The 72089-nt window shown below is 44.8% G+C and overlaps 1 protein-coding gene, 2 non-coding genes and 1 pseudogene across 4 annotated transcripts; 3 read left to right on the forward strand and 1 right to left on the reverse strand.

Annotated features, from left to right (window-relative positions):
• Positions 1–3863: 3863 nt before the first annotated feature.
• On the forward strand, positions 3864–4060 carry LOC111590002 (U2 spliceosomal RNA). The gene has a single exon (XR_004852297.1). It is a non-coding gene; the product is annotated as a U2 spliceosomal RNA (small nuclear RNA).
• Positions 4061–29353: 25293 nt separating this feature from the next.
• LOC103637485 (selenium-binding protein 2-like) lies at positions 29354–34719 on the reverse strand (annotated as a pseudogene).
• On the forward strand, positions 30219–30415 carry LOC111590013 (U2 spliceosomal RNA). The gene has a single exon (XR_004852305.1). It is a non-coding gene; the product is annotated as a U2 spliceosomal RNA (small nuclear RNA).
• A 12904-nt stretch (positions 34720–47623) lies between the features above and the next one.
• Positions 47624–53313, forward strand: LOC100280668 (protein binding protein). Of its 2 annotated transcripts, none has more exons than NR_176458.1 (14): positions 47624–47821; positions 48110–48375; positions 48440–48491; positions 48568–48646; positions 48756–48834; positions 49146–49226; positions 49307–49437; positions 49966–50019; positions 50552–50711; positions 50982–51201; positions 51681–51788; positions 51914–52039; positions 52210–52261; positions 52609–53313. NR_176458.1 is itself a non-coding variant. In NM_001153587.2 (14 exons), the coding sequence occupies exons 2-14, from the start codon at positions 48172–48174 to the stop codon at positions 52756–52758; spliced, it is 1479 nt and encodes a 492-aa protein (NP_001147059.2). In that variant the 5' UTR covers positions 47624–47821; positions 48110–48171; the 3' UTR covers positions 52759–53313. The 2 variants fall into 2 exon arrangements, 1 of the variants encoding a protein (NP_001147059.2); NM_001153587.2 differs by having other exon boundaries at positions 48457–48491.
• Positions 53314–72089: the final 18776 nt, after the last annotated feature.

A 72089-nucleotide genomic window follows, 5' to 3' on the forward strand; every position in this document is an offset into this window, starting at 1 on the left:
TATTCGGATGCCGATTGGGCGGGTGTAAAATCAATAGAAAGAGCACATCGGGGACTTGCCAGTTCTTGAGAAGATCCTTGGTGTCTTGGGCTTCAAAGAAGCAAAATTCTGTCGCTCTTTCTACCGCCGAAGCCGAGTACATTGCCGCAGGCCATTGTTGCGCGCAACTACTTTGGATGAGGCAAACCCTTAGGGACTACGGTTACAAATTGACCAAAGTTCCTCTTCTATGTGATAATGAGAGTGCAATCCGCATGGCGGATAATCCCGTTTAGCATAGCCGCACTAAACACATAGCCATTCGGTATCACTTTTTAAGGGATCACCAACAAAAGGGAGATATCGAGATTTCATACATTAATACTAAAGATCAATTAGCCGATATCTTTACCAAGCCTCTTGATGAACAAACTTTTAACAAACTTAGGCATGAGCTAAATATTCTTGATTCTAGAAACTTCTTTTGTTGATTTGCACACATAGCTCATTCATATACCTTTGATCATGTCTCTTTCATATGCTATGACTAATGTGTTTTCAAGTCTATTTTCAAACCAAGTCATAGGTGTATTGAAAGGGAAATTGGAGTCTTCGGCAAAGACAAAGGCTTCCACTCCGTAACTCATCCTTCGCCGTCGCTCCGAGTAACTCTCCATCTTTGGGGGAGAGATCACTATTCTACTTTGGTATAATCTTCACTCATTTATTTATGACCAAAGGGGGAGAACGAAATTCAAAGGGCTCTAATAACTCCGTTTTTGGCGATTCATGCCAAAGGGAAAGAGAGTAATAGCCCAAAGCAAAAGGACCGCACCACCACCTAATTTTAAAAAGAGTTTTTTAAAATGGTATGATTCTCAATTGATAAATTTACAATTGGTATCTTATTGTGTTCAAAAGGGGGAGAACGCAGCATTTCAAAATTGATATATCAAAACCCTCTTGAACACTAAGAGGAGAATTTCACTTAGGGGGAGTTTTGTTTAGTCAAAGAAAAAGCATTTGAAACAGGGGGAGAAAATTTCAAATCTTGAAAATGCTTCGCAAAATCTTATTCATTTACCTTTGACTATTTGCAAAACAACTTTGAAAAGGATTTACAAAAGAATTTGCAAAAACAAAACTTGTGGTGCAAGCGTGGTCCAAAATGTCAAAAATTAAAGAAACAATCCATGCGTATCTTATAAGTATTCATATTGGCTCAATTCCAAGCAACCTTTGCACTTACATTATGCAAACTAGTTCAATTATGCACTTCTATATTTACTTTGGTTTGTGTTGGCATCAATCACCAAAAAGGGGGAGATTGAAAGGGAATTAGGCTTACACCTATTTCATAAATGATTTTGGTGGTTGAATTGCCCAACACAAATAATTGGACTAACTAGTTTGCTCTAGTGTACAAATTATACAGGTGCCAAAGGTTCACACTTAGCCAATAAAAAGATAAAGTATGGGGTTCAACAAAGAGAGCAAGAGATAACCGAAGGCACATCTGGTCTGGCGCACCGGACTGTCCGGTGTGCCACCGGACAGTGTCCGGTGCACCAGAGGACTTCACGCTGAACTCTTCACCTTCGGGAAAATTCAGAGGCGCTCCGCTATAATTCACCGGACTGTCCGGTGTACACCGGACAGTGTCCGGTGCCCCAGGAAAGAGCGACTCTGGAACTCGCCAGCTTCGGGAATTTGCTCCGCTATAATTCACCGGACATGTCCGGTGTACACCGGACTGTCCGGTGAACCAGCAGAGCAACGACTACTTCGCGCTAACGGTCACCTGCAGGCGCATTTAATGCGCGCCAGAAGCGCGCAGAAGTCAGGCACGCGCGAGATGGTGCACCGGACAATCTACAGTACTTATCCGGTGTACATCGGACAGCTAGGCGGGCCCAGAAGTCAGAAGCTCCAACGGTCGAATCCCAACGGCCTGGTGACGTGGCTGGCGCACCAGACATGTCCGGTGCACCATACAACAGTCAGCCACCACCAAACGACTAGTTTGGTGGTTGGGGCTATAAATACCCCCAACCACCCCACATTCAAGTCATCCAAGTTTTCACACTTCCAACCACTTACAAGAGCTAGGTATTCAATACAAGACACACCCAAGTGATCAAATCCTCTCCCAATTCCACAAAAGTTTTAGTGACTAGTGAGAGTGATTTGTTGTGTTTCTTTGAGCTCTTGCGCCTGGATTGCTTTCTTCTTTCTCATTCTTTCTTGAGATCAATACTCACTTATAACCGAGGCAAGAGACACCAATTGTGTGGTGGTCCTTACGGGGAAGCTTTGTTCCCGGTTGATTTGAGAAGAGAAAGCTCACTCGGTCCGAGAGACCGTTTGAGAGAGGGAAGGGGTTGAAAAAGACCCGGCCTTTGTGGCCTCCTCAACGGGGAGTAGGTTTGCAAGAACCGAACCTCGATAAAACAAATCCGCGTGTCACACTTTTTATTTGCTTGCGATTTGTTTTTCACCCTCTCTCGCGAACTCGATTATATTTCTAACGCTAACCCGGCTTATAGTTGTGATTAACTTTGTAAATTTCAGTTTCGCCCTATTCACCCCCCTCTAGGCGACTTTCAAGTACCTTCGGTACCCTACAAATAATCCAAAGCCTCTTTGGCCTCCGAGCACCTACCTTCCTAACCACTTTAAACGAAGTTGTCACTCTTCAACGCTTTATGCATGTTTGTTGTAGATTCGATATTCAATCTTATTGCTTATAGACAATTTCTACGTATTGAGGACCTTCGGTACCCCACAAATAATACAAAGCCTCTTTGGCCTCCGAGCACCTAACATGCCCATCAATGAAAATGGGTCCAGCGTTTCCTCAAACGGTGACCTGTCTTAATTCATCCTGACATGCCTGTCATCACCGTTGAACATCGAGTTACATCACATCAAATCCCTCTCGAGGAATTGTACTCACGCGCACGGTCCACACCAGCACTTGCTTCACACCTCGATCAAGGCCCCCAAGAGAACATGTCTCTCAGCGCCATTTCGTCGAACAGCTCCTGCGCGAGCCCCGTCTCCCACACCCGGTGTACCCAGCGCCCATGGTGTTCCACGACCACGAGACGCCGCCCGCCTCGTCGAACACGTTCCTCCGCGAGCGGGTCCAGAGCTGATGAGCGCGTTCACCGTGAAGACTGAAGATGTCCACGCCCATCCCCCTCCTCACGGCCTCGGCGTGAACCAGGAGTCCGGCCCTGCAGCCAGCGCGCGGCCGCAGGCCTTGACCCTTGAGGATAGCGGGAAATGTGTAGGCGTCCGTCCACACGCCGCAATGGCGCGTCCGCGCGAAGCAGAGCAGCGCAACGTGGGGGCGTGGAGGCGGACAGACGTGCTCCAGAGGAATAGGTCGCGAGCGGCGGGCTCCGGGAGGCGCGCGAAGACGGCGGGACGGACGCAAGGGCGAGGAGGAGGAGGTTGGAGAGCCGCAGCGGGGAGCCGGCGAGGACGCGAGATGGCCCGAAATGAGGAGGTGGGCGTGGCACAGGAACGCAGGGGGCGGAGCTGCACGCGCGGAGGCGAGAGAGGAGTACTCTGCAGTGCGAAGGCGGGACGGGGAGTCGGGAGGCGGGAGGCCGCATCAATCAGGCACGGCCGCTTCAAACTTTGACGAAGCCTGATGGAGAAGACTGAGTGAATTCCAGGCCCGACGGATTCTTCAGTGGGCTAGCTATTGATGGGCCATGGCGAGCATATTTCCACAGCGACCCGCTAACCAAAATAGCGCGCGACGTGTGCGTGGAGCACTGGAGCGCGCCTCAGTTTAGTGCCACCCCGGAAGCTTTGGACCAGCGGAGCCAGAGGAGGCTTATAAAATACGATCCTATACCTCATAGCAAAGCATACCTTTCTCGGCCTTTTGGCTAAGATCAAGTGTAGTATCTGTTCTTATCAGTTTAATATCTGATATGTGAACCATGTGTTCACTTCGATATTAAATTTATTTTTTGTGGGGGAGGACTCACTACAGTAGCTTGCTACTGGGGTCCTCATGTGTCGCTTGGGCGTTGCACTACTGCCCAAGCCTGGCGCGCCCCAACCAAGTCTAAGTTAAATTTTCTGTTTTAAAGTTATATTGGACTTGGTTTAAAGTTCAACAGTCACCTGGTCAAATAAAAAGCTCTGCGTTCTAAATACTTGGGTTTAAAGTTAATATATTGGACTTGTAGTTGGACCTGATTAGTGAGTTAAATTGGACTTGTAGGATGTGAACTTTATTTTGTTACCTTGAGGTCGAGGAGCTTATTAGTTTCAGGGCAGTAGTGGGTTAGAGAACATTGTCAAATCGTGCACAACCATATATTAATACTACTAGTAATGGTGCTGAAACCTGAGTGCGAGCGTCTGCTTTACAAGAAATCTTGCAACTACAACAGCAAGACTACAGAGCCGATAACAATAAGAAAATTTAGAATGAGGACTTCTATTAATCTAAAGTTCTCATGAAACCATGTCTTATTTCATTGGCAACAGTCTCAATACAAAAAGCACCTACATTTTTTCAAAATCAACTCAACGTAAGGCCTTCGATACGGGCCATTAAGCCAACCTTGCTATAATAAGTTAATGAAGTGCATGTCTCTACTATACTTAAAGCACAAGTTTCAACGGTAGTCCTACGTCATCTTTTTACAAAAAGTCCTTACATTTCTTTAAAATCAACTCAACGTAAAATATTAAAAAGCAATAGGTGGGGTTTGAACCCACACCCTAATGGAAAAAGGGTGGCTGGAAGACATTCGGCGAAGCTATCTAACCAGTAGAACATTATGCTCAAATGTTTACAATATTGAATATAAATTGTACATATGTATATATGTTTTTTGAAAAATAAAAAAATCATGCCGGGACGGGACAACACTACGGGCCGAGGCTACGGCCCAAGCACCGCACGACGCTCGTGCCGGGTTGGCCCAGACACTATTAAATGGGTCATGCCTCGGGCGGGCTCGCTAGAGACAACTCATTTGGTTATCTATACCTCCACACGGTAATGATGGTCCTCGCTCCAGTTGCCACCACATCGTTCGTCATTCTACTTCTTTTCTCTCTCCCCTCACGCCTCCACCTCTGCGCCACCCCATTCTCGACACAGGGCGTAGGAGTAGGTGCCCCCTCCCCCGTATTCGTCCGACACTAGCCCCGACACCGACTCGCGCAGTGGCTATTGCACGTCCACGAGGATATTTCACATCATGCGCGCACCATCGTTTTCGCCATCGTCGGACGTCCCATTCGTCTTCTCGCCTTCGCCCTGTTCTTCCTCCCCAACCTGCTGCCCCTACACACGGTCACAGCCGCGAGGCGACCGACGCTAGTCGACGTGGGTACGGGGCGAGTCGGTCATGCACCTGGCCTTTCTCCATGTGTGCCGTCGAGGAGGACATGGTGGCGCCTGTCACACTGAAAGGGAAATAAGCTCACACCATTTCCTTATTGATTTTGGTGGTTGAATTGCGCAACGGAAATAATTGGACTAACTAGTTTGCTCTAGATTATAAGTTCTACAAGTGCTAAAGGTTCAACACAAACCAATAAAAAGTCCAAGAAAGGGTTAAAATAAAAAGAGCAAAAGACAACCGAAGGGTGCCCTGGTCTGCACCACCGGACAGTGTCCGGTGCACCAGGGAGAATCACTCCAAACTTGCCACCTTCGGGTTTCTGGAATTGCCCTCCGCTATAATTCACCGGATTGTCCGGTGTAGCACCGGACTGTTCGGTGTGCCAAGCGGAGTAACGACTACAGCGCCAATGGTCGACTGCAAAAGTGAACAGTGAACAGTGAACAGTGTCGACTGTGCACAGAGTCAGAGCAGGCGTCAGATGGCGCACCGGACAGTGAACAGGACCTGTCCGGTGCACCACCGGACTGTCCGGTGGCCCACATGTCAGAAGCTCCAACGATCGAACCCTAACAGTTGGGTGACGTGGCTGGCGCACCGGACTATCCGGTGCGCCCTTCGACAACAGCCTTCCCCAACGCATTCAAGGCATCCAAGTTTTCAGCCAACACATTCAATACAAGAGCTAGTGCATTCAATACAAGACACAAATAGAGTGAATCAAAATCTCTCCAAGTCCCAATTCCACTCAAAGCAATAGTGACTAGAAGATAGAGTTTTGCCGTGTTCTTTTGAGCTATTGCGCTTGGATCGCTTTTCTTCTTCCCCATTTCTTGTTCCCAAGATCATTGTAATCAAAGTAAGAGACATCAATTGTGTGATGGTCCTTGTAGGGACTAAGTGTTCCGTTTGATTGAGAAGAGAAGCTCACTCGGTCTAAGTGACCGTTTGAGAGAGGGAAAGGGTTGAAAGAGACCCGGTCTTTATGACCACCTCAACGGGGAGTAGGTTTGCAAGAACCGAACCTCGGTAAAACACATCACCGTGTCATCCGCTCTTATTCGCTTGTGATTTGTTTTCGCCCTCTTTTTCAGACTCGTTTATATTTCTAACGCTAACCCCGACTTATAGTTTTGCTTAAACTTTATAAATTTCAGATTTGCCTATTCACCCCCCTCTAGGCGACTTTTAATTGGTATCAAAGCCCGATACTTCATTAGAGCCTAACCGCTCGAAGTGATATCCGGAGATCACGCAAAAAAGGAGATGATGACCGGCGAGAAGCCCGCCACAAGCCACGGGAAGGCTCCATCGGGTGAGTCCGGCAACAAGATGAAGGGATCCCCTTCACACAACAAGACGCATCAGAGTGGCGAGAAGAAAAAGAAGATGAAGAAAGTGGTCTACTACGAGACTGACTCTTCATCGGCATCCACCTCCGGCTCCGATGGGACGTCCGTCACTTCTAAGCGCCATGAGCGCAAGAAGTTCAGTAAGATCCCCTTATGCTATCCTCGCATTTCCAAACATACTCCATTACTTTCCGTTCCATTAGACAAACCATCGGCTTTTAACGGTGAAGATTATTCTAAGTGGAGTGAAATGATGAAATATCACATAACCTCACTCCACACAAGCATATGTGACATTGTTGAATTTGGAGCACAGGTACCATCCATGGGGATGAAGATTATGATGCGGATGAAGTCGCCCAAATCCAACACTTTAATTCCCAAGCAACTACTATACTCCTCACCTCTCTAAGTCGAGAGGAGTATAATAAGGTGCAAGGGTTGAAAAGTGCAAAAGAGATTTGGGATGTACTAAAGACCGCGCACGAAGGAGACGAGGTGACCAAGATCACCAAGATGGAAACGATCAAGGGGGAGCTCGGTCGATTTATACTCAACCAAGGGGAGGCGCCACAAGCCATGTACAACCGACTCAAAACCTTGGTGAACCAAGTGCGCAACCTCGGGAGCACCAAATGGGATGACCATGAAATTGTCAAGGTTATTCTTAGATCACTTGTTTTTCTTAACCCTACTCAAGTTCAATTAATTCGTGGTGATCCAAGATATAAACTAATGTCTCCCGAGGAAGTGATATGAAAGTTTGTGAGCTTTGAGCTAATGATCAAAGGCTCCAAACAAACCATCGAGCGATGCGCCACCTCCACACCCGAGGTGCAACCCGTCGCCTCCAAAGCGACGGAGGAGAAGAAGGAAGAGTCTACATTGAGTAGGCTTCCCATCGACGCCTCCAAGCTCGACAACGAGGAGATGGCTTTAATCATTAAAAGCATTCGCCAAATCCTCAAGCAAAGGAAGGGGAAAGATTACAAGCCCCGTTCCAAGAAGGTGTGCTACAAGTGTGGTAAGCCCGGTCATTTCATTGCTAAATGTCCATTATCTAGTGATAGCGACAGGGGCGACGACAAGAAGGGAAAGATAATAGAAAAGAAGATATACTACAAGAAGAAGGGCGGCGATGCCCATGTTTGCTGGGAGTGGGACTCCGATGAGAGCTCCACCGACTCCTCCTCCGACGAGGACGCCGCAAACATTGCCGTCAACAAGGGCCTTCTCTTCCCAAACGTCGGCCACAAGTGCCTCATGGCAAAGGACGACAAAAAGAAGAAGGTAAATTCTAGAGCTTCCACTAAATATGCAACATTTAGTGATGAGGCTAGCTCTAGTGATGATGAGGATGATTTGCTCACCCTTTTTGCCAACTTAAACATGCAACAAAAAGAAAAATTGAATAAATTGATTAGTGCTATTCATGAGAAGGATGAACTCTTGGATAACCAAGAGGACTTCCTTATTAAAGAAAATAAGAAGCATGTTAAAGTTAAAAATGCTTATGCTCAGGAGATAGAAAAATGTGAAAAATTAACTAGTGAGCTAAGCACTTGCCATGACATTATTTCCAACCTTAGATTTGAAAATGATAAATTGATTGCTAAGGTTGAGAAATTAAATGTTAGTGATGATGTTCTTGTCAACCTTAGAAATGATAATGCTAATTAGATTGCTAAGATTGACAAATTGAATGAATCTCTCTCTAGCCTTAAAATTGAGAATGAAAAGTTAATTGCTAAGGCTAAAGATTTAAATGTTTGAAATGTTTCTATTTCTAATCTTAGAGATGAGAATGCTATTTTACATGCTAAGATTGTTGAATTAAATACTTGCAAACCCTCTACATCTACCGTTGAGCATGTTACTATTTGCACTAGGTGTAGAGATATTAATGTTGATGGTATTCATGATCACCTAGCTTTAATTAAACAACAAAATGATCACATAGCTCAACTTAGTGCTAAAATTAATGAGCATGACTTAGAAAATAAAAAAAATAAATTTGCTAGAAGCATGCTCTATAGTGGGAGACGCCCTGGCATTAAGTATGGCATTGGCTTGCAACAAGGAGACAATGTCAAGCTTAATGTCCCTAAGAAATTATCTAACTTTGTTAAGGGCAAAGCTCTCATGGTTCAGGATAACGAGGGTTACATTTTATACCCTGTCGGTTATCCCGAACACAAAATTAGGAGAATTCACTCTAAAAAGTCTCACTCTGGCTCTCATCATGCTTTTATGTATAAGAGTGAGGCATCTAGTTCTAGGCAATCCACTCATGCTAAATTGCCTACGAAGAAAACTCCTATTGCATCAAATGAACCTAATATTTCATTTAAGAATTTTGATGCATCTTATGTGCTCACTAACAAATCAGGCAAAGTAGTTGCCAAATGTGTTGGGGGCAAACACAAGGGGTTAAAGACTTATGTTTGGATACCCAAGGTGCTTGTTTCTAATGTGAAAGGACCCAAGACCGTTTGGGTACCTAAGAACAAGCCTAAATTTGTTTTGTAGGTTTATGCATCTAGGGGCTCAAGTTGGATAATTGATAGCGGGTGCACAAACCACATGACTGGGGAGAAAAGGATGTTCTCCTCCTACGAGAAAAACCATGATCCCTAAAGAGCTATCATATTCGGGGATGGAAATCAAGGTTTGGTCAAAGGACTTGGTAAAATTGCTATATCACCTGACCATTCTATTTCCAATGTTTTTCTTGTAGATTCTTTAGACTATAACTTGCTTTCAGTTTCTCAATTATGCAAAATGGGCTACAATTGTCTTTTTACGGATATAGGTGTTACTGTCTTTAGAAGAAGTGATGATTCAGTAGCATTTAAGGGAGTGTTAGAGGGTCAGCTATACTTAGTTGATTTTAATAGGGCTGAACTCGACACTTGCTTAATTGCTAAGACTAACATGAGTTGGCTCTGGCATCGCCGACTAGCCCACGTTGGGATGAAGAATCTTCATAAGCTTCTAAAGGGAGAGCACATTTTGGGACTAACAAATGTTCATTTTGAGAAAGACAGGATTTGTAGCGCATGTCAAGCAGGAAAGCAAGTTGGTGTTCATCATCCACATAAGAACATCATGACGACCGATAGGCCGCTTGAGCTACTCCACATGGACCTATTCGACCCGATAGCTTACATAAGCATCGACGGGAGTAAGTATTGTCTTGTAATTGTGGATGATTATTCTCGCTTCACTTGGGTGTTCTTTTTGCAGGAAAAATCCCAAACCCAAGAGACCTTAAAGGGATTCTTAAGACGGGCTCAAAACGAGTTCGGTTTAAGGATCAAGAAAATAAGAAGCGACATCGGGACGGAGTTCAAGAACTCTCAAATTGAAGGCTTTCTTGAGGATGAGGGTATCAAGCATGAGTTCTCTTCTCTCTACATGCCACAACAAAATGGTGTAGTGGAGAGGAAGAATAGAACTCTACTTTACATGGTGAGGACCATGCTTGATGAGTACAAGACTTCGGACCAGTTTTGGGCGGAAGCAGTCCACACCGCTTGGTACGCCATCAACCGTCTCTACCTTCACCGAATCCTCAAGAAGACATCATATGAACTCCTCACCGGTAAAAAGCTCAATGTTTCATATTTTAGGGTCTTTGGTATCAAATGCTTTATTCTTGTTAAAAGAGGTAGAAAATCTAAATTTGCTCCTAAGGCTGTAGAAGGCTTTTTACTAGGATATGATTCAAACACAAGGGCATATAAAGTCTTTAACAAGTCCACCGGACTAGTTGAAGTTTCTTGTGACATTGTGTTTGATGAGACTAACGGCTCTCAAGTAGAGCAAGTTGATCTTGATGAGCTAGATGATGAAGAGGCTTCGTGCGTCGCGCTAAGAAATTCGAAGAGCCTCCACAAGCACAAGATCAACCATCTCCCTCCATGCAAGCATCTCCACCAACTCAAGATGAGGATCAAGCTCAAGAGGATGAAAATGAAGATCAAGAAGATGAGTCACCTCAAGAAGGGGACAATGGTCAAGGGGGAGATGCCCATGATCAAGACAAGGAAGATGATGACGGTCCAAGACCGCCACACCCAAGAGTCCACCAAGCAATACAAAGAGATCACCCCGTGAACTCCATCCTCGACGATATTCATAAGGGGGTAACTACGCGATCTCGTGTTGCTCATTTTTGTGAACATTACTCTTTTGTGTCTTCTATTGAGCCATACAGGGTGGAAGACGCATTAAGAGATTCGGATTGGGTGTTGGCAATGCAAGAGGAGCTCAACAACTTCACGAGGAATGAGGTATGGCATCGTGTTCCACGTCAAGTGGGTCTTCCTCAAGCAAGATGAGCATGGTGTGGTGACAAGGAACAGAGTCCGACTTGTGGCCAAGGGATATTCACAAGTCAAAGGTTTGGATTTTGGAGAAACCTATGCACCTGTAGCTAGGCTTGACTCAATTCGTATATTACTTTCCTATGCTACTTATCATGGCTTCAAGCTTTACCAAATGGACTTGAAAAGTGCCTTCCTCAATGGACCAATCAGGAGGAGGTCTATGTTGAGCAACCTCCCGGCTTTGAAGATAGTGAGTACCCTAACCATGTCTATAAACTCTTTAAGGCGCTTTATGGGCTCAAGCAAGCCCCAAGAGCATGGTATGAATGCCTAAGATATTTTCTTATCACTAATGGCTTCTAAGTCAGAAAAGTCGATCCTACTCTCTTTACTAAAACTATTGCAAATGATTTGTTTGTATGCCAAATTTATGTTGATGATATTATATTTGGGTCTACTAACAAATCTACTTGTGAAGAGTTTAGTAGGATAATGGTTCAGAAATTCGAGATGTCTATGATGGGGGAGTTGAAGTATTTCTTAGGATTTCAAGTCAAGAAACTCCAAGAGGGCACCTTCATTAGCCAAACGAAGTACATTCAAGACATACTCACCAAGTTTAGGATGAAGGATGCCAAGCCCATCAAGACACCCATAGGAACTAATGGGCATCTCGACCTCGATACGGGACGTAAATCCGTAGATCAAAAGGTATATCGGTCGATGATAGTATTGAAAGGGAATTAGGCTTACACCTAGTTCCTAAATGATTTTGGTGATTGAATTGCCCAACACAAACAATTGGACTAACTACTTTGCTCTAGTGTATAAGCTATACAGGTGCTAAAAGTTCACACTTAGCCAATCAAAAGACCAAAGTTGGATTCAACAAAAGAGCAAAGGGCCAACCGAAGGCACCTCTGGTCTGGCGCACCGGACTGTCCGGTGTGCCACCGGACAGTGTCCGGTGCACCAGGGGACTCCAACGCGATCTCGCTACCTTCGGGAATTTCCAGAGGCGACTCCGCTATAATTCACCGGACTGTCCGGTGTACACCGGACAGTGTCCGGTGCTCCAAGGGAAGTCGGCCTCAGGAACTCGCCAGCTTCGGGAAACTCCAACGGCTAGTCCGCTATAATTCACCGGACATGTCCGGTGTGCACCGGACTGTCCGGTGCAACTCCGGAGCAACGGCTATCTCCGCGCCAACGGCTCTCTGCGGTGCATTAAATGCGCGCGCAGCGCGCGCAGAAGTCAGGCGTGCCCATACTGGCACACCGGACAAGGAACAGTAGATGTCCGGTGTGCACCGGACACCTAGGCGGGCCCACAAGTCAGAAGTTCCAACGGTCAGAATCCAACGGCAGTGATGACGTGGCGGGGGCACCGGACATGTCCGATGTGCACCGGACTGTCCGGTGCGCCATCGAACAGACAGCCTCCCAACGGCCACTTTTGGTGGTTGGGGCTATAAATACCCCAACCACTCCACCATTCATTGCATCCAAGTTTTCCACTTCCCAACTACTACAAGAGCTCTAGCATTCAATTATAGACACACCAAAGAGATCAAATCCTCTCCAAATTCCACACAACGCCATAGTGACTAGAGAGAGTGATTTGCTTGTGTTCTTTCGAGCTCTTGCGCTTGGATTGCTTTCTTCTTTCTTGATTCTTTTATTGCGATCAAACTCACTTGTAACTGAGGCAAGAGACACCAAACTTGTGGTGGTCCTTGTAGGAACTTTGTGTTCCAAGTGATTGAGAAGAGAAAGCTCACTCGATCCGAGGGATCGTTTGAGAGAGGGAAGGGTTGAAAGAGACCCGGCCTTTGTGGCCTCCTCAACGGGGAGTAGGTTTGCAAAAACCGAACCTCGGTAAAACAAATCCACGTGTCACACTCTTCATTTGCTTGCGATTTGTTTTGCGCCCTCTCTCGCGGACTCGTTTCTTTATTTCTAACGCTAACCCGGCTTGTAGTTGTGTTTATATTTGTAAATTTCAGTTTCGCCCTATTCACCCCCCCCCCTCTAGGCGACTATCAATTGGTATCAGAGCCCGGTGCTTCATTAGAGCCTAACCGTTAGAAGTGATGTCGGGAGATCACGCCAAGAAGGAGATGGAGATCGGCGAAAAGCCCACTACAAGCCACGGGAGCACTTCATCGGAAGAGTCCCGCACCAAAAGGAGGGAGGAGAAGAAGAGCTCCTCCAACAAAGGGAAGGAAAAGAAATCTTCTTCTCACCACAAAGAGAAGAAGGAAAAATCTTCTTCCCACAAGCCGCATCGGAGTGAGGACAAGCCAAAGAGGATGAGGAAGGTAGTCTACTACGAGACCGACACTTCATCAACATCAACCTCCGGCTCCGACGCGCCCTCCGTAACTTCTAAACGCCAAGAGCGTAAGAAGTTTAGTAAGATCCCCCTACACTACCCTCGCATTTCTAAACATGCACCTTTACTTTCCGTCCCATTAGGCAAACCACCAACTTTTGATGGTGAAGATTATGCTAGGTGGAGTGATTTAATGCGGTTTCATCTAACCTCACTCCACAAAAGTATATGGGATGTTGTTGAGTTTGGTGCACAGGTACCATCCATAGGGGATAAGGATTATGATAAGGATGAGGTGGCCCAAATCGAGCACTTCAACTCTCAAGCGACAACGATACTCCTCGCCTCTCTAAGTAGAGAGGAGTATAACAAAGTGCAAGGGTTGAAGAGCGCCAAGGAGGTTTGGGATGTGCTCAAAACCGCGCACGAGGGAGATGAGCTCACCAAGATCACCAAGCGGGAAACGATCGAGGGGGAGCTCGGTCGGTTCCGGCTTCGCAAAGGGGAGGAACCACAACACATGTACAACCGGCTCAAGACCTTGGTGAATCAAGTGCGCAACCTCGGGAGCATAAAGTGGGACGACCACGAGGTGGTTAAGGTTATTCTAAGATCACTTATTTTCCTTAACCCTACTCAAGTTCAATTAATCCGTGGTAATCCTAGATATACTAAAATGACCCCCGAGGAAGTTATCGGGCATTTTGTAAGTTTTGAGTGCATGATCGAAGGCTCGAGGAAGATCAACGAGCTTGATGATCCATCTACATCCGAAGCTCAACCCGTCGCATTCAAGGCGACGGAGGAAAAGAAGGAGGAGGCTACACCAAGTCGACAACCAATAGACGCCTCCAAGCTCGACAATGAGGAAATGGCGCTCGTCATCAAGAGCTTCCGCCAAATCCTCAAGCAAAGGAGGGGGAAAGACTACAAGTCCCGCTCCAAGAAGGTTTGCTACAAATGTGGTAAGCCCGGTCATTTTATTGCTAAATGTCCCATATCTAGTGACAGTGACCGAGGCAACGACAAGAAGGGGAGAAGAAAGGAGAAGAAGAAGTACTACAAGAAGAAGGGCGGTGATGCCCATGTTTGTCGAGAGTGGGACTCCGACGAAAGCTCAAGCGACTCCTCCGACGACGAGGACGCCGCCAACATCGCCGTCACCAAAGGACTTCTCTTCCCCAACGTCGGCCACAAGTGCCTCATGGCCAAGGACGGCAAAAAGAAGGTTAAATCTAAATCCTCTACTAGATATGAGTCTTCTAGTGATGATAATGCTAGTGATGAGGAGGATAACTTGCGTACCCTTTTTGCCAACCTTAACATGGAACAAAAAGAAAAATTAAATGAATTGATTAGTGCTATTCATGAAAAGGATGACCTTTTGGACTCTCAAGAGGACCTCCTAATTAAGGAAAACAAGAAACATGTTAAGGTTAAAAATGCTTATGCTCTAGAAATTGAGAAATGTGAAAAATTATCTAGTGAGCTAAGCACTTGCCATGAGACAATAGACAACCTTAGAAATGAAAATGCTAATTTATTAGCTAAGGTTGATTCTCATGTTTGTAATGTTTCAATTCCCAATCCTAGAGATAATAATGATGAATTGCTTACTAGGATTGAAGAATTAAACATTTCTCTTGCTAGCCTTAAAGTAGAAAATGAAAATTTGATTACTAAGGCTAAAGACTTTGATGTTTGCAATGTTACTATTTCCAACCTTAGAACCAAGAATGACATGTTACAAGCTAAGGTTGTAGAATTAAAATCTTGCAAACCCTCTACATCTATCGTTGAGCATGTATCTATTTGCACTAGATGTAGAGATGTTGATATTAATGCTATTCATGATCACATGTCTTTAATTAAACAACAAAATGATCATATAGCAAAATTAGATGCTAAAATTGCCGAGCATAACTTAGAGAATGAAAAATTTAAATTTGCTAGAAGTATGCTCTATAATGGGAGACGCCCTGGCATCAAGGATGGCATTGGCTTTCAAAGGGGAGACAATGTCAAACTTAATGCCCCTCCTAAGAAATTGTCTAACTTTGTTAAGGGCAAGGCTCCCGTGCCTCAGGATAACGAGGGTTACATTTTGTACCCTGCCGGTTATCCTGAGAGCAAAATTAGGAAAATTCATTCTAGGAAGTCTCACTCTGGCCCCAATCATGCTTTTATATATAAGGGTGAGACATCTAGTTCTAGGCAACCAACCCGTGCTAAGTTGCCTAAGAAAATTCCTATTGCATCAAATGATCATGACATTTCATTCAAAACTTTTGATGCATCTTATGTTTTGACTAACAAATCTGGCAAAGTAGTTGCCAAATATGTTGGGGGCAAGCACAAGGGGTCAAAGACTTGTGTTTGGGTACCCAAAGTTCTTGTGTCTAATGCCAAAGGACCCAAAACCATTTGGGTACCTAAAGTCAAGAACTAAACTCGTTTTGTAGGTTTATGCATCCAGGGGCTCAAGTTGGATACTCGACAGCGGGTGCACAAACCACATGACAGGGGAGAAGAAGATGTTCTCCTCCTACGAGAAAAACCAAGATCCCCAACGAGCTATCACATTCGGGGATGGAAATCAAGGTTTGGTCAAAGGTCTTGGTAAAATAGCTATATCTCCTGACCATTCTATTTCTAATGTTTTTCTTGTAGATTCTTTAGATTACAATTTGCTTTCTGTATCTCAATTATGTCAAATGGGCTACAACTGTCTTTTTACCGATATTGGTGTCACTGTTTTTAGAAGAAGTGATGATTCAATAGCATTTAAGGGAGTGTTAGAGGGTCAGCTATACTTGGTAGATTTTGATAGAGCTGAACTCGACACTTGCTTAATTACTAAGACTAACATGGGTTGGCTCTGGCATCGCCGACTAGCCCATGTTGGGATGAAGAATCTTCACAAGCTTCTAAAGGGAGAACACATTTTAGGACTAACAAATGTTCATTTTGAGAAAGACAGGGTTTGTAGCGCATGCCAGGCAGGAAAGCAAGCTGGCGCCCATCATCCACACAAGAACATCATGACGACCGACAGGCCACTGGAGCTCCTACACATGGATCTATTCGGCCCGATCGCTTACATAAGCATCGACGGGAGTAAGTACTGTCTAGTTATTGTGGATGATTATTCTCGCTTCACTTGGGTATTCTTTTTGCAGGAAAAATCTCAAACCCAAGAGACCTTAAAGGGATTCTTGAGACGAGCTCAAAATGAGTTCGGCTTAAGGATCAAGAAAATTAGAAGCGACAACGGGACGGAGTTCAAGAACTCTCAAATTGAAGGCTTCCTTGAGGAGGAGGGCATCAAGCATGAGTTCTCTTCTCCCTACACGCCACAACAAAATGGTGTAGTGGAGAGGAAGAATAGAACTCTATTGGACATGGCAAGAACCATGCTTGATGAGTACAAGACTTCGGATCGGTTTTGGGCCGAGGCGGTCAACACCGCTTGCTATGCCATCAATCGGTTGTATCTTCACCAAATCCTCAAGAAGACATCATATGAACTCCTCACCGGTAAAAAGCCCAATATCTCATATTTTAGAGTTTTTGGTAGCAAATGCTTTATTCTTGTTAAAAGAGGTAGAAAATCTAAATTTGCTCCTAAAACTGTAGAAGGCTTTTTACTTGGTTATGACTCAAACACAAGGGCATATAGGGTCTTTAACAAGTCCACTGGACTAGTTGAAGTCTCATGTGACGTTGTGTTTGATGAGACTAATGGCTCTCAAGTAGAGCAAGTTGATCTTGATGAGATAGGTGAAGAAGAGGCTCCATGCATCGCACTAAGGAACATGTCCATTGGGGATGTGTGTCCTAAGGAATCCGAAGAGCCTCCAAGAACACAAGATCAACCATCCTCCTCCACGCAAGCATCTCCACCAACTCAAAATGAGGAAGAGGCTCAAGTTGATGAAGAAGAAGATCACTCAAATGAGCTACCTCAAGATGACGACATAGATCAAGTGGGAGATGCAAATAATCAAGACAAGGAGGATGAAGAGCAAATACCGCCACACCCAAGGGTCCACCAAGCAATCCAACGAGATCACCCCGTCGACACCATCCTAGGCGACATTCATAAGGGGGTAACTACTAGATCTCGTGTTGCACATTTTTGTGAGCATTACTCGTTTGTTTCCTCTATTGAGCCACACAGGGTAGAGGAAGCACTACAAGATTCGGATTGGGTGGTGGCGATGCAAGAGGAGCTCAACAACTTCACTAGAAATAAGGTATGACATTTAGTTCCATGTCCTAATCAAAATGTTGTAGGAACCAAATGGGTCTTCCGCAACAAGCAAGATGAGCATGGTGTGGTGACAAGGAACAAAGCTCGACTTGTGGCCAAGGGATACTCCCAAGTCGAAGGTTTGGATTTCGGTGAAACCTATGCACCCGTAGCTAGGCTTGAGTCAATTCGCATATTATTAGCCTATGCTACTTACCATGGCTTTAAGCTTTATCAAATGGACGTGAAAAGTGCCTTCCTCAATGGACCAATCAAGGAAGAGGTCTATGTTGAGCAACCTCCCGGCTTTGAAGACAGTAAGTATCCTAATCATGTCTATAAGCTCTCTAAGGCGCTTTATGGGCTCAAGCAAGCCCCAAGAGCATGGTATGAATGCCTTAGAGATTTTCTTATTGCAAATGGATTCAAAGTCGGAAAAGCCGATCCTACACTCTTTACTAAAACTCTTGAAAATGACTTGTTTGTATGCCAAATTTATGTTGATGATATCATATTTGGGTCTACTAACGAGTCTACATGTGAAGAGTTTAGTAGGATCATGACACAAAAGTTCGAGATGTCTATGATGGGGGAGTTGAAGTATTTTCTAGGATTTCAAGTGAAGCAACTCCAAGAGGGCACCTTCCTAAGCCAAACCAAGTACACTCAAGACATTCTAAACAAGTTTGGGATGAAGGATGCCAAGCCCATCAAGACACCCATGGGAACCAATGGGCATCTCGACCTCGACACGGGAGGTAAGTCCGTGGATCAAAAGGTATACCGGTCGATGATAGGTTCATTACTCTATTTATGTGCATCTCGACCGGACATTATGCTTTCCGTATGCATGTGTGCAAGATTCCAATCCGACCCTAAGGAATCCCACCTTACGGCCGTAAAACGAATCTTGAGATATTTGGCTTATACTCCTAAGTTTGGCCTTTGGTACCCTCGGGGATCCACATTTGATTTAATTGGTTATTCGGATGCCGATTGGGCGGGGTGCAAATTCAATAGGAAGAGCACATCGGGGACTTGCCAGTTCTTGGGAAGATCCTTGGTGTCTTGGGCTTCAAAGAAGCAAAATTCAGTCGCTCTTTCCACCGCCGAAGCCGAGTACATTGCCGCAGGCCATTGTTGCGCGCAATTGCTTTGGATGAGGCAAACCCTGCGGGACTACGGTTACAAATTAACCAAAGTCCCTTTGCTATGTGATAATGAGAGTGCAATCAAGATGCCGACAATCCCGTCGAGCATAGCCGCACTAAGCACATAGCCATTCGGTATCATTTTCTTAGGGATCACCAACAAAAGAGAGATATCAAGATTTCATATATTAACACTAAAGATCAGTTAGCCGATATCTTTACCAAGCCACTTGATGAACAAACTTTTACCAAACTTAGGCATGAGCTCAATATTCTTGATTCGCGCAATTTCTTTTGCTAGATTGCACACATAGCTCATTTATATACCTCTGATCATATCTCTTTTATATGCTATGACTAATGTGTTTTCAAGTCTTTTTCAAACCAAGTCATAGGTATATTGAAAGGGAATTGGAGTCTTCGGCAAAGACAAAGGCTTCCACTCCGTAACTCATCCTTCGCCGTCACTCCAAGCAACTCTCCATTCATGGGGGAGAAAAGACATGAGCATCAAAGAAAAGGACCCTGTCTTTGGGGGAGAGAATAAGAGCCCAAAGCAAAAGGACCGGACTTCGTCTTTGGTATAATCTTAACTCATTTATTTATGACCAAAGGGGAAGATAGCACTTCGAGGGCTCTAATGATTCCGTTTTTGGCGATTCATGCCAAAGGGGGAGAAAGTAAGAGCCCAAAGCAAAAGGACCGCACCACCACCAATTTCAAAAAATTCGAGTTTTCCAAAGAATATTATCAATTGGTTTTCCTATTATGTTCAAAAGGGGAGAAAGTGGTATTTCAAAAATGATATATCAAAACCCTCTTGAACACTAAGAGGAGGATCTCATTTAGGGGGAGTTTTGTTTAAGTCAAAAGAGAAGCATTTGAAACTAGGGGAGAAGAATTTCACATCTTGAAAATGCTTTGCAAAATCTTATTCATTTACCTTTGACTATTTGCAAAAAGAACTTTGAAAAGGATTTTTAAAAGAGTTTGCAAAAACAAAACATGTGGTGCAAGCGTGGTCCAAAATGTTATATAAGAAAGAAACAGTCCATGCATATCTTAAGTATTTATATTGGCTCAATTTCAAGCAACCTTTGCACTTACATTATGCAAACTAGTTCAATTATGCACTTCTATATTTGCTTTGGTTTGTGTTGGCATCAATCACCAAAAAGGGGGAGATTGAAAGGGAATTAGGCTTACACCTAGTTCCTAAATGATTTTGGTGATTGAATTGCCCAACACAAACAATTGGACTAACTACTTTGCTCTAGTGTATAAGCTATACAGGTGCTAAAAGTTCACACTTAGCCAATCAAAAGACCAAAGTTGGATTCAACAAAAGAGCAAAGGGCCAACCGAAGGCACCTCTGGTCTGGCGCACCGGACTGTCCGGTGCACCACCGGACATGTCCGGTGCACCAGGGGACTCCAACGCGATCTCGCTACCTTCGGGAATTTCCAGAGGCGACTCCGCTATAATTCACCGGACTGTCCGGTGTACACCGGACAATGTCCGGTGCTCCAAGGGAAGTCGGCCTCAGTAACTCGCCAGCTTCGGGAAACTCCAACGGCTAGTCCGCTATAATTCACCGGACATGTCCGGTGTGCACCGGACTGTCCGGTGCAACTCCGGAGCAACGGCTATCTCCGCGCCAACGGCTCTCTGCGGTGCATAATGCGCGCGCAGCGCGCGCAGAAGTCAGGCGTGCCCATACTGGCACAACGGACAAGGAACAATAGATGTCCGGTGTGCACCGGACACCCAGGCGGGCCCACAAGTCAGAAGTTCCAACGGTCAGAATCCAACGGCAGTGATGACATGGCGGGGGCACCGGACATGTCCGATGTGCACCGGACTGTCCGGTGCGCCATCGAACAGACAGCCTCCCAACGGCCACTTTTGGTGGTTGGGGCTATAAATACCCCAACCACTCCACCATTCATTGCATCCAAGTTTTCCACTTCCCAACTACTACAAGAGCTCTAGCATTCAATTATAGACACACCAAAGAGATCAAATCCTCTCCAAATTCCACACAACGCCATAGTGACTAGAGAGAGTGATTTGCTTGTGTTCTTTCGAGCTCTTGCGCTTGGATTGCTTTCTTCTTTCTTGATTCTTTCATTGCGATCAAACTCACTTGTAATTGAGGCAAGAGACACCAAACTTGTGGTGGTCCTTGTAGGAACTTTGTGTTCCAAGTGATTGAGAAGAGAAAGCTCACTCGATCCGAGGGATCGTTTGAGAGAGGGAAGGGTTGAAAGAGACCCGGCCTTTGTGGCCTCCTCAACGGGGAGTAGGTTTGCAAAAACCGAACCTCGGTAAAACAAATCCACGTGCCACACTCTTCATTTGCTTGCGATTTGTTTTGCGCCCTCTCTCGCGGACTCGTTTCTTTATTTCTAACGCTAACCCAGCTTGTAGTTGTGTTTATATTTGTAAATTTCAGTTTCGCCCTATTCACCCCCCCTCTAGGCGACTATCAAGTATCTTTACTTTATTTATGTGCATCTCGATCGGATATTATGCTTTCCGTATGCATGTGTGCAAGATTCCAAGCCGATCCTAAGGAAGTTCACCTTAGGGCCGTGAAACGAATCTTGAGATATTTTGTTTATACACTTAAGTTTGGCCTTTGGTACCCCAGAGGATCCACTTTTGATTTAATTGTATATTCAGATGCTGATTGGGCAGGGTGTAAGATTGATAGAAAGAGCACATCAGGGACTTGCCAGTTCTTGGGAAGATCTCTGGTGTCTTGGGCTTCTAAGAAACAAAATTCAGTACCTCTTTCTACCGTCGAAGCCGAGTATATTGTCGCAGGCCATTGTTGCGCGCAATTGCTTTGGATGAGGCAAACCCTTAGGGACTATGGTTACAAATTAACCAAAGTTCCTCTCCTATGTGATAATGAGAGTGCAATCCGCATGACGGATAATCCCGTTGAGCACAGTCGCACTAAGCACATAGCCATTCGGTATCACTTCTTGAGGGATCACCAACAAAGGGGGGATATCGAGATTGCATATGTTAGCAACAAAGAACAATTAGCCGATATCTTTACCAAGCTTCTAGATGACAAAACATTTACCAAACTTAGGCATGAGCTAAACATCCTTGATTCTAGGAATTTTGATTGATATTTTGCACACATAGCTCATTTATATACCTTTGATCATATCTCTTTCATGTGTTATGACTAATGTGGTTTTCGAGTGTATTTCATGCTAAGTCATATATTGAAAGGGAAATGGAGTCTTCGGCGAAGACAAGGCTTCCACTCCACTCCAACATGTTATTCATCCTTCACCGTCACTCCGCGTCATTCTCCACTTTGGTATAATCCTTCACTCATATATTGTTTGCCAAAGGGGGATAGAAAGTAAAAAGGGCTTATATTCCACTCACAAGTATCCGTTTTTGGCGATTCATGCCAAAGGGGAGAAAGTATTAGCCCAAAGCAAAAGGACCGCACCACCACCAATTTCAAAAATTATGTTCTTTCAATTTGTATTAAATAAGTTTTTCAAATGGGTATCTTATTTTTTATATAATTTCAAATTGGTATAACCTCTTTCAAAATAAATATCTAAAACTCTCTTGAACACTAAGAGGAGAATTTCATTGAGGGGAAGTTTTGTTTAGTCAAAGGAAAAGCATTTGAAACAGGGGAAGAAAATTTCAAATCATGAAAATGCTTCTCAAAATCATATTCATGTACCTTTGACTATTTGCAAAAAGTCTTTGAAAAGAATTTCCAAAAGATTTTGCAAAAACAAAACTTATGGTGCAAGCGTGGTCCAAAATGATAAATATGAAGAAAGCAATCCATGCATATCTTATGAAAATGTATATTGGTTTAATTCCAAGTAACTTTTGCACTTACCTTTTGCAAACTAGTTCAATTCTGCACTTATATATTTGCTTTGGTTTGTGTTGGCATCAATCACCAAAAAAGGGGAGATTGAAAGGGAAATAGGCTCACACCTTTTCCTAATTGATTTTGGTGGTTGAATTGCCCGACACAAATAATTGGACTAACTTGTTTGCTCTAGATTATAAGTTCTACAGGTACCAAAGGTTCAACACAAACCAATAAAAAGTCCAAGAAAGGGTTCAAATAAAAAGAGCAAAAGACAACCGAAGGGTGCCCTGGTCTGGCGCACCGGACAGTGTCCGGTGCACCAGGGAGAATCACTCCGAACTTGTCACCTTCGGGTTTATGGAATTGCCCTCTACTATAATTCACCGGACTGTCCGGTGTGCCAAGTGTAGTAACGGCTACAACGCCAACGGTCGACTGCAAAAGTGAACAGTGCCGACTGCGCGCGCAGAGTCAGAGCAGGCGCCAAATGGCGCACCGAACAGTGAACAGGACCTGTCCGGTGCACCACCGGACTGTCCGGTGGTCCACATGTCAGAAGCTCCAGCGGTCGAACCCTAACGGTTGGGTGACGTGGCTGGCGCACCAGATAGTGTCCGGTGGCGCACCGGACTGTCCGGTGCGCCCTTCGACAGCAGCCTTCCCCAACGGGCACTTTGGTGGTTGGGGCTATAAATACCCCCAACCACCAACACTTGAAGGCATCCAAGTTTTTAGCCAACACATTAAATACAAGAACTAGTGCATTCAATACAAGACACAAATAGAGTGAATCAAAATCTCTCCAAGTCCCAATTCCACTCAAAGCAATAGTGACTAGAAGAGAGAGTTTTGATGTGTTCTTTTGAGCTCTTGCGCTTAGATCGCTTTTCTTCTTTCCCATTTCTTGTTCCCAAGATCATTGTAATCAAAGCAAGAGACACCAATTATGTGGTGGTCCTTGTGGGGACTAAGTGTCCCGTTTGATTGAGAAGAGAAGCTCACTCAGTCTAAGTGACCGTTTGAGAGAGGGAAAGGGTTGAAAGAGACCCGGTCTTTGTGACCAACTCAACGGGGAGTAGGTTTGCAAGAATCGAACCTCGGTAAAACAAATCACCGTGTCATCCGCTTTTATTCTCTTGTGATTTGTTTTCGCCCTCTCTTTCGGACTCATTTATATTTCTAACGCTAACCCCGGCTTGTAGTTGTGCTTAAACTTTATAAATTTCAGATTTGCCTATTCACCCTCCTCTAGGCGACTTTCACATGCCTAGGTTATCTTAGCGATGAGGAATACATGTCTGAGATATTGGACAACTAAGGCTCGTAGCATGGTAGCTGTCGACATATGATACGGAGTTGGTGGTGGTGTTGTGTCGCTTCGGCCGGTTCTTCCTCCCCAACCTGCTGCCCCCTTCTCGGACTGGCGCATGGTGCGAGTGCCTCTTAGTTTGGAGCTGCTCTGGCTGGGCTTCTTTCTCCACTTGTGTGCTCTCTCCCTATATATCTAGCGATATACTACCTATGTCGCCTCCAGATGCCCAGGTCTTCGTCGTGTCCTTCTCTGGTAACGAACAGGTATGTCTGCCTCTTACCTTCCCCTCATGCTCTACGAAACCTTGGAAGTGGGGAGGCGAGGGATGATGGTCTCTGATTTGCTGCCTATGGTACCCCGTGCGTTTATAAAAAATATTATGTAAAGAGTGGAGACAACTAATAAAAAATATTGAGATCTTTTTGGTGGATAATTTGCGTGGGTATTGTTGTGAGCCGTCGCAATGCACGGGTAACCGACTAGTATAGCTGTATAGGTGAGCTTATGGGCTTGTGTCACGCTAGGTGACGGAGGTGGCTTCGTTCGCCTACTAATCTCTACTTCTCTACTATACTTAAAGCACCAGTTTCAACGGTCGTCCTGCATCATCTTTTTACAAAAAAGTCCCTAGATTTCTTCAAAATCAACTCATCGTAAGGCCTTCGATATGGGCCATTAAGCCAACCTTGCTATAATAAGTTAATGAAGTACATGTATCTACTATACTTAAAGCACCAGTTTCAACGGTAGTACTGCGTCATCTTTTTAAAAAAAGTCCCTACATTTCTTAAAATCAACTCAGCGTAAAATATTAAAAAGCAGCAGGTGGGGTTTGAACCCACAACCTGATGAAAGAAGGGTGGGGTGGAAGTCATTGGGGGAAGCTATCTAACCAGTACAACATCATGCTCAAATGTTTACAATATTGAATATAAATTGTACATATGTATATATGTTTTTTGAAAAATAAAAAAATCATGCAGGGTCGGGCCAGCACTACGAGCCAAGGCTACGGCCCAAGCACCGCACGGCGCTCGTGCCGTGTTGGCCCAGACACTATTAAATGGGTCATGCCTCGGGCCGACTCGCTAGACACAACCCATTTGGCCATCTATACCTCCACACGATAATGATGGTCCTCGCTTCAGTGTCCACCACCTCATTCGTCGTTCTACTTCTTTTCTCTCTCCCCTCATGCCTCCACCTCCGTGCCACCTCATTCTCGATACAGGGCGTAGGAGCAGGTGCCTCCTCCCCCGTATTCGTCCAAAACTAGCCCCGACACCGACTCGCGCAATGGCTATTTCACGTCCACGAGATGTTTCACATCATGCGCGCACCATCGTTTTCGCCATCGTCGAATGTCCCGTTCGTCTTCTCGGCCTTTGCCCTATTCTTCCTCCCCAACCTGCTGCCCCCGCACAAGGTCGCAGCCACGAGCCGACCGACGCTGTTCGACGCGGGTACGGGGCGAGTCGGTCATGCACCTGGCCTTTCTCCATGCGTGCCGTCAAGGAGGACATGGTGGCGCCTGTCACGCTTAGGTTATCTTAGCGATGAGGAATACATGTCTTAGATATTGGACAACTAAGGCCCATAGCATGGCAGCAGTCGACATATGCTACAGAGTTGGTGGTGTTGTTGTGGCGCTTCGGCCGATTCTTCCTCCCCAACCTGCTGCCCCTTCTCGGACTGGCGCATGGTGCGAGTGCCTCTTGGTTTGGAGCTGCTCCGGCTCGGCTTCTTTCTCCGCTTGCGTGCTCTCTCCCTATATATCTAGCGGTATACTACCTATGTTGCCTCTAGATGCCCAGGTCTTCGTTGTGTCCTTCTCCGGCAACGAACAGGTATGCATGCCTCTTCCCTTCTCCTCATGCTCTACGAAACCTTGGAAGTGGGAGAGGCGAGGGATGAGGGTCTCTAATTTGCTGCCTATGGTACCCGTGCATTTATAAAAAATATTATGTGAGGAGTGGAGACAACCAATGAAAAATATTGAGATCTTTTTGGTGGATAATTTATGTGGGTATTGTTGTGAGCCGTCGCAACGCACGCGTAACCGACTAGTATATTTGTATAGGTGAGCTTATGGGCTTGTGTCACGCTAGGTGACGGAGCTGGCTTCGTTCGCCTACTAATCTCTACTATACTTAAAACACCAGTTTCAACGGTCGTCCCCCGCCATCTTTTTACAAAAAAGTCCCTACATTTCTTCAAAATCAACTCAGCGTAAGGCTTTCGATATGGGCCATTAAGATAACCTTGCCATAATAAGTTAATGAAGCGCATGTCTCTACTATACTTAGAGCACCAGTTTCAACGGTAGTCCTGCGTCATGTTTTTATAAAAAAGTCCGTACATTTCTTCAAAATCAACTCAGCGTAAAATATTAAAAAGCAGTAGGTGGGGTTTGAACCCACACCCTGATGGAAGAAGGGTGGGGTGGAAGACATTGGGCGAAGCTATCTAACCAGTAGAACATCATGCTCAAATGTTTACAATATTGAATATAAATTGTACATATGTGTATATGTTTTTTGAAAAATAAAAAATCGTGCCGGGCCGGGCCAGCACTACGGGCCGAGGCTACAGCCCAAGCATCGCACGGCGCTCGTGCCGGGTAGCCATGCACTATTAAATGGGTCATGCCTCGGGCCGGCTTGCTAGACACAACCTATTTGGCCATCTATACCTCCACACGATAATGATGGTCCTCGCTTCAGTTGCCACCACCTCGTTCATCATTCTACTTCTTTTCTCTCTCCCCTCACGCCTCCACCTCTGTGCCATCCCATTCTCGACACAGTGCGTAGGAGAAGGTGCCTCCTGCCCCGTATTCGTCCGACACTAGCCCAGACACTGACTCACGCAGTGGCTATTGCACGTCCACGAGGATGTTTCACATCATGCGCGCACCATCGTTTTCGCCATCGTCAGACGTCTCGTTCGTCTTCTCGGCCTTCGCCCTGTTCTTTCTCCCCAACCTGCTGCCCCCGCACACGGTCGCAGCTGCGAGCCGACCAACGCTGGTCGACGTGGGTACGGGGCGAGTCGGTCATGCACCTGACCTTTCTCCACGCGTGTTGTCGAGGAGGACATGGTGGCGCGTGTCACGCTTAGGTTATCTTAGCGATGAGGAATACCTGTCTAAGATATTGGACAACTAAGGCCCGTAGCGTGGCAGCAGTCGACATATGCTACAGAGTTGGTGATGGTGTTGTGTCGCTTCGGCCGGTTCTTCCTCCCCAACCTGCTGCCCCCTTCTCGGACTGGCGCATGGTGCGAGTGCCTCTTGGTTTGGAGCTGCTCTGGCTGGGCTTCTTTCTCCGCTTGCGTGCTCTCTCCCTATATATCTAGCGGTATACTACCTATGTCGCCTCTAAATGCCTAGGTCTTCGTCATGTCCTTCTCCGGCAACGAACATGTATGTCTGCCTCTTCCCTTCCTCCCATGCTGTACGAAACCTTGGAAGTGGGGGAGGCGAGGGATGAGGGTCTATGATTTGCTGCCTATGGTACCCGTGCGTTTATAAAAAATATTATGTGAAGAGTGGATACAACCAATAACAAATATTGAGATTTTTTTGGTGGATAATTTATGTGGGCATTGTTGTGAGCCGTCGCAACGCACGAGTAACCGACTAGTATAGCTGTATAGGTGATCTTATGGGCTTGTGTCACGCTAGGTGACGGAGCTGGCTTCGTTCGCCTACTAAACGAGTCACAAAAAGGGCTCAGCTTTGATATCGATTCGGCTCGTGAGCTGTATCGTGAAAATAATAACGTATTATAGTAAATTAATAGTCTATAAATATAAAATAAATAGTCGTAATGTAACATTACAAAGTAATAAATTATAATTGTCATATATTGATCATTAAAAACTTTAAAACGAGTCGAATATCTACAAACTATCCGATATCCATTATAATTGTGTAATCTGATTAATTTTATGCAGCTGGGCTCAACTCGTTACCCCAATGAACTAAAAACTTGGCTTGGCTCGTGAGACTCTGAGCTAAGCCAAGCCACTCCGATCTTTAGATACACGTACATTGGTACGGTTTTTATTTATGCTTGATTAATACAAAAACATGCTTTATTAACACAAAGACATATGTTTACGTGTTTGTGTGCTATTGGCTAGGTATGCGTGGATGTGGGTTTGGAACCAATAACATGGTTTTAATATATATTTTTGTATAACTTTAGCTATTTTACTATTAAAATGCGAGGAACAAAGATAGGTGGATATAAGGTACAAGTGAAAGAGGTAATGGAAGCCTAGACCCGAGCCAGGATACCAACCACTTTTGTGTGTTTTGGTGTAAATCCGATACAAAAGAAGCATAAAAGTCGTGTATAACATAGCGTAAACTACTACTGTTATAATTGCTCTCTTGTTTATAATTGGTCTCTTGTTTATAATTGCTGATTCACAAAACAAGACAACACAAGTATTATATAAAAATATATTCGTCTTTTGAAACATCAAATCCTTTCGGGTTTGATGGTTCTCGAACGAATGTTATGAAGAATAAGTCTTCGTCATCCACAAATACAAAAATGTATCTTCAAATGTAAGACTATAATAATTATTTATTTCATATTAAACATTAAATAACATTGAAATCTATAGCATATATCAATAAAATAATATATGATATAAACTTATTACATTGGTAATTTCGGTTTGCTCGAATGGGAAAAATAAGAGTGCAATCTCAATTGTGCATGAATAATATGGGGATACTGTTAATCTATTTATAAGAACGAGACGCGGACCGAATAAAAATACATTTATGACCCTAACACATACATATAATCCTAATACAAAATGTGTTTGACCTTCCTAACCACTTTAAACGAAGCTGTCACCCTTCAGCGCTTTATGTATGCTTGTTGTAGATTCGACATTCAATCTTATTGCTTATAGACAATTTCTGCGTATTGAGTACCTTCGGTACCCCACAAATAATCCAAAGCCTCTTTGGCCTCCGAGCACCTACCTTCCTAACCCCTTTAAACGAAGTTGTCACCCTTCAGCGCTTTATGCATGTTTGTTGTAGATTCGACATTAAATCTTATTGCTTATAGACAATGTCTGCATATTGAGGACCTTCGGTGCCCCGCAAATAATACAAAGCCTGTTTTGGCCTCCGAGCACCTAACATGCCCATCAATGAAAATGGTCCACAAGATCACATTCCGCTCCAGCGTTTCCTCAAACGGTGACCTGTCTTAATTCATCCTGACATGCCTGTCATCACCGTTGAACATCGAGTTACATCACATCAAATCCCTCTCGAGGAATTGTACTCACGCGCACGGTCCACACCAGCACTTGCTTCACACCTCGATCAAGGCCCCCAAGAGAACATGTCTCTCAGCGCCATTTCGTCGAACAGCTCCTGCGCGAGCCCCGTCTCCCACACCCGGTGTACCCAGCGCCCATGGTGTTCCACGACCACGAGACGCCGCCCGCCTCGTCGAACACGTTCCTCCGCGAGCGGGTCCAGAGCTGATGAGCGCGTTCACCGTGAAGACTGAAGATGTCCACGCCCATCCCCCTCCTCACGGCCTCGGCGTGAACCAGGAGTCCGGCCCTGCAGCCAGCGCGCGGCCGCAGGCCTTGACCCTTGAGGATAGCGGGAAATGTGTAGGCGTCCGTCCACACGCCGCAATGGCGCGTCCGCGCGAAGCAGAGCAGCGCAACGTGGGGGCGTGGAGGCGGACAGACGTGCTCCAGAGGAATAGGTCGCGAGCGGCGGGCTCCGGGAGGCGCGCGAAGACGGCGGGACGGACGCAAGGGCGAGGAGGAGGAGGTTGGAGAGCCGCAGCGGGGAGCCGGCGAGGACGCGAGATGGCCCGAAATGAGGAGGTGGGCGTGGCACAGGAACGCAGGGGGCGGAGCTGCACGCGCGGAGGCGAGAGAGGAGTACTCTGCAGTGCGAAGGCGGGACGGGGAGTCGGGAGGCGGGAGGCCGCATCAATCAGGCACGGCCGCTTCAAACTTTGACGAAGCCTGATGGAGAAGACTGAGTGAATTCCAGGCCCGACGGATTCTTCAGTGGGCTAGCTATTGATGGGCCATGGCGAGCATATTTTCACAGCGACCCGCTAACCAAAATAGCGCGCGACGTGTGCGTGGAGCACTGGAGCGCGCCTCAGTTTAGTGCCACCCCGGAAGCTTTGGACCAGCGGAGCCAGAGGAGGCTTATAAAATACGATCCTATACCTCATAGCAAAGCATACCTTTCTCAGCCTTTTGGCTAAGATCAAGTGTAGTATCTGTTCTTATCAGTTTAATATCTGATATGTGAACCATGTGTTCACTTCGATATTAAATTTATTTTTTGTGGGGGAGGACTCACTACAGTAGCTTGCTACTGGGGTCCTCATGTGTCGCTTGGGCGTTGCACTACTGCCCAAGCCTGGCGCGCCCCAACCAAGTCTAAGTTAAATTTTCTGTTTTAAAGTTATATTGGACTAGGTTTAAAGTTCAACAGTCACCTGGTCAAATAAAAAGCTCTGCGTTCTAAATACTTGGGTTTAAAGTTAATATATCGGACTTGTAGTTGGACCTGATTAGTGAGTTAAATTGGACTTGTAGGATGTGAACTTTATCTTGTTACCTTGAGGTCGAGGAGCTTATTAGTTTCAGGGCAGTAGTGGGTTAGAGAACATTGTCAAATCGTGCACAACCATATATTAATACTACTAGTAATGGTGCTGAAACCTGAGTGCGAGCGTCTGCTTTACAAGAAATCTTGCAACTACAACAGCAAGACTACAGAGCCGATAACAATAAGAAAATTTAGAATGAGGACTTCTATTAATCTAAAGTTCTCATGAAACCATGTCTTATTTCATTGGCAACAGTCTCAATACAAAAAGCACCTACATTTTTTCAAAATCAACTCAACGTAAGGCCTTCGATATGGGCCATTAAGCCAACCTTGCTATAATAAGTTAATGAAGTGCATGTCTCTACTATACTTAAAGCACAAGTTTCAACGGTAGTAATAGGTGGGGTTTGAACCCACACCCTAATGGAAAAAGGGTGGCTGGAAGACATTGGACGAAGCTATCTAACCAGTAGAACATTATGCTCAAATGTTTACAATATTGAATATAATTTGTACATATGTATATATGTTTTTTGAAAAATAAAAAAATCGTGCCGGGACGGGACAACACTACGGGCCGAGGCTACGGCCCAAGCACCGCACGGCGCTCGTGCCGGGTTGGCCCAGGCACTATTAAATGGGTCATGCCTCGGGCGGGCTCGCTAGACACAACTCATTTGGTTATCTATACCTCCACACGGTAATGATGGTCCTCGCTCCAGTTGCCACCACATCGTTCGTCATTCTACTTCTTTTCTCTCTCCCCTCACGCCTCCACCTCCGCGCCACCCCATTCTCGACACAGGGCGTAGGAGTAGGTGCCCCCTCCCCCGTATTCGTCCGACACTAGCCCCGACACCGACTCGCGCAGTGGCTATTGCACGTCCACGAGGATGTTTCACATCATGCGCGCACCATCGTTTTCGCCATCGTCGGACATCCCGTTCGTCTTCTCGCCTTCGCTCTGTTCTTCCTCCCCAACCTGCTGCCCTTGCACACGGTCGCAGCCGCGAGGCGACCGACGCTAGTCGACGTGGGTACGGGGCGAGTCGGTCATGCACCTGGCCTTTCTCCATGCGTGTCGTCGAGGAGGACATGGTGGCGCCTGTCACGCTGAAAGGGAAATAAGCTCACACCATTTCCTTATTGATTTTGGTGGTTGAATTGCGCAACGCAAATAATTGGACTAACTAGTTTGCTCTAGATTATAAGTTCTACAAGTGCCAAAGGTTCAACACAAACCAATAAAAAGTCCAAGAAAGGGTTAAAATAAAAAGAGCAAAAGACAACCGAAGGGTGCCCTGGTCTGCACCACCGGACAGTGTCCGGTGCACCAGGGAGAATCACTCCGAACTTGCCACCTTCGGGTTTCTGGAATTGCCCTCCGCTATAATTCACCGGACTGTCCGGTGTGCCAAGCGGAGTAACGACTACAGCGTCAACGGTCGACTGCAAAAGTGAACAGTGAACAGTACCGACTACACGCGCAGAGTCAGAGCAGGTGCCTGATGGCGCACCGGACAATGAACAGGACCTGTCTGGTGCACCACCGGACTGTCCGATGGCCCACATGTCAGAAGCTCCAACGATCGAACCCTAACGGTTGGGTGATAGTCACTAGAGAACCGCTCATTCCAACGACTCAAAAGTGAGTTGTCACATATATCCTCTTGCCATCCAAGCTCAACTGAATCATCTGCGGTCCACCTCTAAGTCGGTGACGCTAGTTATAAAGAGACATTATGTGGATCAGAGTAAAAAATTCAATTGTATTTATATCTTGTTTCCTAGGTTTTTAAATGTGCTAGTATTTTAGGGTGACAATAAAAAAACAGTTTGGTATTTGGAAACTCCATAATGAACCACTCGTAACCACCGCTAAATCCTGAACTCTAATAATTACATGAATCTTCTCGTTTCAGAAAGTTTGAAGGGAGGTTACCTTGACTTGAGGCACATTATACTGTTCTTCTTGACTATCATCAGTTACATAGACAACATCACCGCCCTTTGGAAGAAGACCACCAACCCATACTTGTCCAGCCAAGAAAGGCTTTGCAGGATCCTCAATGTTGTACTGCCTGATATCGCCATGAAGCCAATGTACCAAATAGTGATAACGATCATCAAGAGAGATAACAAAATCAGTTATCAATCCTGGCATTTCTGGCAGAAACCAGTTGCGAACCTTCAATGGTTTTATGGAGATAGCAACCTACAAAGTACAGTCATAGGGTTCTAAGTGAGTTGGAAAATTAAGTTCATTAGGTGGGGGGAAATCCTGTCATGTGTCATGAGCAAACCTCGTGGCTCCACGATTCATCCACGGAGACAAACAAATAGACAGAGAAGTGTTACAACAGGCTCTTGAAGCACCACACTATTCTGGTAGCATTTACAGCAAAACAAAGACAGCTGAAAAGCAAACATTATCCTGACAGCAATTTCTACAATTTTAATACTATATTACCTCAAGGATCAAGGGGAATAAGTCCAGTGTCACCTAGATCAAGTGTCTGCTTGAGCTCACCACCAGACCAGTCGTACACATTCAAGTGCCTTCCATACATGCCATCTCTTGGACATGTTGAGGATTGAAACATGTCCTGAACGCTGCAGGGGCTCCCCATGATGAACTGATCATAGTCTTGTGGTGAGGCTGGTACCAGAAGTCATATCCAAACAAGGGACTGTGACCTGGCTTTTCCCAACTAAATGTAGCAAAGGCTTAATAATTAATCAAGATACTGAGATCAGCATAGTGAATCTGTCTGTTTTCACATGTCAAGCAATTTGCCATACATATGCAGCTATTTCAGAGCACATTACTTGAACTACACCAATTATACACATCTTGATCGTGTGCTTTTATGTTATTGTTGACGTGGCAAACTGTATAACAACATGACGTAGTTCAACGATAACAGGTCGTGCTTTGTAGTTTGGCGTAGATACATGCTACACTACAACATCAATGGGCCTAAACTGTGAGAAGAACTTACCGGCCTTTAACATTAAACTCTGAATCCAACAGCAGGAAGCCATTGCCAGTTGTATTCCCCTCCTTGTCCCCAAGGCAAGAAATCATAATGTCACCAGATGCAAGGCAATGAGACGTGTGAGGAAAGCCAAGCCCAGTCTTCTCAGCAATGTCCTTATACTCAAACACGTTATGCAAGGATGGTGCCCTCGGGTCTGTCGCTGTGTCAACAACATACTAATGTCCTGACCTGCAAATAACCATTGAAGCCACACCGCATATTCTCGAGGTCAGCAGCTGAGTCATTCAATTGATTCAGACCATGTCCACTTGTTCTATACTCACAGCAACGAAGGTAGGATTAGGAAACGATGCTTTGCTGATGGATCACCATGGCAAGAGCTGCACGAGTTCCAGCCAGAGTGATGCAGCTCATCGCCGATGTGGGTGACTGAGAGCCTGTGGATCACCTGGGAGTATGTAGGAGAGTCGGGGTCCAAATCCATCGTTGCAAGGTAATCCAGCTTGTTAATTCCAGTGCCTGCATAAAATAATACGGAACACATGAAACACAAAATTCCCAACAAGGCGAACATCTAGTCACTACAGTTTTCACATGGCTTGTGTGATCCATAGACGCCCCCGAAGTAGAAACCATGTGAACCCCTGTCATGAACCGAAAATGTTTTGAAGCAGGGTATTGTCTGTGTCACAGTTTCAGGCTTTCGGCCATGAGGGATCACGCGCTAGTTTGCAGACTAAGTGAACCTCAAGTGTAGCCTTATTTTTGTTGACAAGCCAAAGCATACAATCTTAAACTATGATAGGAGATAGTATCATCCGCAAAGGACATGGAGAAAACCCTATGTAATCGTGTTCCAAAATAATTGGGGATCTAAGCTAGAGCGATTCTTGTTCGTTGCAGGCTAGATTATATAAAAAGGTCCCCTTCCCATGCTAGTAACAACACCCCACCTGTCCTGCACTAAATAAACGTTACGAATTAAATTACTCGTTGATGAACTCCTGACTAATCCTCCAACATCCACGCATGATGAGGCAGAGAAAGCGTGCACCATTGTAGACGCAGGTGATGTAGACGAGCTTCTCCCTGGGGCCCTTCTCCATGGCCTCCAGCGACGTGGCATACCCCAGTCCCTTGGTGGCGTGGCAGCAGGTCCCTCCGTTGGCCGGCGGCGCGTCGACCGCTGCTCGCGCCATCTTTTCTACGGGGAAGTTCTTTATGGATATGGCCCACGACATTTTGGGATATCTGCAGATACAGTGGTGTCTCTCAGCTGGAGTTGGAAGAATGGCTAAAAGAACGTGAGTTGATGACTCGGGTGATCAAGTTACATCTCACCCGGGCACACGAGAGAACGAAGCGCCAGACGGATAAACATCGATCTGAGAGACATTTTGAGATTGGGGACTGAGTGTATCTGAAGTTACAACCATATATTCACTCTTCAGTGGCTCAAAAGTTGACATTTAAATTCTTTGGACCATATCAAATTCTGGATAAGGAGGGATCTGTGGTGTATCGCTTACCGTTACCATCTTCGAGTTCTATTCATCCAATCATACATGTCTCTCAGTTAAAGAAAGCAATGGGGAAAAACAGGAATTGGTTTCATCTCTACCTAAGACTTCTCGACTTGTCCAGGTGCCAGTTCGAGTAGTGCAGTGTCGCATGATCGAACGTGGTGGTGGTCAGTTGATTTCTCAAGTCAGGGTGGTTTGGTCCGGTATGGATCCAGCTTTAGTAACTTGGGAAGATGTTGTTGCTCTACGCTCCAGGTTTCCCGATGCGCCGGCTTGGGGGGCAAACGATCGTCTAAGGAGGAGTGGGGGAACATGGATATCTCGGACGTACAGACGGGAGAAGCTGAAGGTGGGAACGATAATGAGCAGATATGGAGCAACAACAAGCAAGCGCGCGATGGAAGCGTTCAGGCAAGCAGATTGAAAGCGCACGATGGAAGCGTTCAGGCAAGCAGATCAAAACGTGAACGTAACGAGAAATATCATAAGCCGACTTGGGTCGTGTAATAGTAGCCTTAGGTCTTGTTCATTTGTGTGGGATTGGTGGGTCAGAACGATTTCTAACTGAATTGCTTCTTTAATTTATATAAACTTTGATTAGTTGTAATGATTTCGGGTGCAATCCGACACAAACGAACAAGGTCTTAGCGATATTGATGCTACATAAAAGGGACTTCTGAAATAGGGTGGAGATATGGAAAAACAGAAAAGATGATTTCATCAACCAACTCTTCTGCGTCTGGTTCTTCTTCCCCAATCCACATTCTCCCCGTCAGCTATGCTAACAGTCCCCTGCCTGCCTTGTTTCCGGTGGCCGGTGCTGTGCTCCCAAGTCGCGCGCAGACACCCGCCATTTCGACGAGCTTGCCCTGCGGGGTCGGGTCATGTGCCACCGCTGGGCCAGGGGAGGGAAGAATGGCAAGATGGACAAGCAAAGCTCACTCGGTCCAAGCCCATCTACTATACCTAACATTCCTCGCTCCTTAAAATATGGTTTACCCCTAAGACGTCGATGGTGTAGGAACAACTTCTTCAAGTGTGTAGAGAATTGTAGCTTCAACTTCAAGCTCGACATCAACATCTTGTATGGGACATAAGGTTTCCTCCGGTAACCCAACATTCTATGTATACCTCTCCGCCTCTCGTATGCGTCATTTCATGAATAATCTTGCAAATCTCAACAATGCATTCTTCATAGACTTTGAGTTGAAGGGTAGGTAACCCTTAGAGCATCCAAGTTGTCATTGTTTCTAGAATTGAAAGGATTCTCACAATATATTGTGAAGCAATAGTTGCAAGTGCAGCTCCAGTCCAAGGTTGCACTGCTGAAATGTTGCTCAAACCAAGAAAGAAATAGCCTTGTTGGATTGTGCGTAGCTGTTGTATGTGGGACACCCATAATGTTCAGGAGTATCTTAGCCTTGTTCGAGTGTGTGGCGTCGAATTCCTCGACGAGCCGCTCCAAGCCGAGTCGTTCCGAGCTCGAGCCGGCTTGCGAGTTTAGAGCTTTTTTTCCAAACCTAAAAGAGCATTTGGATCTGAAAGTCGCCTAGAGGGGGGGGGGTGAATAGGGTGAAACTGAAATTCTCAAAAATAATCACAACTACAAGCCGAGTTAGTGTTAGAAATATTATTGAGTCCGCGAGAGAGGGTGCAAAAATAAATCGCAAGCAAATAAGAGGTGTGACACGCGGATTTGTTTTATCGAGGTTCGGTTCTTGCAAACCTACTCCCCGTTGAGGTGGTCACAAAGACCGGGTCTCTTTCAACCCTTTCCCTCTCTCAAACGGTCCCTCGGACCGAGTGAGCTTTCTCTTCTCAATTGCCTTGGAACACAAAGTTCCTACAAGGACCACCACAAGATTGGTGTCTCTTGTCTCAATTACAAGTGAGTTTGATCGCAATGAAGAATCAAGAAAGAAGAAAGCAATCCAAGCGCAAGAGCTCGAAAAGAACACAAGCAAATCTCTCTCTCTAAGCACTAGGGCGTTGTGTGGAATTTGGGAGAGGATTTGATCTCTTGAGTGTGTCTAAAATTGAATGTCTAGCTCTTGTAAGTGGTTGGAAGTATGAAAACTTGGATGCAATGAATGGTGGGTGGTTGGGGGTATTTATAGCCCCAACCACCAAACTAGCCGTTTGGTGGGGCTGACTGTCGTATGGTGCACCGGACAGTCCGGTGCACACCGGACATGTCCGGTGCGCCAGCCACGTCACCAAAGCCGTTGGGATTCGACCGTTGGAGCACTGTCTTCTGGGCCTGCCTGGATGTCCGGTGGCGCACCGGACATGTACTGTAGAGTGTCCGGTGCGCCAGCATGGGCGTGCCTGACTTCTGCGCGCGCTGGCGCGCATTTAATGCGCTGCAGGTAGCCGTTGGCGCCGAAGTATCCGTTGCTTCGTTGTCACACCGGACAGTCCGGTGTACACCGGACATGTCCGGTGAATTATAGCGGACTAGCCGTTGCGTTTTCCCGAAGCTGGCGAGTTCCAGAGCCGCTCTTCCTTGGAGCACCGGACACTGTCCAGTGTACACCGGACAGTCCGGTGAATTATAGCGGAGCGCCTCTGGATTTTCCCGAAGGTGACGAGTTTGAGTTGGAGTCCTCTGGTGCACCGGACACTGTCCGGTGATGCACCGGACACTGTCCGGTGATGCACCGGACACTGTCCGGTGACACACCGGACAATCCGGTGCGCCAGACCAGAGGTGCCTTCGGTTGTCCCTTTGCTCTTTTGTTGAACCCAATACTTGGTCTTTTTATTGGCTAAGTGTGAACCTTTGGCACCTGTATAACTTATACACTAGAGCAAACTAGTTAGTCCAATTATTTGTGTTGGACAATTCAACCACCAAAATTATTTAGGAACTAGGTGTAAGCCTAATTCCCTTTCAATCTCCCCCTTTTTGGTGATTGATGCCAACACAAACCAAAGCAAATATGGAAGTACATAATTGAACTAGCTTGCATAATGTAAGTGCAAAGGTCGCTTGGAATTGAGCCAATATAAATACTTACAAGATATGCATGGATTGTTTCTTTGTTTTTAATATTTTGGACCACGCTTGCACCACATGTTTTGTTTTTGCAAATTCTTTTGTAAATCCTTTTCAAAGTTCTTTTGCAAATAGTCAAAGGTAAATGAATAAGATTTTGCAAAGCATTTTCAAGATTTGAAATTTTCTCCCCCTGTTTCAAATGCTTTTCCTTTGACTAAACAAAACTCCCCCTTAATGAAATCCTCCTCTTAGTGTTCAAGAGGGTTTTGATATTAATTTTGAAGAGGGTATACCAATTATATCACAAGTAAGATACTAATTTGAAAATACTCTTTGAAAAACTAAAATTTTAGAAATTGGTGGTGGTGCGGTCCTTTTGCTTTGGGCTCATACTCTCTCCCCCTTTGGCATGAATCGCCAAAAACGGAATCATTAGAGCCCTCTAAATTACTCTCTCCCCCTTTGGTCATAAGTAAATGAGTGAAGATTATACCAAAGACGGAGTCCTTTTGTGTTGGATTCTCCCCCAAAGGATGGAAAGATGCGCGGAGCGACGGCGAATGATGAGTTGCGGAGTGGAAGCCTTTGTCTTCGCCGAAGACTCCAATTTCCTTTCAATATACCTATGACTTGGTTTTGAAATTCACTTGAAAACACATTAGTCATAGCACATGAAAGAGACATGATCAAAGGTATATAGGAGAGCTATGTGTGCAAATCAACAAAAGAAGTTCCTAGAATCAAGAATATTTAGCTCATGCCTAAGTTTGTTAAAAGTTTGTTCATCAAGTGGCTTGGTAAAGATATCGGCTAATTGATCTTTAGTATTAATGTAAGAAATCTCGATATCTCCCTTTTGTTGGTGATCCCTTAAAAAGTGATACCGAATGGCTATGTGTTTAGTGCGACTATGCTCAACGGGATTATCCGCCATGCGGATTGCACTCTCATTATCACATAGAAGAGGAACTTTGGTTAATTTGTAACCATAGTCTCTAAGGGTTTGCCTCATCCAAAGTAGTTGCGCGCAACAATGTCCTGCGGCAATGTACTCGGCTTCGGCGGTAGAAAGAGCTACGGAATTTTGCTTCTTTGAAGCCCAAGACACCAAGGATCTTCCCAAGAACTGGCAAGTCCCCGATGTGCTCTTTCTATTGATTTTACACCCCGCCCAATCGGCATCCGAATAACCAGTCAAATCAAATGTGGATCCCCTAGGATACCAAAGCCCAAACTTAGGAGTATAACCCAAATATCTCAAGATTCGTTTTACGACCATAAGGTGAGCTTCCTTAGGGTCGGCTTGGAATCTTGCACACATGCATACGGAAAACATAATATCCGGTCGAGATGCACATAAATATAGCAAAGAACCTATCATCGACCGATATATCTTTTGATCGACGGATTTACCTCCTTCGTCGAGGTCGAGATGCCCATTGGTTCTCATGGGTGTCTTGATGGGTTTGGCATCCTTCATTCCAAACTTGCTTAGAATATCTTGAGTGTATTTCGTTTGGCTTAGGAAGGTGCCCTCTTGGAGTTGCTTTACTTGAAATCCCAAGAAATACTTCAACTCCCCCATCATTGACATCTCGAATTTCTGTGTCATGATCCTACTAAACTCTTCACATGTAGATTCGTTAGTAGACCCAAATATAATATCATCAACATAAATTTGGCATACAAACAAATCATTTTCAAGTGTTTTGGTAAAGAGTGTAGGATCGGCCTTTCCGACTTTGAAGCCATTAGCAATAAGGAAATCCCTAAGGCATTTATACCATGCTCTTGGGGCTTGCTTGAGCCCATAAAGCGCCTTAGAGAGTTTATAGACATGGTTAGGGTACTCACTATCTTCAAAGCCGGGAGGTTGCTCAACATAGACCTCTTCCTTGATTGGTCCATTGAAGAAGGCACTTTTCACGTCCATTTGATAAAGCTTAAAGCCATGGTAAGTAGCATAGGCCAATAATATGCGAATTGACTCAAGCCTAGCTACGGGTGCATAGGTTACACCAAAATCCAAACCTTCAACTTGGGAGTATCCCTTGGCCACAAGTCGGGCTTTGTTCCTTGTCACCACACCATGCTCATCTTGCTTGTTGCGGAAAACCCATTTGGTTCCTACAACATTTTGATTAGGACGTGGAACTAAATGCCATACCTCATTCCTAGTGAAGTTGTTGAGCTCCTCTTGCATCGCCACCACCCAATCCGAATCTTGAAGTGCTTCCTCTATCCTTTGTGGCTCAATAGAGGAAACAAAAGAGTAATGCTCACAAAAATGTGCAACACGAGATCTAGTGGTTACCCCCTTATGAATGTCGCCGAGGATGGTGTCGATGGGGTGATCTCGTTGGATTGCTTGGTGGACTCTTGGGTGTGGCCGCCTTTGCTCTTCATCCTCCTTGTCTTGATTATTTGCATCTCCCCCTTGATCATTGCCGTCATCTTGAGGTGGCCCATTTGCTTGATCTTCTCCTTCATCAACTTGAGCCTCATCCTCATTTTGAGTTGGTGGAGATGCTTGCGTGGAGGATGGTTGATCTTGTGCATTTGAAGACTCTTCGGATTCCTTAGGACACACATCCCCAATGGACATGTTCCTTAGCGCGATGCACGGAGCCTCTTCAATACCCGTCTCATCAAGATCAACTTGCTCTACTTGAGAGCCGTTAGTCTCATCAAACACAATGTCACAAGAAACTTCAACTTGTCCGGAGGACTTGTTAAAGACTCTATATGCCCTTGTGTTTGAATCATATCCTAGTAAAAAGCTTTCTACAGTTTTAGGAGCAAATTTAGATTTTCTACCTCTTTTGATAAGAATAAAACATTTGCTACCAAAAACTCTAAAATACGAAATATTGGGTTTTTTACCGGTTAGGAGTTCATAGGATGTCTTCTTGAGGATTCGGTGTAGATACAACCGGTTGATGGCGTAGCAGGCGGTGTTGACCGCCTCGACCCAAAACCGATCCGAAGTCTTGTACTCATCAAGCATGGTTCTTGCCATGTCCAATAGAGTTCTATTCTTCCTCTCCACTACACCATTTTGTTGTGGCGTGTAGGGAGAAGAGAACTCATGCTTGATCCCCTCCTCCTCAAGAAAGCCTTCAATTTGTGAGTTCTTGAACTCCGTCCCGTTGTCGCTTCTAATTTTCTTGATCCTTAAGTCGAACTCATTTTGAGCCCGTCTCAAGAATCCCTTTAAGGTCTCTTGGGTTTGAGATTTTTCCTGCAAAAAGAATACCCAAGTGAAGCGAGAATAATCATCCACTATTACAAGACAATACTTACTCCCGCCGATGCTTATGTAAGCAATCAGGCCAAATAGATCTATGTGGAGTAGCTCAAGCGGCCTGTCGGTCATCATGATGTTCTTGTGTGGATGATGGGCACCAATTTGCTTTCCTGCTTGGCATGCGCTACAAACCCTGTCTTTCTCAAAATGAACATTGGTTAGTCCTAAAATGTGCTCTCTCTTTAGAAGCTTATGAAGATTCTTCATTCCAACATGGGCTAGTCGGCGGTGCCAGAGCCAACCCATGTTAGTCTTAGCAATTAAGCAAGTGTCGAGTTCAGCTCTATCAAAATCTACCAAGTATAGCTGACCCTCCAACACTCCGTTAAATGTTATTGAATCTTCACTTCTTCTAAAGACAGTGACACCTACATCAGTAAAGAGACAGTTGTAGCCCATTTTGCATAATTGAGATAAAGAAAGCAAATTGTAATCTAATGAATCTACAAGAAAAAACATTGGAAATAGAATGGTCAGGAGATATAGCAATTTTACCCAATCCTTTGACCAAACCTTGGTTTCCATCCCCGAATGTGATCGCTCGTTGGGGATCTTGGTTTTTCTCGTAGGAGGAGAACATTTTCTTCTCCCCAGTCATGTGGTTTGTGCACCCGCTATCGATGATCCAACTTGAGCCCCCGGATGCATAAACCTACAAAACAAGTTTAGTTCTTGACTTTAGGTACCCAAACGGTTTTGGGTCCTTTGGTATTAGAAACAAGAACTTTGGGTACCCAAACACAAGTCTTGGAGCCCTTGTGTTTGCCCCCAACAAACTTGGCAACTACCTTGCCGGATTTGTTAGTCAGAACATATGATGCATCAAACGTTTTAAATGAAAGGCTATGTTCATTTGATGCACTAGGAGTTTTCTTCTTAGGCAACTTAGCACGGGTTGGTTGCCTAGAGCTAGATGTCTCACCCTTATACATAAAAGCATGGTTAGGGCCAGAGTGAGACTTCCTAGAATGAATTCTCCTAATTTTGTCCTCGGGATAACCGGCAGGGTATAAAATGTAACCCTCGTTATCCTGAGGCATGGGAGCCTTGCCCTTAACAAAGTTGGACAATTTCTTAGGAGGGGCACTAAGTTTGACATTGCCTCCCTGTTGGAAGCCAATGCCATCCTTGATGCCAGGACGTCTCCCACTATAGAGCATACTTCTAGCAAATTTAATTTTTTCATTTTCTAAGTTATGCTCGGCAATTTTAGCATCTAATTTTGCTATATGATCATTTTGTTGTTTAATTAAAGCCATGTGATCATGTATAGCATCAATGTTAACATCTCTACATCTAGTACAAATGGTAGTATGTTCTATGGTAGATGTAGAGGGTTTGCAAGAATTAAGTTCAACAATCTTAGCACGCAATATATCATTCTTATCTCTAAGATCAGAAATTGTAATATTGCAAACATCAAAATCTTTAGCCTTAGCAGTCAATTTTTCATTTTCCTTTCTAAGGCTAACAAGAGATATGTTTAATTCTTCAATCTTAGCAAGTAAATCATCATTATCATTTCTAAGATTGGGATTTGAAACATTACAAGCAATAGAATCAACCCTATCTAACAAATTAGCATTCTCATTTTTAAGGTTGTCTATAGTCTCATGGCAAGTACTTAGCTCACTAGATAATTTTTCACATTTCTCAACTTCTAGAGCATAAGCATTTTTAACTTTAACATGTTTTTTGTTTTCCTTGATTAGGAAGTCCTCTTGGGAGTCCAAGAGATCATCCTTCTCATGGATGGCACTAATTAATTCATTTAATTTCTCTTTTTGTTGCATGTTTAAGTTGGCAAAAAGAGTACGCAAATTATCTTCCTCATCACTAGCATTATCATCACTAGAGGACTTATTTCTAGTGGATGATTTAGATTTAACCTTCTTATTTTTGCCGTCCTTTGCCATGAGGCACTTGTGGCCGACGTTGGGGAAGAGAAGTCCCTTGGTGACGGCGATGTTGGCGGCGTCCTCATCGTCGGAGGAGTCGCTAGAGCTTTCGTCGGAGTCCCACTCCCGACAAACATGGGCATCACCGCCCTTCTTCTTGTAGTACCTCTTCTTCTCCTTTCTTCTCCCCTTCTTGTCATCACCCCTGTCACTGTCACTAGAGATAGGACATTTAGCTATAAAGTGACCGGGCTTACCACATTTGTAACAAACCTTCTTGGAGTGGGGCTTGCAATCTTTCCCCCTCCTTTGTTTGAGGATTTGGCGGAAGCTCTTGATGACGAGCGCCATTTCCTCATTGTCGAGCTTGGAGGCGTCGATTGGTTGTCTACTTGATGTAGACTCCTCCTTCTTCTCCTCCGTCGCCTTAAATGCGACCGGTTGTGCTTCAGACGTGGAGGGGCCGTCAAGCTCATTGATCTTTCATGAGCCCTTAATCATAAATTCAAAGCTCACAAAATTCCCGATTACTTCCTCGGGGGTCATTAGTGTATATCTTGGATTACCACGAATTAATTGAACTTGAGTAGGGTTAAGGAAAATAAGAGATCTTAGAATAACCTTAACCACCTCGTGGTCATCCCACTTTTTGCTCCCGAGGTTGCGCACTTGGTTTACCAAGGTTTTGAGCCGGTTGTACATGTCTTGTGGCTCCTCCCCTTGGCGTAGACGGAAGCGACCGAGCTCCCCCTCGATCGTTTCCCGTTTGGTGATCTTGGTGAGTTCATCACCCTCATGTGCGGTTTTGAGCACGTCCCAAACTTCCTTGGCGCTCTTCAATCCTTGCACCTTGTTGTACTCCTCCCAAATTCCTTGCTCCTTAAAATATGGTTTACCCCTAAGACGTCGATGGTGTAGGAACAACTTCTTCAAGTGTGTAGAGAATTGTAGCTTCAACTTCAAGCTCGACATCAACATCTTGTATGGGACATAAGGTTTCCTCTGGTAACCCAACATTCTATGTATACCTCTCTGCCTCTCGTATGCGTCATTTCATGAATAATCTTGCAAATCTCAACAATGCATTCTTCATAGACTTTGAGTTGAAGGGTAGGTAACCCTTAGAGCATCCAAGTTGTCATTGTTTCTAGAATTGAAAGGATTCTCACAATATATTGTGAAGCAATAGTTGCAAGTGCAGCTCCAGTCCAAGGTTGCACTGCTGAAATGTTGCTCAAACCAAGAAAGAAATAGCCTTGTTGGATTGTGCGTAGCTGCTGTATGTGGGACACCCATAATGTTCAGGAGTATCTTAGCCTTGTTCGAGTGTGTGGCGTCGAATTCCTCGACGAGCCGCTCCAAGCCGAGTCGTTCCGAGCTCGAGTCGGCTTGCGAGTTTAGAGCTTTTTTTCCAAACCTAAAAGAGCATTTGGATCTGAAAGTCGCCTAGAGGGGGGTGAATAGGGCGAAACTGAAATTCTCAAAAATAATCACAACTACAAGCCGGGTTAGTGTTAGAAATATTATTGAGTCCGCGAGAGAGGGTGCAAAAACAAATCACAAGCAAATAAGAGGTGTGACACGCAGATTTGTTTTACCGAGGTTCGGTTCTTGCAAACCTACTCCCCGTTGAGGTGGTCACAAAGACCGGGTCTCTTTCAACCCTTTCCCTCTCTCAAACGGTCCCTCGGACTGAGTGAGCTTTCTCTTCTCAATTGCCTTGGAACACAAAGTTCCTACAAGGACCACCACAAGATTGGTGTCTCTTGTCTCAATTACAAGTGAGTTTGATCGCAATGAAGAATCAAGAAAGAAGAAAGCAATCCAAGCGCAAGAGCTCGAAAAGAACACAAGCAAATCTCTCTCTCTAAGCACTAGGGCGTTGTGTGGAATTTGGGAGAGGATTTGATCTCTTGAGTGTGTCTAAAATTGAATGTCTAGCTCTTGTAAGTGGTTGGAAGTATGAAAACTTGGATGCAATGAATGGTGGGTGGTTGGGGGTATTTATAGCCCCAACCACCAAACTAGCCGTTTGATGGGGCTGACTGTCGTATGATGCACCGGACAGTCCGGTGCACACCGGACATGTCCGGTGCGCCAGCCACGTCACCAAAGCCGTTGGGATTCGACCGTTGGAGCACTGTCTTCTGGGCCCGCCTGGATGTCCGGTGGCGCACCGGACATGTACTGTAGAGTGTCCGGTGCGCCAGCATGGGCGTGCCTGACTTCTGCGCGCGCTGGCGCGCATTTAATGCGCTGCAGGTAGCCGTTGGCGCCGAAGTATCCGTTGCTTCGTTGTCACACCGGACAGTCCGGTGTACACCGGACATGTCCGGTGAATTATAGCGGACTAGCCGTTGCGTTTTCCCGAAGCTGGCGAGTTCCAGAGCCGCTCTTCCTTGGAGCACCGGACACTGTCCGGTGTACACCGAACAGTCCGGTGAATTATAGCGGGGCGCCTCTGGATTTTCCCGAAGGTGACGAGTTTGAGTTGGAGTCCTCTGGTGCACCGGACACTGTCCGGTGATGCACCGGACACTGTCCAGTGGCACATCGGACAGTCCGGTGCGCCAGACCAGAGGTGTCTTCGGTTGTCCCTTTGCTCTTTTGTTGAACCCAATACTTGGTTTTTTATTGGCTAAGTGTGAACCTTTGGCACCTGTATAACTTATACACTAGAGCAAACTAGTTAGTCCAATTATTTGTGTTGGACAATTCAACCACCAAAATTATTTAGGAACTAGGTGTAAGCCTAATTCCCTTTTAGGATCGTGATCCATTACCACCACTAGGTGGGCTCCGACATTCTTACATCTCTAAAGCTTTGGTTTGTTTAGTAGTATCTAGATTCCTTTACAAACGTTTAAGTTATAGATTCTCTTGAAAATTATTTAGATGATGAATTATAACCATTTTATGTTTTTGTTTATAGAATAATTTTTATCTCGGATAATTTTTTCTATAAATCATATAAATAAAAATACACTTTAAAAACTATGGTTACATTTATGCACAACTGCACAAGTGATAGCCTAAAGGTAACATATTTTAACTTGACAGTACCTCCTAATGGTGGTTAGGGTTGCCATTATCTCTCTACGTCTGACTTCGGCGGTTGGTAACGTGACTCCGCCATTTATAAACCATCATACCTTTTCCCCGCCGATCATTCAATGTTGCTCATTATTTAATATATCCATATCACCCATCTTATCTAACGTTGCCCCTTGATCACCTCCTTAACCTCCGCTTGGATGTTCGTTGACAACTAGAATCCATCGTCATGAAAGACGTTGATGTAACATTTATCACTTTAGTTGTCGTCGTCACCGTACATGCTCCTTGTGTAGCATGTTATGCATGTGCGAGTGAGCACGACTACACCTACTATGTTCGATCCTGGTTGCAGGCGTAGGGCATCCACGACACGATATCACGTCCTCATTGACGATGTCCCACTATCGAATATCGAATCGGCTCGTTCGAGAGTCTACAGCGGCACCCTCCAACCATATTGCAATGTCGTCATAGTTGTCGGATGTTTGAATCAACACTTTCAACTTTATAGTATTATCTAAAATATTGGTCTATGATTTTCATAACTTAAACTTAGTTAAGTGTTTTACCAACATATATGGTGTAGTAAAAAAATAATTTAATGTTGTCATGCTAACTACACCATATATGTTGCTTGACATTATGTTCGAGAGACCAGAGTGACATAGTAGTTATTTTTAGTTTTTTAATGGCTGTGTTAAGCCATTAACTACTCGCTCTATTTTTATTCGACGTTTTATAGTTGATTTTTGTAATATTTGGCATAAATATAAAAGGTGGAGGTAGTATAAGTCTATAACCCTAGCTCTATTAATTGCTTGAACAAGTTACGTCTTATTTGAAATAAACTGAATGAACAGAATCAGATTATCAGCTGAAGAAACTCTTGAATCTGGACTATATAAAAAAACTGAGAAAAATATAAAAGGTGGAGGTAGTATAAGTCTATAACCCTAGCTCTATTAATTGCTTGAACAAGTTACGTCTTATTTGAAATAAACTGAATGAACAGAATCAGATTATCAGCTGAAGAAACTCTTGAATCCGAACTATATAAGGCCCTGTTCGTTTACATCGGATTGCACCCGGAATTATTCCGGCTAATCAAAGTTTATATAAATTATAGAAGCAATCCGGCTCGGAATCGTTCCGACCCACTAATCCGACACAAACGAATAAGGCCTAAAAAAACTGAGAAATGCTTCTATATTCGGTAATCGGTATTGTGTTTGACCCGTTGCAATTGTTTCCAGGTAATCTCGCATCAGCAAACAGCACCGGGCTCCGTTCACCGCCTTCCCTTCTCTTCTCCGGTTCCTCCCTCGCGCGTTCGCTCGCTCTCGTGGCGCAACTCGTAGACCGCCGCCGCCTCCGCTCTACGCCAGGTGCCTAGGTCTAGCTTCGTCGGTCCCTTCGCCAACGACGAGCACCCACCCGGTATGCGCACTCCTCTTCCTTTCCCGCTGTGCGAAAATGAGCACCCGAACCCTAACTTAATCTATTTGGGTATTTGTACTGGGGTCTGATATAATTAGAAGTTTATATATGTATTACGCCTACTAACTTGTATTTTTTCTGCGAAATTTATTGGCTGTACATGTGTACACCGATGTTCTTTACTGGGTATGCCCCTGGCGATATCTGCATTTGGTTTTAGGGCAAAACAGTGTGTATTTTGAACCTAGTAATCTGATGATGTCACTACCTGACTGCCTTGTATTACAGATTGCGAGATCTGACGCCAGAAGTTCAGCTAGGAGTGCATCTTGTTTACCTGTTGCTTAATCATGGACAACTCTCAGAATCAACCACCACCACCTGGTGTTGGAACATGGCCGCAGACACCTCCTAGTCACCCGCCACAATGCCATGCTGATCCACAGTCTTATCATCCACAATTTGCTGCTAGACCTGACAATGCTAGTGCCAATAATAGTGGTAGTTCAGCAAACATTGAGTCAGCTGTCCAGGAGGCTGTTCTTCACGCGCAGGTATTCATATATCTCCCAGATTATGTTCTCAGAGTTGCAGTTATGTTTAATTGATATCTGGTAGTTGTTTATGATAACCAGGACATTGAGACTCAGCAAGTCATACAGAATCAAAGGTGTGTTTTGTCTCATTTTATTATGTACTAATCATTAGCAGCTGTTTGATGGCGCTGTTGCATATTTTTCAATCAGATATGCAAACACAACAAGTGAACCTACAAAATATGGGGAAGACTTACTTTCGAACCGCCGTGACCCTAATGCATTGAAGGTAATTGATCTTGATCGTGAGTATTTTTCTTCTTATGGGGTTTCACTCCTGTCATGTGTTTTTCTGTGTGTATTTCATTATTTTAATCATTTTTATCGTGGTTTCTTAGGAGCATTTACTAAAGATGACAGCTGATCATCGTGCAGAGATGGCAAGCAAAAGGGGGAAGCCACTTCATCCAAACAATGGTCACTGTCTTTTCATGATAATGCTGTATTTACCTATTCTTAATTAGTCCCTTCATTTTCAGCTGTTCACTTGTAGAGTGTATAAGCAACTATGACGATCTTCATTTTGCATCTGTACTGAGCATTGGTCATGGAGATTAGTAATTCGGTCTCACGACTTCTGTATATTTCTGCTAACTGTAGTCATTTTAGTTATCATTTTTTTTCTGGTACACAGTCCGTAGCTATGAAGTTGTTGTTTACTTGCTAGTATTCTTCAAGTACATAACAGGGTATCTCTTTCCCAAACTGATGGTTGGATATGCTTACAGGCAACTGTGAAATTGGCAATGGCTATGGTGTACCTGGAGGCGGTGCTTATTATGCTGCAAACTTGCCAAGTCCTCAAATGAGTAGGTCACATCTCTAAATTGCCTGCTGCTTCCACTTCCAGTATTATAAATAAGGGCTAACTACCATCCTTTTTCTTCAGATAAACCTAGAGATGAAACTGATAAAGCTAAATGTGCAAACGATCTCCCTGATTTTTTAAAGCAGAGGTTAAGGGCAAGGGGAATTCTCAAAGATGAGACTACAAATAAGAATTACACGAGTACGCAGACTGTAAGTTGCTAATTTCTTTCCAAACTGAAGTGCGAAGGTGGAAGCTAAGTACTAGTAGTTGGGAGAAACTTGATCTAGTGCCAGCACAATCTTATTATTCAGCAGTAGGCAAGTATCATTACCCTGCAGTTGTGTCTGAGTGCCTGATTCAGGTCTTTGGTCGTAGTCCTTAGGTGTAGTCTTCTTCATTTGTTCCCTAGTTCTGTTCTTTACAAACTTCTGTATTTTCATTTTATTAATGGAAATGGGGTTATCCTTGGATCGAAAAGAAAAAAAAAATGCCACATGGATATGGAAATCTATCATATGAAATGATGAAAACTGTATGGTTGACTAAAAGTGCACTTACCTACATAAATAAAAAGAACACTGGGAAATTTGATGATACTGAAAAATGTTAGAAAGGATGCCTTTTGTCTTTAGCATTAGCTTGCACATATGACAAACTTGATGTGCAATTGATATTTTATCCATCACATTTTTTTGTGTTAATTAATGTGTCATTCATTTGGTGCCACTGAGTTACAGGTGGATTCTCAAGAAATCGAGAACAAATCTGCACAAGAGTTGCCTCCTGGTTGGGTGAGTTTGTGCCCAAGTACTTCCTTTCTTTTTTTTGGTTATTTTTCTGCTTTGTCACATCGTATAGTTGAAATGTTTAGCCAATAGCCAATTAGCCATTATAGGTTTTCTTGGCCAGTTCACAGTACACCAGTACAAGGGGTACCATCAACTGATAACAATTTTCTATTTGTCTTCACTTTGGTTTATAGGATAAGAGAATAATAATCACTACCATTGTCCAATCATACATAGGATGCATGCATTAATAGATTTGTCACCTAAAATACTTCCAAACCAACTCGGACGATTAATCGCAACTAATTGCGATTAATCGGACGACTTGAAAACATTAATAGATTTGTCACCAAAAATACTTCCACTTCATTATCTTTCAGTAATTTTTGAACATATAATTGGAAAAAAGTAATGTTCAGGGTGTGTGTGCTGGAGATTGTTTTCATGTTCAAAAGGATAGGTAACAGAGAAGGGATGTAGTATAGCTGCACAAGAGCTGGCTATTCTGCACTAAGGCTGACTTGTTTGGATTCAGATTGAAGTGAAGGACCCGACAACTGGAGCGCCATACTTCTACAATCAAAGCACTGGAGTGAGTCAATGGGATCGCCCTGACAGTGTTGTGAATATCATGCAACATCAAGTTTCTCCATCCTTGCCAGAGAACTGGGAGGAGGCAATTGACAAATCAACAGGTAGAACAGCCAAAACTTATAATTTATCTCATACTTGGCTTATATTCATTAGCCCTGAACTTTCAAAGGTTCCAAAAAATTGAAACGTCCAGAACTCCAGATGCAAGACGAGAAACTGGCCAGACATTAAGCTATAAATAGGAAGCTGTGTTGGACAAGACATCCTTTAGAACATTTAATAAAATTACATGAGACCTTTTCATGACCTTCATTACGTTTTTTCTTAATTGTTTGCTGATAGTGTCTAATATGTCATGTGTATTATTTTAGGCCACAAATACTATTATAACACGAAGACACAGACCACACAATGGGAACCTCCTACTTCTGTGAACACCAGTGTTAGACCTCCAGCTTCCACCAACACTGCAGTTGAGCCAGTCGCTCAAGCTGCAGATATTTGGAACTCTCAAATGCAGAGATGTTTGGGCTGTGGTGGATGGGGAGTTGGTCTTGTCCAGCCTTGGGGATACTGCAATCACTGCACAAGGTAATCTGTTTAATCTCACACATTTAAGTTGATCAAATGTTCTACTATGAAGCTTGAACTGTAATTTATTGATTTTATCCATAGTCACATAAAAAAGGACCGAAGGCATTGACCCTTGACTTGGGAACATCATCCCTGACCTGGGTACATGGGTTCATAAAAAGCAGGGTCATCTTCGACCCACCTTGTAAAAACCTCTCACAATTACGGTACCACGTTTCGTGATTCCGTTGGCCTGGGAACTTTGTGACTGATTTTGTCGATATCGAATCTCGTATAGATGACGAGTATACTTTTGAATAAATCTCTGTGATCTGACCTACATTCATGATTATGTCATTGATAGATGCTGCCAATATAACACGATCTGATCTTGCATGTTTTGTCTTCATTATGTTATGATTTATGAACCACCAAATCCAAATGTACAAACATTGAGAAACATAGCTAAACTGTTCGCTGGTAAATACTGATGGCAGGGTTCAAAATCGTCCTTTTCAACAGTACCCATCTTACACAAATAATACGATGCACGCCAGTGGTAACAATGCTCCCAAAGCTCAGGGGAATGTTTCAGCTAAGAACAGGTATATTAATACAAGCATTTTGGTTCGCTGCATGGCTGTACTTCTTCCATGTGCTCTATGTACTGCATTATGACTGGCCTCAGCTACTTAAGCAGAAAAGTGTCATTTGTTTCCTTTGCATGCAGATCAAGCTCAAAGCCACCTTTAGGGAAACCAAACAGAAAAGACCACCGCAAAAGAAATCGCCCCGAGGATGATGAACTTGACCCAATGGACCCGAGTTCTTACTCAGATGCTCCACGCGGTGGCTGGTACATGACATCTCTTTTCCTTCTCAATGATTATCCAGTTGACTTTCACAAGCTTTCATGGTGTTTGCCAGTAGTGTATTCTTATTTTAGTTTTGTGCACCCAAGAAAGAATGTATGCATAATAAATTATGTGCCCCTGTATTAATGGCGCTGCACTCTTGTTTTTCCAGGGTTGTTGGTTTGAAGGGTGTTCAACCACGAGCAGCAGATACTACCGCAGCTGTATGTTCTTTGATTTGCAAGATTTATTTTGTATTCTCCTAGTCTGTAGCTTAGTAACCGGGAACTGGGAACGTTGCCTCGATCCGGGAACCTTGTTACTAAGGTCTGCAGTGGATATTACTAACATTAAAAACTTTGTATCCTGTCATGAAGTTGTATTTTCTCTACGTAATTCGTACGGAGATGTTATATTGGGGGGGGGGGGGGGCTCAGGATTAGGTCACTTGGCCGCTAATAATGCGATTTCCCAACAAACATGAAATATAGTACTATTCATCCAGGCACCAATTTCTGATTGTTTTATACTCGGAATAACAAGGCCTCATTTTTTTATGTTTTAATTTCAGGGACCTTTGTTCCAACAAAGACCATATCCCTCACCGGGTGCTGTGTTGAGAAAAAATGCAGAGGTAGCAACCCATGGCAAGAAACGTGGTGGTATGGCTCCGATAACAAAAAGAGGAGATGGCAGCGACGGACTTGGGGAGGCAGATTAGTCTTTTGGTGAACTGAAATGTTGTGCTATCCGAATCTCCTTGGTGGTTGTCTCTGGAGCTGCTAAACTATCATTGCACGCCTGAAGAAAATCGAAAAAATATTGGCTGCCAGATCTGGAATGAGGAAACTCACTACAGTTCGCGAGTTTTTGCAGCGATTAACGCTAGTGTACTCGCTGGACCTCGAGGCTAGAGCAATGCGAGCTCACCCCGGCTTGCTGATGACACATTCACTGAGTTCACTGCGGTTTGCCGATGACATTCAATGTGCCCTTGGTGTGAATTTTATATGAAAATGAACTATAATCTGTAATTGGAAAGAGTGATTTCAATGTAAGGAATTAACTTTTGTGGGGTGATGAACCATACTAGCGATGCACTTAGCCAAACAAGAGAAATTTGGATTTGTACCATTAAAAGATTACAACTTTAGATATATAGCATTGCTATCTCACTAACATGTGTGGTCCACATGAGACATGAGTCAATAACATGTGGAGCCATTGTTATATATTTAAAGTTGCAATCTTTTAATGATATAGATTTAATTATTTCTAAAAACATTGACCATTTTGACGAAACATTTTATTGGACAAACTATCTCGATGAAACGCTACTACTCTCTTTGTTCCGGATCAAATTGTAGTCAGTTTTAGATTGTTCTAAGTTAAACCTTATAAATTTTGCCCAAGATTATAGAAAAATGTGTAACCATTTATAACATCAAACTACATTCATTAGATACATTGTATCATGTATTCTGATGGTGTATAGCAGGGCGAAGCCAGGAGATTGAGGACAAATTAGAATGTAGGGGCTGTTAGTAGATATTTTACATTATTTACATGGTGATATACTTTTCTATAAACTTGATTAATGTTAGACAAGTTTGATTTATGATAATTCTAACATGATTTAACGGTTTGGAACTGAAAGTCCACATCAGTCAATTGACTTGCAGTGAAGTAGCTTGGGCCTTGGGGACATTGGAAGATAATGACATTATTACATGCCTTGACTCTGGTTGTATCGTTCATGGTCTAGGTTAACGTGATAACAACCTTTTGAGCATGCAAACTAATAAGTTTAAAGTTTCCATTGATAACAAGGTTTAGGATGGTTTGTTTATCTCGAGATATACCAGGTAGTCCTCAATATAATTCACAAAGGATGTTTTTTTTTTAAAAGACACCAGTTTAATCAAAACCACTTCAAGAGATGTAAAGATTGTACCTACGCGGTTTATTTATAAGTAGAGGTATATGCTGATCCATAAAAAATAATAATGCTTGTTATCGCAAAAATCTCCTGGTGCGTCTATTCTGTATTTAATAAAACAGGATGAAACCTACTTGTCATCTAAAAATTATTTCACTTAGGCTAAATGAGTGTCATACACCCATGTCTCTGTAATGTTATTATGCTAGACTCTTGCCTCTGGCCGTTGAGCCACCGCCGGTCCGCCGCCGCTAGTATAACTAGGGCTGGATATCGAGCTGGCTCGATTCGACTCGGTTCGATTCGAGTTGGCTCGGTTCGATTCGAGTTGGCTCGTTATGATAACGAGTTAGCTCGACTTGACTCGTTATGATAACGAGCTGGAGAAGCTGCTCGGCTCGGCTCGTTTGGTAACTCGGTCTGACTCGATTAACTCGTGAGCCAGCTCGTTATCAAAGTTACCATAAGCCCATCCGGTTCAGAACACGGCATTGCAAGATCCAATCAACATCAACCTTCGTGCCCATCCGGTTCTTGGGCTTCCATGGAGGCGAGCCGCCGACCGACGATGTGCAATTGGGCGCCGGACAGCCGAACAGGGCGAGGGCCGAGGGCGCCGTCGGGGAAGACGGGCAGACGGCGAAGAACAGAATGGGCGCCGCGCGGAGGGCAGACGGACGGAGGTCGGAGGGCACACGCTGCACACCGGCGCGGCAGCGCTGCAGCCTGCTCTGCTCGGCTGCTCCACGGACAGCGGCGATCGGCGGCTCTAGGAGTCTAGGGTGTTGAGAAACCCTAATGAAGGGTTATGTGGGCAAATACTGAATATGCCCCTGAGGGCAATCACGTTTCTATATATAGAACATGTACCCCCTCATATGGAAGAAAGAGAAGAGAAAGAGGCCAGAGGCCCAACCATATATCGTGTCTCGTGTGTTTTCTCTGTCGTGCTTATGCGAAGGGAGACGGGTACTCTATAACTTCTTGCGCCTCTACTGCTGACGGGAGGGAAGGGATCGGATCTGGTGATCCGTGGTAACGTAGTTCTCAACACGTTATCAGCACGTTCTACCTCGACGCTGCGGCGGGCATCAGATCTGCATCAACACCATATTCGTGGAGCGGCGAGATCTAGTCGACCGCAAGACCACGACGCAGGCGCTTCTATGACATCCATCTTCTCCGCCGCGGTCGACACCTATGGCAGTCCTGCATGGCCGCGAGAGCCCGCCGCCATGCGCGGCTAATCGCGCCCATCTCAACGGCCTAAGGCCATGGTGATTGGCCAGCGCCCCCCACGCCATCAGCTACTCGCTGTATTGCGTGCCGACCCTGTGTGGCCTCCGCGCTCATGGTCGCGTTGCACTCCATACTGCTGTCATCGATCAACGAACCACATCGTCTTCGATGGCCATGGCGCTGCTGGAGCCTACTACGTCGGATTCACGCGGGACACGCTTCCGCCCCTCCTACTCGCCCTACGCTGCAGGCGACGGCACACGGGCCAAGCGCACGTCGTCGGCGCTGATCCAGCCTGCTGACTTCGCACACAGCGCTCCAAGCACCACTACGTCGTGCTGCGGGACACCGTGGGGCTGCAGGCCATCCTGGCAAGCCTCCCGTCGGTCTCGCGTTCTCCACCGTCTTTGGTACGTATACGTAATATGCTCTTTACCACAGAATAGTCTCGCATCACATGCAATGGCAGTGCTGGCATGCGGTCCGTGATTGGAGCCTAGTGCATGCAGTAATTGGACGCAGCTGCCTTTGTTTTTTTCACGGCATCCCGTGGTCCCCTCCCTCGATGGCCACGAAATTATGCATGTGTTGGTTAGAGATCCTAATTAAGTGGCTTTGAACGAGTGGTCCTAGGGGCCTGCATGCAATCTCATTCTCTCGCCTGATTAAATGCTATTAGGTGTAGCTAAAAAGAGAAAAATAGTAGCAACCAATAAACGGTTAGCATCTCATGCAAATGGCGGTTTGAGCATTTTTTCTACTTTAATTAATTATTTCCGGTCGTAAATAATTAATAGAAAAACATGTGCTTAAATATGGGAAAATACATTTTACACCTAATATGGTATGTTCATGCATTAATTTTTGTGTTTATATTTCTGCATTTATTTCCCGTAGTAAATAATTAGCAAAAAATTATTAAAATGCATGTGAAGACTATGTTGCGTATTTTCATATCGCTCTAAATATTTGTGTTGCGTTGAGCTTTTAGCCTCACGCCGAGCGATTAAATGGTATTGTGGGTACCTAGACACGTTGATGAGACTACATTATTAATCGGCTGAGCATTGGCTGCGCCCCGGCAACTCGACACATTATTTGTGTCGTACGAACTTGGCTGCGTCATGTGATTGCTATGTCACAGTCTCGTTTAATCGGACTGCTCCCGTTAAGTCGGACCGTTATCGCTGAGTCGCGTATTTTTTTGTATGCCCTGTAGGCATTGCTCGTCTGTCGTAATCATCGAGCCACAATTGTGCCTATTGCGCATGTTGCGTGGACTTGTCTTGTACCCTGACTATCGAGTCACAACTGCGCCTATTGTGTTTGTTACGAAGGCTTAGTGTTGTCGTAGCCCTGATGGTTGCACCCGCATTGACACCGGATATGCTTGAGCTTGTATTCACGTGGATTGTGGTGTGTTGTTCAAAGTCCTGAAGTCATATTATGCACAACCTTACTAAATTTTTGTTGGCTCTATATTTTATTTGATTGTGTTGTGTGGCATCATATATTTATATATATCGCCAAGTGGCCATACACAGCTGTATCAAGCTCTATAGTGCTTGGAAGTCTGGGAAATTAAATTGAAATACAATTAAACACAGATAAGTTAATTTTCTGCTCTCTCCTCATGCATAAAGTTTTACCCGAAGTAACCCGAAGATATATAATATAATGCATGAAAGCCTTTTTGGCATAGAAGACATCACAAATTGGGATTCTATTAGTAAGCAAAAGGCCTTACCAAATAATTTGAGACTATAAATCTCAGTAATACATTGCTCAACCAGATGTTAGCACATTGCTCTCTTTGTCGCTAAATGACATGAAGCAAACTATGAGATAAAAGGACATGTAATCGCTAGCAACACGAAGTTGCGAGTATACCTGAAAGGGAAATGTGCCCTTGGGCCATTTCTGAGTATTTTGGTGATTGAGTGCAAACACAAGTGCTTAAATGTGAATCTATGACCATGGATGAACAAAGTGCAAATCACAAGTAAAGGTATGTTTCTAAACCTTAGTACATTGGTTGTGTGTACTAATATACTTGTCTAAGTGTTAGAAACAGAGAGAAGAAGAAAAGAAAAGAGATTGAAAAAGCTTGGCTGTGTACAGCCAAGACTAAGTTCGGTCTGGAGCACCGGACTGTCCGGTGGTGCACCGGACAGTGTCCGGTGCGCCAGACTGACTCGGGCGAACTGGCCGCTCTCGGGAATTTGCCGACGGCGTACGGCTAAAATTCACCGGACTGTCCGGTGTGCACCGGACTGTCCGGTGAGCCAACGGTCGGCCGAGCCAACGGTCGGCCGCGGAATCTGCGCGCGACACGTGGTCTGGCCAACGGTCGGATAGTGGCACCGGACTGTCCGGTGTGCACCGGACTGTCCGGTGCGCCAGATCTGCAACGGTCGGCAACGGTCGGCTGCGCTGTTTAAGGAAATAAATCGGGCACCGGACAGTGTCCGGTGTGCACCGGACTGTCCGGTGCGCCCGACGACAGAAGGCAAAGATGGCATTCCAGATTTGTTCTCAACGGCTCCTAGCTGCCTTGGGGCTATAAAAGGGACCCCTAGGCGCATGGAGGAGAACACCAAGCATTCCTACAACATTCTTAAGCACCAAGACATCGATCTCGCGCATTCGTTTCATTGTGATAGCATATAGAGCTCTTGTGGAGTTGTGAACTCTTTGAGTTGTGTTGCGAGCTCTTGTTGCTGCTTGTGTGCGTGTTGCTCTGATCTTTTGAAGTCTTGTGTGCGTTGCTCATTCCCTCCCTTACTCCGTATTCCTTTGTGAATCTTAAGTGTAAGGGCGAGAGACTCCAAGTTGTGGAGATTCCTCGCAAACGGGATATTGAAAGGCAAAGCAAAACACCGTGGTATTCAAGTTGGTCGTTGGACCGCTTGAGAGGGGTTGATTGCAACCCTCGTCCGTTGGGACGCCACAACGTGGAGTAGGCAAGCGTTGGTCTTGGCCAAACCACGGGATAAACCACTGTGTTCTCTCTGTGTTTGATCTCTTGTGGTACTGTGTTTTGTTGAGACTCCTCTCTAGCCACTTGGCAATAATTGTGCTAACACTTAACAAGTTTTTTTGTGGCTATAAGTTTAAGTTTTACAGGATCACCTATTCACCCCCCCCTCTAGGTGCTCTCAATTGGTATCGGAGCCGTTCTCTTCAAGAAAGGGACTAACCGCCCGAAGAGATGGATCCTAAGGGGAAGGGAATCGTGATCAACGATAAGGAGAAGGAGTCCTTCGTCAACGAGCCCAAGGATGACAAGCCTACCGACTCCGGCTCGGGCCATAGACGGAAGGAAGGGAAGAAGAGGAAGACAAGGCGCATCAAGGAGATCGTCTACTACGACGACAGTGACGAATCTTCCTCTTCCCAAAAGGACAACGACGACAACGACTATGACAAACAAAAGACGGTTAACTCAAACTTTTCTTTTGATTATTCGCGCATTCCGCATAGCTCAAATTCTCATTTGCTCCCCATTCCACTTGGCAAGCCTCCTCACTTTGATGGAGAGGACTACGGATTTTGGAGTCACAAAATGCGTACTCACCTATTTTCTCTCCATCCAAGCATTTGGGAGATTGTGGAAAGTGGAATGAAATTTGATAGCTCGGATAGCCCTTCGTTTATTAATGAACAGATCCATAAAAATGCACAAGCTACTACTGTGTTGCTAGCCTCTCTGTGCAGGGACGAGTATCACAAGGTGAGCGGCTTGGACAATGCCAAGCAGATTTGGGACACCCTCAAGATCTCTCATGAGGGGAATGATGTCACCTTACTCACCAAGATGGAGTTGGTGGAGGGCGAGCTCGGACGATTCGCGATGATAAGGGGCGAGGAGCCGACACAAACATACAACCGGCTCAAGATCCTTATCAACAAAATAAGGAGCTACGGAAGCACGCGATGGACGGATCACGACGTCGTCCGCCTAATGCTAAGGTCATTTACCGTTCTTGATCCTCACTTGGTGAACAATATTCGTGAAAATCCTAGGTACATCAAGATGTCGCCCGAAGAAATTCTTGGAAAATTCGTAAGCGGGCGAATGATGATCAAGGAGGCGAGGTACGTGGACGACGCGTTGAATGGCCCAATCCATGAGCCTCAACCCATTGCTCTCAAGGCAACAAGGAGCAAGGAGGCGCTACCCAGCAAGGTGGCGCAAATTGAGGCGGCCGATCTTAATGATGAAGAGATGGCCCTCATCATCAAAAGATTCAAGACGGCACTAAAGGGTCGCAAGGGACAACCAAGCAAGATTAAGACCAAGGGAAAGCGATCATGCTTCAAATGCGGTAAGCTTGGTCATTTTATTGCTAACTGTCCCGACAATGATAGTGACCAGGAACACGGGAGCAAGAGGGAAAAGAAGAAGCATTACAAGAAGGCCAAGGGCGAGGCACATATCGGAAAGGAGTGGGATTCGGATTGCTCCTCCTCCGACTCCGACAATGAAGGACTCGCCGCCACTGCCTTCAACAAGTCATTCCTCTTCCCCAACGAGCGTCACACATGCCTTATGGCAAGGGAGAAGAAGGTATGTAATCAAAACAATGTCACTTATGATTCTTCCAGTGATGATGAGTCTAGTGATGATGAAATAGATTACTCTAGTTTGTTCAAGGGATTGGATAGAACTAAAGTAGATAAAATTAATGAATTGATTGATGCCTTGAATGAAAAAGATAGACTCTTAGAAAAACAAGAGGACCTTTTGTATGAAGAGCATGACAAATTTGTAGAAGCACAAAAATCTTATGCTTTAGAAGTTAAAAGAAATGAAGTGCTTTCTAGTGAACTATCTTCTTGTCATGAAACCATTGCTACTTTAAAGAGTGTTAATGATAACTTAAATGCTAAACTAGAAGTAGCTAGTAAATCTAATTCTTGTGTAGAACATATTGAGACTTGCACTAGGTGTAAAGATTTCGATGTTGATGCTTGTAGTGATCATTTAGTTTCAATTTCCAAATTAACTGAGGAATTGGCTAGTCTTAATGCCCAACTTAAGACTAGCAAGAATGAATTTGATAAACTAAAATTTGCAAGGGATGCCTACACGATCGGTAGACACCCCTCAATTAAGGATGGACTTGGCTTCAAGAGGGAAGCCAAGAACTTAACAAGCCATAAGGCTCCCATTCCCGCTAAGGAGAAAGGGAAGGCCCCTATGGCTACAAGTGCTAAAAAGAACCATGCCTTTTTGTATAATGATAGGAGACAAACTAGAAATGCTTATAGGAGTTATAAGGTGTATGGTGATTTTTCTCATGCTATGTTTGTTTCTAGTTCTTCATATGTGCATGATAGAAATGTTGGTAGAAGGGATGTTGTTCATAATATGCCTAGGAGAAATGTTGTTAATATTCCTAGGAAAGTTAATGAGTCTTCTACAATATATCATGCTTTGAAAGCTTCCTTTGCAATTTGTAGAAAGGATAGAAAGGTAATTGCTAGGAAGTTAGGGGCAAAATGCAAGGGTGATAAAACTTGCATTTGGGTCCCTAAGGAAATTGTGACTAACCTTATAGGACCCAACAAGAGTTGGGTACCTAAGTCCCAAGCCTAAATTTGCCTTGCAGGTTTATGCATCCGGGGGTTCAAGCTGGATTATTGATAGCGGATGCACAAACCATATGACGGGGGAGAAGAAGATGTTCACCTCCTACGTCAAGAATAAGGATTCTCAAGATTCAATTATATTCGGTGATGGGAATCAAGGCAAGGATAAGTCTGAAACCCAAGGGACCCTCAAGCGCTTCCTCAGGAGAGCTCAAAACGAGTTTGAGCTCAAGGTGAAGAAGATAAGGAGCGACAACGGGTCCGAGTTCAAGAACCTTCAAGTGGAGGAGTTCCTTGAGGAGGAGGGGATCAAGCACGAGTTCTCCGCTCCCTACACACCACAACAAAATGGTGTGGTAGAGAGGAAGAACAGGACGCTAATCGATATGGCGAGGACGATGCTTGGAGAATTCAAGACCCCCGAGTGCTTTTGGACGGAAGCCGTGAACACGGCCTGCCATGCCATCAACAGGGTCTACCTTCATCGCCTCCTCAAGAAGACGTCATATGAGCTACTAACCGGTAACAAACCCAATGTATCTTACTTTCGTGTATTTGGGAGCAAGTGCTACATTCTAGTGAAGAAGGGTAGAATTTCTAAGTTTGCTCCCAAAGCTGTAGAAGGGTTTTTGTTAGGTTATGACTCAAATACAAAGGCGTATAGAGTCTTCAACAAATCATCGGGTTTGGTTGAAGTCTCTAGCGACGTTGTATTTGATGAAACTAATGGCTCTCCAAGAGAGCAAGTTGTTGATTGTGATGATGTAGATGAAGAAGATGTTCCGACGGCCGCTATACGAACCATGGCGATTGGAGAAGTGCGGCCACTGGAACAAGATGAACGAGATCAACCTTCTTCCTCGACTATGGTGCATCCCCAAACTCAAGACGATGAACAGGTTCATCAACAAGAGACGTGTGATCAAGGGGGAGCACAAGATGATCATGTGATGGAGGAAGAAGCGCAACCGGCACCTCCAACCCAAGTTCGAGCGATGATTCAAAGGGATCATCCCGTCGACCAAATTCTTGGTGACATTAGCAAGGGAGTAACTACTCGGTCTTGATTAGTTAATTTTTGTGAACATTACTCCTTTGTCTCTTCTATTGAGCCTTTCAGGGTAGAAGAGGCCTTGCTAGATCCGGACTGGGTGTTGGCCATGCAAGAGGAGCTCAATAACTTCAAGAGGAATGAAGTTTGGACGCTGGTGCCTCGTCCTAAGCAAAATGTTGTGGGAACCAAGTGGGTGTTCCGCAACAAACAAGACGAGCACGGAGTGGTGACGAGAAACAAGGCTCGACTTATGGCAAAAGGTTATGCCCAAGTCGTAGGTTTGGACTTTGAGGAGACTTTTGCTCCTGTGGCTAGGCTAGAGTCCATTCGTATCTTGCTAGCATATGCCGCTCACCATTCTTTCAGGTTGTACCAAATGGATGTGAAGAGCGCTTTCCTCAACGGGCCAATAAAGGAGGAGGTGTACGTGGAGCAACCCCCTGGCTTCGAGGATGAACGGTACCCCAACCACGTGTGTAAGCTCTCTAAGGCGCTCTATGGACTTAAGCAAGCCCCAAGAGCATGGTATGAATGCCTTAGAGATTTCTTAATTACTAATGCTTTCAAGGTTGGGAAAGCCGATCCAACTCTTTTCACTAAGACATGTGATGGTGATTTGTTTGTGTGCCAAATTTATGTCGATGACATAATATTTGGCTCTACTAATAAAAAGTCTTGTGAAGAGTTTAGCAGGGTGATGACGCAGAAATTCGAGATGTCAATGATGGGTGAGTTGAACTACTTCCTTGGGTTCCAAGTGAAGCAACTCAAGGATGGCACCTTCATCTCTCAAACGAAGTACACGCAAGACTTGCTAAAGCGGTTTGGGATGAAGGACGCCAAGCCCGCAAAGACTCCGATGGGAACCGACGGACACACTGACCTCAACAAAGGAGGTAAGTCCGTTGATCAAAAAGCATACCGGTCAATGATAGGATCGTTACTTTACCTATGTGCTAGTAGACCGGATATTATGCTTAGCGTATGCATGTGTGCTAGATTTCAATCCGATCCTAAGGAATGTCACTTAGTGGCAGTGAAGCGAATCCTTAGATATTTAGTTGCTACGCCTTGCTTCGGGCTCTGGTATCCAAAGGGGTCTACCTTTGACTTGATTGGATATTCAGACTCCGACTATGTTGGATGTAAGGTCGATAGGAAGAGTACATCGGGGACGTGCCAATTCTTAGGAAGGTCCCTGGTGTCATGGAACTCTAAGAAACAAACCTCCGTTGCCCTATCCACCGCTGAGGCCGAGTATGTTGCCGCAGGACAGTGTTGCGCGCAACTACTTTGGATGAGGCAAACCCTCAGGGACTTTGGCTACAATCTGAGCAAAGTCCCACTCCTATGTGATAATGAGAGTGCTATCCGCATGGCGGAAAATCCTGTTGAGCACAGCCGCACAAAGCACATAGACATCCGGCATCACTTTCTGAGAGACCACCAGCAAAAGGGGGATATCGAAGTGTTTCATGTTAGCACCGAGAACCAGCTAGCCGATATCTTTACCAAGCCTCTAGATGAGAAGACCTTTTGCAGGCTGCGTTGTGAGCTAAATATCTTAGATTCGCGGAACTTGGATTGAATTGTAGCATACATGTATTTATACCTTTGATCATGTTCATTCTGCATTTTGTTGCTTATTATGGTGCTCAAGTTGTACAGACACTCCCTGGACCTCACAAGTCCGTTGCAAAGTGATGCACATGTTTAGGGGAAGTTGTGTTACAACTTGACCCTTTGAGACTAACCATATGCTTGAGTTTGCTTGATTTAGTCTCGAAGGAGAATTGAAAGGGAAAAGGTGGACTTGGACCATGAAAGACTTCCACTGCACTCCGATGAGAGGGTAACTTATTCCAAGTCCATCTCATGAACTCTTATTGCCATTTGCTCTTAATTGAAGATTCTGGTGAGGCAATGGGGTTATAGGGCCAAGATTGATCCCGTTTTGGTGCTTGATGCCAAAGGGGGAGAAAATAAAGACCAAAGCAATAAATGGATCAGCTACCACTTGAGAGATTTGAAAATAGTAGAGTAGAGCTTTTGATTTGTCAAAACTCTTTCATTGTCTCTTATGTCAAAAGTTGGTTTCTTGTGGGGAGAAATGTTGATTATGGGAAAAGGGGGAGTTTTTGAAATCTTTGATCAATCTCTTTTGGAATGACTCTCTTTATGCTTCAACATGTGTGTTTAACTTAGAGATAGAGATTTGAGTTTGATCTGCAAAAACAAACCAAGTGGTGGCAAAGGATGATCCATATATGCCAAAATTGAATAAAACTTGAATTTATTTTATTTGAAGTGATTTTGCACTTGTTCTAGTTGCTTTATGTTGTGTTGGCATAAATCACCAAAAAGGGGGAGATTGAAAGGGAAATGTGCCCTTGGGCCATTTCTGAGTATTTTGGTGATTGAGTGCAAACACAAGTGCTTAAATGTGAATCTATGACCATGGATGAACAAAGTGCAAATCACAAGTAAAGGTATGTTTCTAAACCTTAGTACATTGGTTGTGTGTACTAATATACTTGTCTAAGTGTTAGAAACAGAGAGAAGAAGAAAAGAAAAGAGATTGAAAAAGCTTGGCTGTGTACAGCCAAGACTAAGTTCGGTCTGGAGCACCGGACTGTCCGGTGGTGCACCGGACAGTGTCCGGTGCGCCAGACTGACTCGGGCGAACTGGCCGCTCTCGGGAATTTGCCGACGGCGTACGGCTAAAATTCACCGGACTGTCCGGTGTGCACCGGACTGTCCGGTGAGCCAACGGTCGGCCGCGGAATCTGCGCGCGACACGTGGTCTGGCCAACGGTCGGATAGTGGCACCGGACTGTCCGGTGTGCACCGGACTGTCCGGTGCGCCAGATCTGCAACGGTCGGCAACGGTCGGCTGCGCTGTTTAAGGAAATAAATCGGGCACCGGACAGTGTCCGGTGTGCACCGGACTGTCCGGTGCGCCCGACGACAGAAGGCAAAGATGGCATTCCAGATTTGTTCTCAACGGCTCCTAGCTGCCTTGGGGCTATAAAAGGGACCCCTAGGCGCATGGAGGAGAACACCAAGCATTCCTACAACATTCTTAAGCACCAAGACATCGATCTCGCGCATTCGTTTCATTGTGATAGCATATAGAGCTCTTGTGGAGTTGTGAACTCTTTGAGTTGTGTTGCGAGCTCTTGTTGCTGCTTGTGTGCGTGTTGCTCTGATCTTTTGAAGTCTTGTGTGCGTTGCTCATTCCCTCCCTTACTCTGTATTTCTTTGTGAATCTTAAGTGTAAGGGCGAGAGACTCCAAGTTGTGGAGATTCCTCGCAAACGGGATATTGAAAGGCAAAGCAAAACACCGTGGTATTCAAGTTGGTCGTTGGACCGCTTGAGAGGGGTTGATTGCAACCCTCGTCCGTTGGGACGCCACAACGTGGAGTAGGCAAGCGTTGGTCTTGGCCGAACCACGGGATAAACCACTGTGTTCTCTCTGTGTTTGATCTCTTGTGGTACTGTGTTTTGTTGAGACTCCTCTCTAGCCACTTGGCAATAATTGTGCTAACACTTAACAGGTTTTTTTGTGGCTATAAGTTTAAGTTTTACAGGATCACCTATTCACCCCCCCTCTAGGTGCTCTCAATACCGAGAGGTTATTCTAAGAAACATTTCACTATGTTGATGTGAAAACCATAGTGTGTTCCCGTCGAACCACTTTACTCGTTCTATCTAGAACCTCTATGCTTGTGTCGCATACATCTCTCGGAATTGTAAATACTTATAGTCACTGAATCGACTCGGGATAGTCCTTTGACAAGTTTGGTATACATTTTACGCTAAATGGTAAAGGTCGGTCCTGAATGGACACATACTTGGGGTTTATGTAGCCGAACTACACTGAATTCCACCCTTTTGCATGCTTACCATTATCTACCTCCGATCTACCAGAAGTGAGAAGAGTAGACAAATAACTACGAAATCCCACATCACCGCAGAGCTTGAAGCTAAATTAGACATTAACATGCATGTTCTTGGTCCTTGGAGCAGAAGAGTCATATGTCTTGACCACTAGACTACTAGTGATGATAATTTGTGATAGAAATATAAAGATCTTGTAGAGACCTATTGTATCCTCTCTACTCATGATGATTTCTTCGTATGAGAGCAGTAATATATGTTGTTGAAGATGGATCCTGGCGGACACCAGTTGAAAGGGAATTAGGCTTACACCTATTTTCCTAATTGATTTTGGTGGTTGAATTGCCCAACACAAATAATTGGACTAACTAGTTTGCCCTAGTGTATAGATTATACAGGTATAAAAGGTTCACACTTAGCCAATAAAAAGATCAAGTATTGGATTCGACAAAGGAGCAAAGTGGCAACCGAAGGCACCTCTGGTCTGGGGGCACCGGACTGTCCGGTGTACACCGGACAGTGTCCGGTGCACTAGAGGACCCCAACTCAAACTTGTCACCTTCGGGAATTTCCAGAGGCACTCCGCTATAATTCACCGGACTGTCCGGTGTACACCGGACACCGGACAGTGTCCGGTGCTCCAAGGAAGAGCCGCCTCAGGATCTCGCCGGCCTCGGGAAAACGCAACGGCTGCTCCGCTATAATTCACCGGACTGTCCGGTGTACACCGGACTGTCCGGTGCAACTCCGGAGCAACGGCTACTTCGCGCCAACGGCTACCTGCAGCGCATTTAATGTGCGTCAGAAGCGCGCAGAAGTTAGGCTCGCGCGCACTGGCACACCGGACATTGAACAGTACATGTCCGGTGTGCACCGGACATCTAGGCGGGCCCAGAAGTCAGAAGCTCCAACGGTCGAATCCCAACGGCCTGGTGACGTGGCTGGCGCACCGGACATGTCCGGTGTGCACCGGACTGTCCGGCGCACCATACGACAACAGACTTCACCAACGACTAGTTTTTGGTTGGTGGCTATAAATACCACCCCAACCGGCCATTTCAAGGTGTGGGAGCCCAAGCAACATTCCAAGTCACATAGTTGACATACTCAAGCCCTCCCAACCACATATATTTATTGATCCATCCTATACACAAGATCTAGACCACTACAACCAACACAAGTGCCACAAAAGAGAGAGCAAGCAATAGAGAGCTTCTCATTTGAGCTTAGCACTAGCACCTTGTGAGATTCATTGAGAGATAGTGTGTGCTACATCTTTGTGTTCATTTGCGCGTGGAGTTTTGACTCCCATTCGAACTTCCTCCAAAGTGTTGGAGACTTGTAAAAGCTAGCAAGAGACACCAAAGAGTGTGGTGGTCCTTGTGGGATCGAGAGTGATCCTTGAGAAGAAGAAGAGCTCACCGATCCTTGTGTGATCGGTGGAGAGAGGGAAAGGGTTGAAAAAGACCCGTCCTTGAGTGGACTCCTCAACGGGGACTAGGCCTTCGAGGGCCGAACCTCGGTAAAACAAATCACCCGTGTCCATTGTGTTTTTGCTTGTGATTTGTTTGCTTTCCCTTACTTTAAGTTCTCTTGCACTATTCTTTGCTCATATCATTTGGTGTTGCTTCAAGTTAAATTCTCATTTAGTGAAGCAACACTCCACAAGAAAGAACTTGAGTTATTGCTCTTTTCATCTAAGCCCTCTTGCTTGACTATCCATATATCTATTAGTTGTATTAATTATTACTTCCGCATTATTTCAAAGCAACATTCTTTACAAGCAAAGGACTTAGCCTTTTATACTCCGATATTTGTTCATCTTGTTCTAACCACTAATCAAGGGATCTAGTTGGGGGACAAAGTTTTAATTTTCAGGTTTCGCCTATCCACCCCCCCCCCTCTAGGCGACTTTCAATTGGTATCAGAGCTAGGCACTTCATCTTGAGTCTAACAACTCGAAGTGATGGCTCGTAGAAGATCCCAAAAGAACAAGAAGACTCCTCTATCGAACGCAACTCAAAAGGAGGTAACTCTTGAAGTATTATTTGATGATTGTTCTAATTATGACTCATGGTCCTCTAGTGTGATAAATGCTTTTAGAACCATAGATCCACGATTAGAACAAATTATAGACAAGAGTATTTTTTCCTCTAATTTCAATGGAAAAATTAATTCCGAGGAGGATCAAAGATGTTATCAATTAAACTATCTAGCTTTTGACATCTTAACTAATTCTCTTAGTAAAGAAGATTATCGTGCCTTCATATCAAATTATGACGAATCAATCCATGATGCGCATGATATTTGGACTAGAATTAGAAGCAAATTTGATGAGTCCTATTATGATAGTCCTTTTTGTGCTTCTACTTCCTTTAGTTCTTGTGATACTAACCCTTGCAAGGAAGAAGAAGAAAATGAACGATGGAGACCAAACGATGAATCCACCTCTCCAAAAGGTTTGACTTCCCATTTCGATTCCCACATATGTTGTGTGGCTAATGAAAATGATAGTGGAAGGACAAATGAGGATGAGAAGGAAGAAAGAAGCTTCTTGCATCTCTACGCTCGCCTAAGCCAAGAAGATAAGGCGGTTATGCTCAAACTTCTAGAAAGAGCGAGAGAGCAAAGTGATAGTCGCCTAGAGGGGGGTGAATAGGGCGAAACTGAAATTTACAAATATAAACACAACTACAAGCCGGGTTAGCGTTTAGAAATATAAGCGAGTCCGCGAGAGAGGGCGCAAAACAAATCGCAAGCAAATAATGAAGTGTGACACACGGATTTGTTTTACCGAGGTTCGGTTCTCTCAAACCTACTCCCCGTTGAGGAGGCCACAAAGGCCGGGTCTCTTTCAACCCTTCCCTCTCTCAAACGGTCCCTCGGACCGAGTGAGCTTCTCTTCTCAAATCAAAGCCGGGAACAAAACTTCCCCGCAAGGGCCACCACACAATTGGTGCCTCTTGCCTTGATTACAATGGAGTTTTGATCACAAGAACAAGTGAGAAAGAAAAGAAGCAATCCAAGCGCAAGAGCTCAAATGAACACGGCAAATCACACTCACTAGTCACTAGGGTTTTGTGTGGAATTGGAGAGGATTTGATCTCTTTGAATGTGTCTAGAATTGAATGCCTAGCTCTTGTAAGTGGTTGAGAAGTGGAAAACTTGGATGCAATGAATGGTGGGGTGGTTGGGGTATTTATAGCCCCAACCACCAAAAGTGACCGTTGCTGGCAGCCTCTGTTCGATGGCGCACCGGACAGTCCGGTGCACACCGGACAGTCCGGTGCCTCTGCCACGTCACCATTGCCGTTGGATTCCGACCGTTGGAGCTTCTGACTTGTGGGCCCGCCTGGGTGTCCGGTGCACACCGGACATGTACTGTTTGATGTCCGGTGCACCGGTATGGGCGATTCTGACTTCTGCGCGCGCTGCGCGCGCATTTAATGCACCGCAGGGAGCCGTTGGCGCCGCAGGGAGCCGTTGCTCCGCTGGCACACCGGACAGTCCGGTGAATTATAGCGGAGCGGCTGCCGCGCGAACCCGAGGCTGGCGAGTTCAGGAGGCCGAGCTTCCTTAGAGCACCGGACATGTCCGGTGCACACCGGACAGTCCGGTGAATTATAGCGCGCCGGCTTCCGAGAATTCCCGAGAGTGAAGAGTTGGAGTCTGAGTCCCCTGGTGCACCGGACAGGTACTGTTCACTGTCCGGTGGCACACCGGACAGTCCGGTGCGCCAGACCAGGGGTGCCCTCGGTTGCCCCTTTGCTCCTTTATTGAATCCAAAACTTGGTCTTTTTATTGGCTGAGTGTGAACCTTTTACACCTGTATAATCTATACACTTGGGCAAACTAGTTAGTCCAAAGATTTGTGTTGGGCAATTCAACCACCAAAATTATATAGGAACTAGGTGTAAGCCTAATTCCCTTTCAATCTCCCCCTTTTTGGTGATTGATGCCAACACAAACCAAAGCAAATATAGAAGTGCATAATTGAACTAGTTTGCATAATGTAAGTGTAAAGGTTGCTTGGAATTGAGCCAATAAAACTACTTACAAGATATGCATGGAATGTTTCTTTCTTATTTAACATTTTGGACCACGTTTACACCACATGTTTTGTTTTTGCAAATTCTTTTTGTAAATCCATTTCATAGATCTTTTGCAAATAGTCAAAGGTAAATAAATAAGAGTTTGCAAAAGCATTTTCAAGATTTGAAATTTCCTCCCCCTGTTTCAAATGCTTTTCCTTTGACTAAACAAAACTCCCCCTAAAAGAGATCCACCTCTTAGTGTTCAAGAGGGTTTTGATATACCATTTTTGAAATACTACTTTCTCCCCCTTTTGAACACAATAGGATACCAAATGATAAAGACTTTTGGAAGGCACTAAGTTTTTGAATTTGGTGGTGGTGGTGCGGTCCTTTTGCTTTGGGCTCATTTCTCCCCCTTTTTGGCATGAATCGCCAAAAACGGAATCATTAGAGCCCTCGAAGTAAGTTCTTCCCCTTTGGTCAAAAGTAAATGAGTTAAGATTATACCAAAAATGAAGTCCGGTCCTTTTGCTTTTGAGCTTTTACTCTCTCCCCCAAGGATGAAATCCTTTTCTTTGATGCTCATTTCTCCCCAAGGAATAGAGAGTTGCTCGGAGTGATGGCGAAGTATGAGTTACGGAGTGGAAGCCTTTTTCTTCGCCGAAGACTCCAATTTCCTTCAATATACCTATGACTTGGTTTGAAATAGACTTGAAAACACATTAGTCATAGCATATAAAAGAGATATGATCAAAGGTATTTAAATGAGCTATGTGTGCAAGCTAGCAAAAGAAATTTCTAGAATCAAGAATATTGAGCTCATGCCTAAGTCTGGTGAAAGATTGTTCATCAAGTGGCTTGGTAAAGATATCGGCTAATTGATCTTTAGTATTAATGTAAGAAATCTCGATATCCCCCTTTTGTTGGTGATCCCTAAGAAAATGATACCGAATGGCTATGTGCTTAGTGCGGCTATGCTCGACGGGATTGTCGGCCATTTTAATTGCACTCTCATTATCACATAGCAAAGGGACTTTGGTTAATTTGTAACCGTAGTCCCGCAGAGTTTGCCTCATCCAAAGCAATTGCGCGCAACAATGTCCTGCGGCAATGTACTCGGCTTCGGCGGTGGAAAGAGCGACCGAATTTTGCTTCTTTGAAGCCCAAGACACCAAGGATCTTCCCAAGAACTGGCAAGTCCCCGATGTGCTCTTCCTATTGATTTTGCACCCCGCCCAATCGGCATCCGAATAACCAATCAAATCAAATGTGGATCCCCGAGGGTACCAAAGCCCAAACTTAGGGGTATAAGCCAAATATCTCAAGATTCGTTTTACGGCCGTAAGGTGGGATTCCTTAGGGTCGGATTGGAATCTTGCACACATGCAAACGGAAAGCATAATGTCCGGTCGAGATGCACATAAATAAAGCAATGAACCAATCATCGACCGGTATACCTTTTGATCCACGGACTTACCTCCCGTGTCGAGGTCGAGATGTCCATTAGTTCCCATGGGTGTCTTGATGGGTTTGGCATCCTTCATCCCAAACTTAGCAAGAATGTCTTGAGTGTACTTCGTTTGGCTAATGAAGGTGCCCTCTTGGAGTTGCTTGACTTGGAATCCTAGAAAATACTTCAACTCCCCCATCATCGACATCTCGAATTTCTGTGTCATGATCCTACTAAACTCTTCACATGTAGACTCGTTAGTAGACCCAAATATAATATCATCAACATAAATTTGGCATACAAACAAGTCATTTTCAAGAGTTTTAGTAAAGAGTGTAGGATCGGCCTTGCCGACTTTGAAGCCATTTGCAATAAGGAAATCTCTTAGGCATTCATACCATGCTCTTGGGGCTTGCTTGAGCCCATAAAGCGCCTTAGAGAGCCTATAGACATGGTTAGGGTACTCACTGTCTTCAAAGCCGGGAGGTTGCTCAACATAGACCTCTTCCTTGATTGGTCCATTGAGGAAGGCACTTTTCACGTCCATTTGATAGAGCTTAAAGCCATGGTGAGTAGCATAGGCCAATAATATGCGAATTGACTCAAGCCTAGCTACGGGTGCATAGGTTTCACCAAAATCCAAACCTTCGACTTGTGAATACCCTTTGACCACGAGTCGAGCTTTGTTCCTTGTCACCACACCATGCTCATCTTGCTTGTTGCGGAAGACCCATTTGGTTCCTACAACATTTTGATTAGGACGTGGAACTAAATGCCATACCTCGTTCCTCGTGAAATTGTTGAGCTCCTCTTGCATCGCCACCACCCAATCCGAATCTT

This window comes from Zea mays, chromosome 8 (assembly GCF_902167145.1).
Source record: "Zea mays cultivar B73 chromosome 8, Zm-B73-REFERENCE-NAM-5.0, whole genome shotgun sequence".
NCBI lineage: Eukaryota > Viridiplantae > Streptophyta > Magnoliopsida > Poales > Poaceae > Zea > Zea mays.

Bases quoted from the DNA above. Each gene is read 5' to 3' on its own strand.
- LOC100280668 (NM_001153587.2), top strand. From the start codon at position 48,172: ATGGACAACTCTCAGAATCAACCACCACCACCTGGTGTTGGAACATGG. The intron at 52,040-52,209 runs GTACATGACATC...TTGTTTTTCCAG, and splicing joins GATGCTCCACGCGGTGGCTG to GGTTGTTGGTTTGAAGGGTG. The intron at 52,262-52,608 runs GTATGTTCTTTG...TTTTAATTTCAG, and splicing joins CAGCAGATACTACCGCAGCT to GGACCTTTGTTCCAACAAAG.